We start from the raw sequence: 72,089 nt of genomic DNA, 5'->3' as shown, positions 1-72,089 counted from the left end.
GACATTGTGCTTGGTGCATTGCGAAAGATAGCACATAATCAACCTCCAAGAGTTAGGAAGGAGTTGGCAAGGGATGATGCCCATATCAGCTAGGAAAACAGGGATGAATGGGTGAAAGGGGAGTCTAATACTTGCCCTTAAAGTATCCCTGTAGACGCATATTGCGTCTTTCCTCCACTGACAAGCCCTGTCGGCCGGACTTACAAGAACTAGCTTGAAAGGATCCTTGATTTTGAAATAACCGCTCAACTTGTCCAGCTCCTTTGGATCCCGGAAGGCACTGAAATGGTCGTGCGCGTCTAGATGCGCATCTGACGGGTTCTCATCCCCTCGTGTGTTGATCATATATATCAATCAAGGAAGTGTACCTTGACCGATTGGGGAATTCATTGGACTTTTTGGCCACATTCATCTTGGTCAAACGGGTCATTTTCTTATCAGCCATCTGGAAAAAAAGGCACATATGGAGACAATTTTAAAACGCAAACTATGCAAAAACAAGCACAAGAAGTAAAGGGAGAAGTCTTACCTGAAGTAATGCTCCTAAAAAAGGCTTTGGGGATTAAGATACTCCGACCTACTGTTATTGATCTGAGATTCTTAACAAAAGAAGAAAGAAGGAGAATTTAGAAATGAGAAAGTGAGGAGCAGTAGACTCTACTCACTCCTTTATATAGGTGAAAAAGTGAAGTTGAAGGGACAAAAAGACCAGTAAGGATAAAGGCCCAAAGAAAAAAGCCCAGAAATGGAACATTCCAGAATATTCCAGGGAATTCCAAAGAAATTAAATAAAAATTCCTGAAAATTCTAGAGAATTATAAAGAAGGTGTTTTAATATATTAAGCCCAGATTAATAAGAGGCCCAATGGGAGGCCCAAATCCAATTAGGATTTGAAAAAATAAAAAGCCCAAATCCAATTAGGATTTGGAAAAATAAAAAGCCCAAATCCGATTAAGATTTGGAAAAATAAAAAGCCCAAATCTAATTAAGATTTGGAAAATAGAAGGCCCAAATCCAATTAGGATTTGGGAAAATAGAAGACCCAAATCAAAGCCCTAAAAAAGATAAGGCCCAATCCAAATTGGATAAGAAGGAAGGCCAATAAGACCAGGATTGAGGTCGAGTTCTAAGTCGTGAATTCTGCTCGAATTCTTTTAAACAGACACCCGGAAATTATGGGTATAATGGATCAGGATTGAGGTCGAATTTCAGCTCGTGAATTCTGTTCGAATTCTTTCGAACATACACCCAAAAATTACGGGTATAATAGAACTGGATTGAGGTCGAAAGACGAGCTAGGGTCGAGGTCGAATTCCTGAATCAAGCATAATATTTTTCAAGAATGGGGTCCAAAAACCAAGACTAAAATCCAGGTCGTGAATCCTAGTCGAAATCTAACGACCAGGAAGCAAATAAGCGCAGAAGTCTCGACTAAGATCTAGGTCGAAGGTTTGACTAGGATCCTGGTCGAAACCCAGGTCGTAAATCCTAGTCGAAACCAAATGACCGGGAAGCAAAGAAAGACACTAGTTTTCGACCAAAATCCAGGTCGAAGGTTCGACTACGATCCTGGCACTACAAGAAAAAAGTACATAGACATCGCTTTTTGGCCGATGTCTATGCTGTTTCCCAACCGATGTTGATGTCGGTGATGTCTATTCTAGACATCGGTGAATACCCGATGTCTATACTCGATTAGACATCGATTTTAGTTAAAAAACAGATGTCTATGTGTTGATTATTTACATAAAATGCTATAAGTAAATTATTTAATAACTAAATTACACCTAATTAAACATGTTAAACATATCATGAGCTATGTTTTTTGTCAGAAGAATATCGATTTTAGTGAAAAATACTGATGTCTATGTGATGATTTTTTACAAAAAATGCTATAAAAAAATTATTTAATAACTAAATTACACCTATTAAAACATATTAAACATATATTGAGATATGTTTTTTATCACAAAAACATCGATAATTTTGACAGAGGTGATGTAAAATGACATATTAAACATCTCTTTCTTTAATGAAAGGTGATGTCTAATTTAGCGTATAGACATCAGTGTTTTCTAGAATGAAGTGATCTCTATGTATCATTTAGACTTGAACATGTTAGTCTTTAACATCAGTTGTTTGTCTGAAACTGATGTACATTGTATTTTTTTGACATCAGTTTTGTTTGGTTAAAAGTGATGTTTATAAGGTTACTTGACATCAGTTTAATCTTAAACAAAGTGATTTCTATATTTCATTTAAACTTGAACTTGGATTTCTTTGACATCAGTTTTTTACCTTAAAGTGATGTACATTATCTTTTTTGACATCAGCTTTTCTTAATTGAAAGTGATGTGTAAGAAGTTTATAGACCAAATTGTGTAAAGTTTTACATCACTAATTGTATAATTGGTGTCTGAGAACGTCAACCAAAATAGTAAAATATATGATCTGAAATCTAAACTATTACATTCTCCAGAAACCAACTGAAGACATTCAGTCTAATGAAAATTGTAAGATAGTTTTTTCACTATCCCATTTTGAACACTCTTCAAAATCTGAGACATAAATCCTCTCTACACAAGACAGCAAGGGCCCATATAAATTCCCATTATTTAGATATCTCAACAACTGTAGAGGACAAGATGAGCAAGCCGCTTTATCCCAAGCAAGCAAATATGATCCTCCACTCACTGGATAGATGCAATGTGCACGATCAAATCAACCACATGGGTGCTGCATTAACCACCCAAAAAGACATATGTAAAAGAATTTAACAGTCAACTTAGACGTATTTCAAGTTGTGCATACTGGGTCTGCTTGTTTGTTACTAAGTGTTGATTACTTATGAGTTTCTATTTACTTGTGTCGGAGTGCATTTTCAGAAGCATTAGAGGAAGAAGTGAGAGAAATCATCAATAACATATCCTAAAACAACTCAAGAAACTTTGCTGCACTTCCAAACCAAGTCAAACAACAACATTCAGACATAAAAAATTAATATTATTCCAACGTTCAGACAATTATTTACCTAGGTAGCATGCGTTTCTTAGCAAGTGCAGGCTCTCATTATTGTTTTCATCAACAAGAATATCGTTTATACTATTTAAGTTTCAGGACCAGCAGGTGAACTACAAGGTCAAATATGATTATTAACTGCAGACTATGAATTCCTGGGTTGAAATAACACAGATTATTAAAAAGAGCACAACATAATCGCCTCTCAAGTTAAAAGGTGAGGTGGAACTTGTCATGAAAACATGAAATAGCCAGTAAACCAAAGCAAGAAGCGCAAAGCGGTCCCTTCACCTGAAATAGCCAGTAAACCCACAACAAGAAGAGCTTATTTCCATCCAAATTGATATTGCGCCAAGGTCCCTGCATTAGAAACAGTGCTAATAGGAGTATCTGCTGCGGGTTCCAAAGCTTGATCTTTTGCAAAATTGATGACTTCGGATTCCCGTCTACATTAATATACATAATGGCTAAAACTTAATTAACAAGACTATTACCCATCCCCTAAGAATTTTGCCAACATTACTAAAAAGGAAGCCTGGATTTGAATTAAATAAGTTACCTCCTGCTGGTTGACCAGTTGAAACTGGTGGGCTTTGATCCTGCCATCGAAAACAAGATGTTTTCATGATTAAGAATAGTAAAATTACTTATCTGAACACAGGCCTTCATCTATATCCTCCTTTGTAAGGCCCTTCTTCTCAGAGAGGAACGTCTGTACAGGACAGGAAATCCCTTAATTTTTAGATGTAAAAGAAATTTGACAGCATTCTCCAGTTGATCTTCCCGAATTGGTTCTGAGTTCACAAACACAGATAAAACCTTGGTATCTTGATGGACCTTGTAAACTCCAAGACTGTTATTAGCAGAGTAGCAATGCTTAACACAATTTAACACAACTTAAATTACAAAAACAATAGCAGTATATTACTCAAGTATTAATACATCATTTTCCCATATTCCCGTCAATCATAAGAGTTTTTAGAACCGTAAAAAGTTATTTCAATGAATGCATGAGTATTTGGTAGATCGTAATTAGTAATTAACACATAAAACTCATGAAAATGATAGCAGTATATTACTCAAGTATTAATACATCATTTTACCATATTCCCGTCAATCATAAGGGAACCGTAAAAAGTTATTTCAATGAATGCATGAGTATTTGGTAGATCGTAATTAGTAATTAGCACATAAAACTCACGTAATTAGTATTTTTCAAGAAACTCATGAAAACAATATTCTGAGTTTCTTTTTTATCGTCTTCAAACTGCTGTGCTACTGAAGCATTTCTCTTGAGACATTTAGTGGTAAGGTATCAGAATCAATAAGTCCCTAACTAGAAAGAATCATATCAGCAAATCAATCAGTGGTCACATATTTCATATTGTGACTCGAACAGGTTACACTATTTCATGTACTCGGTCTTTCTTTAACAAAAGAAAACATACCTAAAGAGAACCCATTCTTCGATGATTCTGTGAGTGCTGCGTCAACAATCTGTTTGAGACGTATCGGCTTAGACCCTCGCATGACAGCATTGCAAGTTATCAGTACCATTGGTTTACAATCACTTATTCTTTTGGGCAACAGATTCAGCAGAGAATCCAGCAAAAACAACCTGGAAAAAATCAAACTTGCAGTACTTCGATAAATGTTTGTTCAAAGGCATCACAGATTGTAAGCACCAAAAGTCTAGTAACAAAGGACAGGGGTCTTTTTATCATACCGAGTGGACTGCACCGATTCGAGATACTAAAATAGTTAAGATACTAAAATGCCAGAACTAAATGCATAACATAAAGATAAAAAGCTAAATTTTCATGAAAATAGAATCTTAGCTTACACAGGCAAAGAACATGCAAAGAGAAGACAAATGAAACAATCAGGAACTTACCAAATGCCTTCTATAACTTTACCGAAAAAAGTCATTGACAACTGCCTTGCCATTCCTTGACTCAAGTCATAGACGTTCAAGCATATCTTGTGACCTTCCTGAATCCAATAAGCAACTATAATTAAATGCTGAACATGTACAAATTAGTGACAACAATTTGTTAACAAAAACATATAGGGAAATTCATTCAACTAGATATCCAACACAGTTCCCCTTGACATAATTAGCTATATACCACTGATATAAAAAATACTAGTAAACTATTAGTTATTTTTTAAAAAAACGTATATACTGGAATTAGCTACCAACATGCTCATTATCACAAGAAAGAATTGAATACCATGTAATCAGTAGACATGAAAGGATCATTAACTTTACACAATTTACAAAAATTAAAAAAACAAACAAAAATACAAATGAACAACCAGAAACACCCAAATTACCTAAAGTTTTAAATCTTTTTCTCAGATTAGGTCCTGTATACAACGAGAAGAAAAGTATAAGCAACAAGTTTAGACACTAAATTAATAAAAAAAATAAGGGTTTCGAATTAGATAAAACCCCAATTTACAAAATTAGGGTTTTGAATTCAAAAATCCTCAACTTTTAAAACTAGTGTAATGCAGAGAAGACCAGTTCGATTCAAGTAGATACAACACTTACCGAAGTAGATAGGTTAATTGAAAGAGGCTTAATGGAGAGATTGAGAGCGGAGAGAGGTTCAGAGAGAGAGAGAGAGATTCCAGTTCGAGAGAGAGAGAGAGAGATAGAGAGAGAGAGAGAGAGAGAGATTGTGATGGTGAGATGATGGCCGGAGTTTAGAGAGATTGTGAGGGGAGAGAGGTTCGATCGAGAGAGAGAGAGAGAGAGAGAGAGAGAGAGAGAGAGAGAGAGAGAGAGAGAGAGAGAGAGAGAGAGAGAGTTTCGAGGGAGAGAGGTTTGATTTTGTTGTGTCTGAAGATTGATTTGGGGGGAACCAAAATTTGGTTAAGGGGGGAGAATTTTAGGATTGGGGGGAATGTAGAACTAAAAACTGAATGAAAATTTCACTAACGAGGGAAAGAAAAGGTGGGCGCGAATTTATTTTTTTTGGTGAATTTTAGACATCGGTTTAATTATAACCGATGTCTACAAAGAACAAAGACATCACAAAAACACGGGGTGATGTCAAAACTTTTTTAACATCAGTGGCAAAGTTAACCGATGTCTAATGTGTGATGTTTATTGACATTATTCTTGTAGTGTGGTCGAAAGCCAGGTCGTGGATCCTAGTCGAAGTCCTTCGACCAGGATTGAAAAGCTGGCCCAAAATTCGACTAGGATCCAGGTCAAAATTTCGACTAGGATCCTGGTCGAAAAAGGGCTGAAAATTTGAGAATATTTGTGAAAAATGCAGAAAATATGAAAAAATCTCGGAAGAAAGGGAAAATTCCTGAAAAATACCAGAAAATTCCTTAAAATAGGGAGAAGGTAAGAAAATAGAAGGGGAAGTTTTTAAACGACCCTGAAGCCACATACAAGGCAAATCGTTGTAAGCGTGTAGGTCGCTCCACACTTTACGCAAAATGATACCCTGAAAGGGAATGAACGAACTTAACTTTTGCGAAATCTTATACGGTTTCCCAAAAGTTGGGGGGGAAATGATAAGGATAAATAAATCCTGATTATGTAATTAAATATTACAGTAATTATACATGATTTGGGCTGCTAGGCCCAATAAGAAGATGTATGACATTCAGACAAAAAAGGTTAACACATTGATCGGGCCTGATGGAACAAAGAAGGCCAAAAAACCTTGAATATTAATTAATTTCATAATTAATTAATAAGGGAAAATCAGCTATTGAAAAGAGTCCCAATGAGGACATAAATCCTTGCAGATTAGCCTCTAAGGGACCTAGAAAGATAAGAAATCAGTTTCCTACTATTTAAGACCCCAAAGCCCATTCTAATTCAGAGACTTGATCACCAAGTCTCCTATACCAAGTCCAATTCAAGGACCACCAACATCTATATAAGGGGTCTCACCCCCACAAATCAGAACTATATTTTTTGGCTTGATTCTCTAATTCACTGAGATACGTAGGCATCTCATAAAGGCAGAGTTAAGCTACAAAACACGTTAAAGGCCTTGAGCTCCCGAACCTTAGCAATAAATATAACAAATAATAACCTTAGTTTTTATCCATAACATTATCCAACCATATTAATGTCAATATTTATTTGTTTGGGTGACATTTCAAGAATTTCAAAAAAAATTAAATATTTTGATAAAATAATTTAATATGAAACTTTAATTACATGACTAATATATATATATATATTGTTATCCGTACGGTTGGATCGATGAAAAATATTTTTAAAATAATCGAAACAGAAATTCAGAATTAAACACTAGTTAGTTGTACTAGTCAAACTGACGTTTGACTGTTAAAATGACAAACCAAATAAATTTATTATGATATGAAATTTTGGTTATATCACTAATATATATATATATATATATATATATATATATATATATATATTGACATCCATACGGTTGGACCGTTGGAAAATATTTTTAAAATAATCGAAACACCAATTCAAGATTCAACACTAGTTAGTTGTACTAGTCAAACCGATGTTTGACTGTTAAAATGTCAAACCAAATGAAATTATTTTGATATGAAATTTTGATTATATCACTAATATATATATCTATAAAATTATTTTGATATGAAATTTTGATATTTATGCAGCATATGCTCCTGGATGTTGCTTTGTTTTTGGATATGGCTTTGGTTCTCTCGAACTGGGATTTTATGGGTGGAGCTCCCGTCTTTTACTGATTTCCTTGGACATATTTCGAGGTCTTCTTTGCTTGACACTTTGAGTTCCAGGCATTTTTGGTTTGATTTTTTAGTTGGTTTTGGTTATGTTTTGGGGCCTCTCTTTTGGTTCTATTCTTGGTTGTATATCTATTTTCTTTTTGTGCTAGTTTTTTGTCTCTTAGAGGCTTGTTCTTGGAGATGAGAATTCTTACATTTCTCTTTGTATATTCTTTCTCTTATTATATTTTACGAGGCTAGACCTCATTTATCAAAAAAAATAATGTAAAATTCTAATTAATTTGTAATTACGGAAGAAAATTCATAGATGTTTCTAAATTTAGATTTATTCAATTATGTGGATGATTGCTTGTTATTTGATTTTGGTTTCGGATTAAGCTACGATTGTATATAGATCGGTATTTGTGATTGTACAGGTTTAGGATCCAATTTGAAATCTGAAAATGCTGAAAACTGGTAAATCAGTATTTGCTTATTCTGGAAAAGAAACTTACGACGGTTGTTCTTCATACATTCCGTCGTAATTATTCTAGTAAACTAAAGTTACGACGACTGTTCTTCGTATATTCCGTCGTAATGTAGCAATTTTTATATTAATTTTTTTTTAATTTTTATTTTACAAGATTGTAGGCCCCACCTTCTAAAATACGATATTTTTTCTGCCGGAAATTTCTAACTTACGACGCATTTTTACGTCGTAAACTTATGTTTTATCTTATTAAAAGTGGGTCCTGTAAAGTAATATCCGACATTTTTTTCGTCTTAAGTACAAAACTTACGACATTATTTTTCATCGTATTTTGGTATCTTACGATGATATATTCCATCGTAAGTAGATTTATTATTTTATTGAGTATGTGGGTCCCTACTTTCTAACTTACGACGAAAAAATGAACTTACTACTCGACCAAAAACGTCGATTTTTTTTCCGTCGTAAATGGATCAATTACGACGATTTCAGTTCAGAAAAAACCGTCATAAATGGCCAGATTTGTTGTAGTGATAGTCCATTAGCTGATTTCTAATCCAAAGCACTTGAGCACAACAACTTCCAGCAGCTATGTATTCAGCCTCAGCTGTGGAAGTTGATACAGATTGTTGTTTTTTACTATACCAAGATACAAGTCCTTGTCCAAGAAACTGACAGCTTCCACTAGTACTCTTGGTGTCAACCCTGCATCCAGCAAAATCTGCATCTGTGTATCCAACAGCTTCAAAACTAGTTCCGTTAGGATACCATAATCCCAAGTTTGGATTCCAATTCAATTATCTGAAAATCCTTTTCACAGCCATCAAATGTGATTCTTTTTGATTTTCTTGAAATCTTGCACACAAACATGTTGCAAACATGATGTCTGGTCTTGATCCAACTTTGTAGCTGCAGACATAGGAGTAGATGAAGGTGAACAATCAACCATACCAAATTTTTTTAACAAATCTTTGACATACTTAGTTTGGCTGATGAAGATTCGATCACTTCTTTGATTGAATTGAAGTCCAAGAAAGTAATTCAATTCCCCATCATACTCATTTCATATTCACTCCGCATAAGCTTAGAGAATCTTTAGAAAAGCTTTCCATTAGTAGAACCAAAGTTAATTGAAAGGTATATATCATAGCTCATTTGTTTATTCGAGGATTTAACTCAACTCAGATAAGGATGTAACAAGTAAATAGTGGTTCTATCGTCAAAGAGATCTCACTAAGTAACATATGTCAAAGGATTAAGTAACATTGTTCATCTACAGACTTGAGGACTTAATTCACTGGAAGAAGCTCAAGAAATTGATCAAGCCTCAGTGATATAAATCAAGATTGTGGATTTAATCAAGTGACAGAGATCTCGTTAGGGTATCAAATATTTACAGGGATTTAATTTGAAGAAAATCTAGTTATTAAAGTCAAGACATGAAGAAACGTCACAGAAGTTAGTCACTCAAGAACCAGACAGTACATCGAGTGTCAACATTGAAGTTAGTAACTTGTATACAAAATTTGGAAATTCTGAATCTTCAAAGACAGGTGGCTGTTGCACATAAACATCTTCTTCCAACTAACCATTAAGGAATGCACTCTTCACATCCATTTAATATAACTTAAAATTTGAATGTGCAGCAAATACAAGAAAGATCATTATTGCTTCAAGTCTTGCAACTGGAGCAAACGTTTCATCATAATCAATTCCTTCCTCCTATGAGTAGCCTTTTGCAACGAACTTTATTTTGTTTCTGGTGACAATTCCATTTTACCCATCTTGTTCATAAACACCCACTTTTTCCAATAATACTTCTATTCTTTGGTGCATGAACCAATTTCGAAATTTTGTTCCTTTCAAACTGATTTAGCTCTTCTTGTATTAGAGATATCCAATCAGGATCAAGAAGAGCTTCCTCAGTTTTCTTGGGCTCAACTTGAGACAGAAAACATGCATGAAGACATTCATTTACAGTTGCACTTCTAGTCCTCACTCCAGCATTGGGATCACCAATAATTGCATCTGCATTATAACTCCTATCCCATTTTCTTGTATGAGTTTGTTGACTTGTATTTTCTGCTTCTTTTATATCACTGGCATGACTTTCAGAATTATCTCCTCTTTCTCCCCATGAGTTTGTGCTATCAAATTCGGGTGTTTGAGATGAGCTTCCATTCTCATGAATCATTTATTCGGTAGACTCTTCATCAACTCTGTGATTTGTGTTGACTTCAGCTTCATCATCAGAATCACTATTAATGTTGAGATTTTTAAACTTTAGGGCTTCAACTTCATTTTCATCAAGGCATTCTAAGCCTGGGCACTTGTCATCATCATAAGTAACATCCGATCTTTCCATAACTTTCTTCTGTTCAATCACATAGGCTTTGTATGTAGTTCTCTCCAATGAATATTCCAGAAAAATTGCCTCAAAAACTTTAAAATCAAATTTTCCCACATATTCAGAGTTGTCCTTCAAAATATAGCACTTGCTTCCAAACACATGAAGATGCTTCACAGTAGGCTTTCTTTAAGACAAGATTGCTTATGGTGACTTTCCAAGATTTTTGTTTATGAGATATCTTTTTTGACTATAACATGCTGTGTTCACAACTTCTTCCCAAAAACTAGTTGGTAGTCTTGCATCTTGCAACATTGTTCTAGCAGCCTATACCAGTGTTATGTTTTTTCTCTCAACTATCCCATTTTGTTGAGGTGTTCTAGCAGCTGAGAACTCTTGAACAATGCCCTTGTCTTTGCAGAATTTAGTTAAGGTTCTATTCCTGAATTCTGTTCCATTATCACTCCTCAATCTTTTTACACAATTCTGATCTTTTGCCTGCTTCTCAATCTTCTTGATGTATTCAGCTTTGGAAGTTGGAGTTGTTTCTGCATTTTTCTTCTCATTGTCTTCATCAGCAATTTCTTGCTTTATGATCAACTCTTCTTCACTGAAATCTACTTCACATGCTTTGAACATAGGTGAAAAAACTTTTCTCAGCATAGCTGGGACATCTTCATTTTCTGTTGCTTTTCCTTTACCACCTACATCTTTCCTGTTACTATTCAATATATCATAATCAAGACCAATAACTATGTTAGCACATGGCTTGTTCTTCTAATGGTACAGACCAACCAACTCAGATGTATTCCTGAATGATTTTAGTTTCACCTCATTATTTTCAATCTTCTCTCTTAACATAGCTTCAATCTCATTGGCAAACTTCAGCTTGTTTTTCAAATATTCATTTTCTTCCGTGACTGACTCAAGCTCTGCAAGCAGTAGATCCATCTTTTGCTTCTTACTCTCAAGCTTCTCATTAGCTTTTGTTAGCCTACCAACTTCCTCAATAACTGCTACTAAGCTAGTGTGTATGTGGAACATCTCCGCACTCATCTTTTCCATATTCTCCTTATATTGACTATCATTTAAATCAATAATGGTTAGAGTTGGTACCTTTGATTTTGAAGTGGATGCTTCTCCATGCTCAAAATCCATAAGTGCATAGTTTCCAACCTCTTCATCCCCATCATGAACAGTATCATCCCAACTCTTTCCTTCTGCAATATAAGCTTTCCCAGACTGCTTCTTCAAGAGAGATCCATACTTTGCTTCTAGTTCCAAGTAAGCTTTATCCTTATTCATCTTTTTAGGATTTCTACATTCAGTAGCAAAGTGACCCAACTCATCACAGTTAAAGCACCTTATCTTTGATCTATCCACATATCCTGTTTTGGGGCCACATTTTCTAACTGAATTGTACTGAGCTTTTGGTTTCCAATTGTTGCTGTTGGAAGATTGTCCCTTGCTTTTGAACAATCTTGGCTTCTTGACTCTTATGTTAGAAAATTTCCTAGCCAAGTAAGCCATGGATTGATCCATTTCATCTAGCTCATGCAGGGTGTAGTATTCATCTTCCTCCAGCTCCAACACAACTTGCTTCTGAGGTCCTTTGTTCTTTTGTTCCATAGCTTGATAAACTGGAACTTGATCATCTTGCTCATCTTAACTTTCTTCTATGTCATTTACAATCAAAGCACTTGAACCATCAACAACATCACCATGGTATGCTTTTAATGAATTTCTTTGTATCATTTCAAGTTCATAAGTTTTCAAGATTCCATATAGAACTTCCAAAGTCATTCTTCTTAAATCTCTTCCTTCTCTAATGGCTGATATTTTCTGTTCAAGATGATCAGGAAGGGCTAGCAGAAAATTTAGGTTAACCTCCTCAGCTTTATAATATTTATCATGTAGCTACAAGTCATTTATCAATTTATTCAACCTTTCAAAAACTTCAGTAATTCCTTCTTTGGTTTAGCCATAAACCCCTCATACTGAGAAACCATAATCCTCTTTTGGTTTGACCTAACTTCCTCTGTTCCTTCACATAAGATCTCTATTTTCTCCCAGATCTGTTTGGCTGTGTCATAGTTGACAATGTTATTGTACATTACATTGTTAAGTGACTCTATCAAGATCAGCTGCAAGCCACTATCTAGAGATACTTTTTCTTTTTCAAGTTCAGTATATTCTAAAGGATCTTTAGGAACATAATGTGATGGAATGACCATGTCTCCATATGTAGATTCCTCAACTCTTACCATGGGGGTGAAAGAACCATTCTTGAGGATCTGAATGTATAATGGATTGGCCATGCTGATGAACAACATCATTTTCTTTCTCCATAGAGTGTAGTTAGATATGTGAAAGGTAGGAATTTTGATACTGCTAAACTTCTGTGTATTCATTCTTCCAAGATCTTTAATCTGTTTGCTTTCAGATTTTGCTTTGATACCACTTGTTAGGTAATGAATAAAACACAGCCGGGGGGGGGGCTGAATGTGTTTTGGATTATTTTTAAGCTTTTTGAACTATTATGGATGGTGAACAAAGTAATCTAACTATAGAGATAATATGTTGTAACATGAATAATGAAACATGCACATGAATACACTATCTTTTAAAACTCACTTAATTTTATATTAAAATCATATATATCTTGCTACAAATTTATGGGTTCTTAGTTGATAAATAACTTAGCTTCTCTCTTGAGAGTTACAAGATTTTCTAGATCTATTTTATTACTTCTAAAACAAAGCATCCAGTGTTTACTTTATAGAACAGTAAACACAGGTTTTACACAACATGCAATACCATGTACTAAACCCTACTTTAAGTTAACTAAAACTTCTACTTCTGGCTTAGTGTATCTTTGTAAATCGTGCATGTCTGTGAATTCTACATTGTCAGTTAATCTTGGCCTCTAATCTTGTACTCTTCAAGCTTCGTTTTGTAAACTTTTCAAATCAGTGACTGATAATCTTAGATATTCAACTGATTTGCATTCTGTACTTGAGTTTTACATCGAGATCTCCAGTTTGTTATATAGGAAACTCGACATATCGATAAGTATAATGGCTTATCGAGATCTGTTATTACTCTATAATTATTTTGACTTGTTGAAGTCTCTGAGTTCTCTATAAGAGAATTAGGCTTGTCGAGGTCTCCAATCTTAATGTCTTCATTTTGACTTATCGATATCTCTGAGTTCTCTAGTGAGGAAATGACTTTTCAATATCTCAGAGTTCTCTAGTGAAATTTTGACTTATCGATATCTCAGAGATGTCTCGTGATATTTTGACTTGCCAATATCCCAGAATTCTCTAGTGAAGAAATGACTTGTCGATATCTCCAATCTTCATGTCTTCAATTTGCCTTGTCGATATCTCTAAGAATCTCCATAAGCTTTTCTTGACTTCTCGATAAGTCTTTCTGGAGTACTCGAATGACTTCTCTATAAGACTTAATATGTGAATTGTAGATTTCTTAACTTAGAATGTTTTTCCCAAAAAGATTTATTCAACTACAAGCTTCTTCACATTGTCTCTGAGCCATGATCTTCATGATCTTCTTCTAGAGTTTATTCTTAGGTTTGAGACTATTTACAGAAAAATACTATAGTCTAATCTATTTACACTTTTACAGACTTAAGTGATACAATACAAAATACAAACTTAGATTACCATACAACTTACTTAGGGCTGTCAATTTGACATAGTCTTGTTAAAGTGCAGGCATGTCTTGCACAACAAAGTTTGTTATAACGAAAGCAAGAAAGATTATATTAAACGTAAAGAAAGAACATTAATAGGTAAAAGAGAAATTTTTTATTTAATCTTGAGGATACAGATTACATCATATGTTTAGGTTATGACAAATCTTAACCTAACAAATCTCTTAGGCGGTTAAAGAAAAATCCAAAAAATGGGCTTAAAACGCTGATTCAAGGCATATTCTAACAAATCTCCACCTTGACTTGAATTCTCTCACCAAATAGATGTTTCGGATGCACCATAATAACTCCAAATATACAAGAAAAAATTATTCTGCCTCATATTTTGCTTCAGGTCCCAGATTAACAACTTAGAACATTTAGCAAGTCAAAACAATTTTGGAACGTGCCACATGGAACCGACTTGGTGAACATATCAGCGAGACTATCAACAGTACCCGCTTTCTTCACCTTAATCCTCTTCCACATACCTAAGGAAATGATATCTCAAATTTATGAGCTTAGTCTGCTCATGATGGACTTGATCCTTGGCTAAGCATATTATAGTAAGACTATCACAATACACAACAACCTGATCATGATGCATACCAAGATCACTAACTAGTCCTTTCAACCGTATTCCCTCTTTAGCAGCTTCATTCAACGCCATGTACACTGCTTCAGTAGTAGATAAAATAACTGTAGGCTGCAGATTTCCCTTCCAACTAACAACTAAACCACTCAGAGTAAATTCATAACCAGTCGTAGACATCCTGATATCAACATCTCCAGCATTATCAGAATCAGAGTAACCAGTGACTAAATATTTTATATCATTCCCATAAATGAGACCAACATCAGATGTACCTTGATGATAACAAAAAATCTTCTTTACAACTTACCAATGTTCCTTTCCAGGTTTCCAATCTACTTGATGATTACAGTAATAGGATATGCAAAATCAGGTATAGTGTAGATCATAACATACATAGAGCTTCCTACTGAATTAGCATACGGGACTCGAGACATGTACTCCTTCTCAGATTCAGATTGAGGTGTAAAAGCAACAAACAGTTGAACATTTGATGTACTAGAAGTATCTATAGTCTTAGCCGATGACATGTCAATACTTGACACTATCTTCTGCATTTAACCCCTTTGTGACAAAATGGGCTTTATTGATCTATTTCCCTATAAATCCCCATACCCAACATTTTATGTACTTAAATCTTCTCCATTGAGGCACCTTTCTCATGTATGAAGGACAAATCTTACTTCTTCTAGAGACAAAATATCTTTCCCAACAATGAAATTCTCATACGACAATGGCAAAAACAATAAAAGAAATTGGTCAACATCCTCATCTTCTACTTTAACATCTATATTTCAAAAATCTAACAAAATAGTATTTAACCTATCAAGATCATCCCTAAGAAATATACATTCCTGCATAAGCAGGCTGAACAAACGTTGCTTGAGAAGCAATTAGTTGGTTATGGACTTTGTCATATATAAACTTTCAAGTTTCAACCACAGGCTGGCCGCAGTTTCTTTATCAGCTATCTTAGTGATGACGTCATCAGCCAAACATATCATGATTATCGAATGTGCCTTCTCCTCCAAACTATTCGATTCCCTGTTATTTGCACCCTGTTTAGATTTTTCCGAAAGTGGTGCCTATAGTCCTTGCTGCTTTAGCAAGGCTCACATCTTGATCTGTCATAGACTGAAACTATTTCTCCCAATGAATCTATCAATCTTCATGTTTAAAGAAGACACCTTTTTGTCAAACAGATTCATGAAACTTTAAAACCCAAAAGAACTAGCCTTAGCTCTAAGTACCGATTTGTTCTAACGGAAGAAAGAAAGATTATAATAAACTTAAAGAAATTTAATCTTAAGGATATAGATTACAACATAATTTTAGGTTATGACCTAGAGAGTTTATATAACACATTAGGTTGTTATGAAAAAAACCCAAAAAAGTCCAAAATGCTAACTCAGGGCATATCCAAACAAAGTTTTTTTAAATATATTCAAAGAGATTGTAGGAAATTCCTGGTAGGAATTTACGTGGGCGTCTAGTCTATTTCCTACCAAATATCCTCATTTCCTACCAAATTCATGTATATTATGAATATGCAATAAATATCTTATGCTTAAAAACTACTATTCGGTAGGGGTGCACGCGGGTCAAGTTAGGCGGATCACGAACAAAACTCTAACCCAATTCATTTAATTCAGTTATATATATTTAACCCCATTAAAGTAAGTTTAAATTTTTTCGAGTTGGGTCGACTAGATTTTTGGTCAGTTTGGTTCGGTTTAGGTTGGGTATTATAAGCTACTAGGCAAATTAATTTATTTTGTGTCATCCGTCAAGCAACAAATCAACTCTTCCCAAAACTTTCCTATAATAAAAAAATAATAAAATAAAAATATAAAAATTACTTGAATTGTATGTAACAAAGCATTCTTGTTACATGCATACGATCACATAGAATACTGACTTTTCGTTTATTAAATTAAGTCATATAAACTTATAAGAAAAAGACTAAATGAACTCAAAAGAAGTAGGTGTGCGGGTAAGTTGGAATGAGTAGGTTGCACACAAAACCCTAAACTAACCCATTTAATTCAATTTTAATAATATTTAACATGATTAAAGTTCGGTTTGAATTTTTTAGGTTGGTTTAAGGCGGGTTAGGTCTGGTAGGGTCGGTTAGGTCGGGTTTCGAAACCCATGGTCACCCATACTATCCGAAATTTGGTTTAATTTGATTGTTATTTGTGGTGATAATGTTGTATATGTTGTATATATTATATTTATACCTAATTTTAATTTTATTAAGATTTTTTCCTCTTATCATTCGACCCTTACTTACTTTTGATTAACTTTCTTATAAATAATCAAGATATTGTCAGAAATTCCCTTCTTATTTAACAAAATTCTATGTTAATAGATCGCTACACTTACTCGATAAAACAATTATTAGATCACTACCCTCTTTCAATAAAAAAATTTGAATGTTGCTACTAGGGTGTAAATTTGAAAATATGCGCTATGAACTACACTAAAAAGTTATGGAGAATAAATGATTATCTCATGAGAGATAGATTTTCTAGTACACTAAGACATATTTAATAGGTAGCCTTTTAGCCTATTTGAAGACATATTTTTCTTGAGTATTTTTCTCCACTTTGGATATATTTAATATGTTAGAATTTTTAGCCTATTTCAAAACATTTCAAATTTGCATATAATAATTGATGATTTTCATTTAAATGTTTGAATTCAATGATTTCTTAGGTGGTGGTATGATTTTTTGTAATTAAATATAAATTTACTGATAATTGAGAAAATTTGGTGTGATAATGAGAAAATTTGTTGATTTGGCTCAGTTAAGATTGCTAATTACAAAATTTGGATGCATTAAATCTCATTGTCAATATATAACGAGTAATACTAGATAATCCCAAACTTATACAAAAATAGTTACAAAGTAATGTGACATGACACATTTTAAAATTACATTCGTGTGCGATTATGAATGCACGTGGGGTCGCATATTATTCTAGGGAAAGTTACCATTTATAAGATATTAGTTGGTAAGCCATGCCAAGCACATACCCGAAATTAAAAATAACAGTATCACATTATTATTTACATAAAACTGAAACTCATAATTCGAGTAAAATACAGATCTAAATATAATTTATAAAATGATTTTAAAATATGTAGTTAAAAAAATTGAAGTTAAGTGTAACTCTAAAATTTCACCGTATAGTTCTAGTTATGCATGCGCCTAATTATTTACTTATATAAATCTGTCATGTTAACTTACTAATACGATTATTTGAAATTAAACCGACACTTGGATGTTCAGAAACAAATAAAAAATTAAGGAAAATAAAATTTAGAGAGAGTAAAACTTAATTTTTGTTAGTTGAGATGTTAAGATTTTATTATATAAAATTTCAAAAATAGTTGTATAATTTTCTAGTGAGTACCAAGATTTGGGAGCTAAACATGGTTTCGCTTATTAGTATACATAGTTGATAACCCGTGCGAAACATGAGACCAAGACTAAAAATATCGAATTAATATTTATAGAGAATTATTCATAATTGGTGTGAAACACGAATTAAAATTAATATATTAATATAAAATGTTAAATTAGTACTTGTAAAAAATAGTTATGTAGTTAAAAATAATTGAATCAGTAATGAAATTTTTCAATATAATTCTAGTTTTGCATTGTTTCACTTGATATAAAAAAATCTAACATATTAGTGTTATTTTTGTGAAACGAATTGTATCTCTATCTTATGAACCAAATTTCTGTTCTTTAGACAATTTAATATTAATTAATATAATTTGATAATTATCTTATAATTAGCCTTTTCAATATAGTTTATTTAATATTACTTAATTATCGATAAAAATTAATTTACAAATTAAAAGTAAATAGATGTTATTAAACTTAATTTAATATTACTAAATATAATCTAAATAGAGGCCATAAATTTGTTACTGTTAATTTTTTTTTAATTTAAAGTATATAAATGTTGTGATGGACACTAACAAATATGATCGATAAATTAATAATTATCAGTTTATAAGTTAATAAATATTACTAAAGTCATTTGCTATTACTTAATTATTTTTAAAATAATACAACAGAAAATAAAGTTTACAGAGAATAGAAGTCAATTCGTGTTAATAGTTTACTTGGTAGTTTGTAATTAGTAGTTTTTCAAAATAAAAGTAAATATATGTTATTTTACTTAATTTAATGAACTTAATAAATTCTTAATATAATTTATAAATAAATAAAGTTTACAGAAAATATAAGTCAATTATTGTTAGTAGTTTGTAGTTTTTATAAAATTAAACATAAATATAAGTTATTTTACTTTATTTAACGTAACTTAATAATATTTTAATATAATTTACAAATCGTTTAAAAAATATTTTTATTTTAAAAATGAAAAAGAAGATTGGATGAACACTAACTAAAAAGAAAATTAAATTTACAAACAATATAAGTCGAGTTGTGTTAAAAATAAAGTTAATAGAGAATGGAAGTCAACTTATGTCAAGTAAGTAGCAAAATTTGGTACTTTGGTACTTTTAGCACCAAATTATACATAGTTTCGCTTATTAATAAAGAGTATAGATTCGTTTTTCTATGATGTGCTCATATGCACAAAATAAACACAAACTTTTATAATTTTTGCTTATTTTGATCGCTGCATTAACAACAACTACATAAATAGGTTTTGATTAGCCCTATTTGCTATCGATTCATGTATTTATTTGTAGGTTTGGATTTGGAAATCGAATAATGTGGCAATTTGTTCTTGGATGCTAGAAATTTTTAATTTTTCCCCTGAAATAAAAGTTAAAGGTGCAACTTGCAAGGATACATAATATAGACCCGAATTGAAAAAATGCCCAAAGAAATGGGTTACAAAGTGCCAATTACTCTTTTTTTTCTGTTTGAATTAGTAATTTGCTGAAATGCCCTTACTTCGATTAAAATTAATGGTCATCTTGGATGGAAAGTGGTGAGTGGGGTACAAATAGAAGCGAAATTAATTTTATGGGGTGTATGTTGACACATAAAATAATGTAGACCCAAATTACAAAAATGAAAATAAAAGTGGCTCATAAACTACCAAATACTCTAAATTAAAATGCTTTAAATTTATAGTTTTTAGTATTTAACATGTGCCTATTGACACACACTAGACAAATTGAAAAGTATTTGGGAAAAATTTGTCACAATATATGGGGATCTAGTATTTTCCATATATTATATATTTGCAACTTAAACTGAATCTGGCAGCCAGGCCTCCCAATTAATACTAAATTTCTGCCAAATTAAAGAGCCATTAACATGTAGAGTCCCCCATAATTCAATTAACTTGTTGTTTTATTCTTCTTTACACCTCGTAATAACCCAATATTTATCGGGTCTTTCATTAACCAAGCCCGCGCCACTTCTCCATTCAATCATCCAACACTCCATTTTCATATTAGCCAACTTCCTCTTCCTCCATTCCCTCTCAATTCCCCCTCTCTCCATCTACCTCTCTCCTCATGTCTCTCCATTCCTTCATAATTTAATATTCCTTTCCCCGCCCCTCCCGCTCTCTCTTTTTATCTTCTATCACTGTCCCCTCCATCTTCGCCCTCCCATTTTCTCGTTCCCACTCTTTTCTCTCACCATCTTTGTTCCCACTCTTTTCTCTCACCATCTGTGTCTCTTTATTTCTCTCTAGATCGGGGCAGAGGATGACTTAGCACCATTCAATTACGTGAATCAGCCTTGCGAGCACACCCCATTTATTTAATATCTAACTATATTTTAAATAGTCTCAATTTTTGTAATTTTTCCATTAATTGTGTTAATAGGAAGAATATTTCTAATATTTAATTAAATTTTGCTAGTGAAATCCTATGATATGCCTTCCACAGATATGTTGATGAAAAGAGCCAAAAAATAGAGGGCTCATATTTATTATTTCGATTATAGAATTTATGTTCATAGAGTACTATAAATATACCAAAATAGTAAAAAACATTGGAAGTGGAAAAGGATAGAAAGTATTAATTTATGCATATATTAATAGTCGTAAAAATAATTATTTTCTTGTAAATAGAATTTTTTTTTCTTAATACTAATGTGAAAGATTTATTTACAAATGCAATGCATATAGTAAATTCAAATATTATAAAAGTTATACACAACTCATACCTGCGAGTCCCCCAGTTTTCTTTTAATTTTTCACGGGGTTTAGTCATTAAAAAAAATCAATTCAAACTTTACATGCTACTGCTTCAAGTATATGGCTTGAATTTAAAAATGACTAAAATGGCGACCACCTTTATGATGTTATTTTTAATAAATGTTATTTTCTATTGAAATTTTATATTGAAATTTTATATTGGACGAATAAAAGTTAGATCTACTTTTGTTTAACAACTTACATATTTTAACATGATAGTTTAAGTATAGTATGTACCAGGCATGTTGAGTACAAGTTTGAAATAACCGTGACACGAGTAATATAGTTAGTCATATTTAATAGTTTGTAAAAATTTGAAAATTCACCGGTTACGGTTTTTAAAATTTACCATCCCAAGTGATGTGACAACCAAAAAGCGAGTACACCATATGCATTTGACTCTATTAAATATAGATTTATATAAAAAAATGCATCAAATAAATATTACTTATCATTTTTTAATATAACATAAACATTGATTTGTGACACTTATATCCTAATGTAGGCTCTCGTCTATTCTAGATTCTTCGAAAGCCTCTCGTCTATTCTAGATTCTTCGAAAGACGTTATAAATAATTTTCATTTCCTACTGTATCTTTTCCATCACAACCGTCTTTTATTCTCGTCCACCCTCCATCGTCCGATATAGATCTAATTTTCTTTTCGCGTGCTCCACTCTCCGTCATCCGATATAAACCTGAATCTCTTTTCTTCTCCGCCAATTTCCATCATCCGATATACATCAAATATTTTTCTTCTTCCAGATTTCCATCATCCGATATAGATCTAAAATCTCTATTTTTCTCCCCCATTCTCCATTATTTGATATAGATTTAAATCAGTTTTTTTCTCCACTCTGCATCAAACCATATAGATCTAAATCTCCTTCATTTTTTGAGCCAATTAAGATCATTATCATTTAATCTAATAACAAAACTTAAAGTTTGTGCACCAATTAGAAAACTCATTTCATATGCACCCCTTACCACTTTCCTATTACTATTTGAATAACAGTTTCTATATCATCAATTGAGATTTAGGCCCAATAAATTAGCATTTTTTTAATATTTGCCGGATTCGCAAGAAGTCCTCGTCTTTGTAAAATGCTCATCATCCCGATATAAGTAAGATGTCTGAATTTATTTCGTTGCAAGCATACTATTAGATTTTTATCACCGTTAAATTCATCCGATTCCATATTTTCTAGATTTAATTTATTTTTCTAAATTCATTTTTTTGTTTGAATATGATGTAAATCAAATTTCTAAAACATAGCCGGAAAGCAATGAAGAAAATGCTCCATCAAAGTTAAAGTTTTACTTCCTCCTCCACGTTCACAGATATACGGGTAATATTATTTTATATTTAATCCAAGATTGCATATAATGTTATGATATTTGTTGTTGTTATTGTTTAACTCATTAATAACAGATTGACTTCAATTTATTTTAATTGTAATCAGCTTTGTATACACATTTCTTCTCAAATCTTTTCAAGTATTACAATTCAAACCGAACTAAAAAATTCATATGTAAGTACGACTTGCTATCATGCCTGAGGTTGTAATGTGTTAAATAATAGTATAAGATCCATATAAAGTCTTCGTATAACACCTTAATGGAGATAATTACTTAAGATAATGTTTGTTATATGACTCAGGTGTTTATAATCTTCAGAAGTAGATCTAGAATCCTCAAAGATAAAATACATATTGTCTTATGTGTTATTAACTATGAAGGGTGAGAGAAGCCTTCCATCTTCTTCTTTTTGCCAAGTGAAAAGCCTCTCTTTATTAATAACAAGGTCCTTAATTAATTAGCCGTAATGGACTTTTTGTGCATACCTTAGGAATAAGAATATGCAATGAGGTTCACACATATTTAGTGATCTCTTATATAAAATATACTCCCTCAGTCCCTTCCAATTGTTTACATTTCTGGGGAAGTGTCCGACACGCATTTTAAGGTGCATAAAAGGTATAGTTATGTAACTTATTTTTACAATTTTCTTTTTCTGAATAAAAGTTGAATGTTTTAATTTTTATTCAAAAAAACAAAATTCTAAAAAAAAATACAGAACTATTCTTTATATGCACCTTAAAATGCGTGTCAGACACTCTCTAAAAAATGTAAACAATTGAAAGGGACGGAAGGAGTATCTTAGATGTCGCATTATTTGATATATCGTCACACTTCATAATTTTTTAAAATTCTTGCTTTCCCATACTATTTCAAGCTAATTAGGGAGTTGATGTTTAATTAGCAGTTAAGGACAATTTTTTTTCTAGAATTGGTTTCATCGTACTTGAACGTTCTCATCTTAATATTGTCAATTTCAAATCTATCTTTAAATATTTTTAGGCTAGACTTTTTCCTTTCAGGAGTTCGTGCTTATTCTCAAGACTGAAAATATTTTGAATCACATTTGAAGTAATAATAATTAAACTTATTATTATTTCCTGCACAGATAGGTGTTCATAAGGCGGTGGATGCAAAGATAGGTGGAAGACATGGGGATATTCTACAAATAGAATGGATTTGTCCTGCAAAGGTATGAGTTGAAACATTGATATTACATACATTTTGATATCTTTTTAGTTAAAGATGCTATGCACTTTTCTATTATAAGTTCTGATGTTGAATATTACACACGGATTTCAATCACAGTTAACTTTGGATATTAACTGGGGTGTGGCTGCTGGGCAAGAGAGCATAGAGGCTACCCGGAGACGTACCAACTGATCCTAGGTAAAGTTTCTTGTTCTCGAGTCTACTTTTTAAGTTTATCCTAATTTAGCACCTCTGATTATTTTTTTTACTTTTTATTTTAATGTCAGATTTCAGGCGGAGCCCACTGACCATTCAGACAGCACAACCCTGATAATACCCATAGAGGAGAAAGGCAACCTGCTCAACAACAGTTCACCAATCCTGACTACTTCATCAGTGAATGATGAAATAATGTCCACGGCTATTGATGCCGTAAATGCTTTAAATGGCGTCGCATTGGGGCAAGGTGAACCTGTAGTTGATTTGGGCATGTTCATGCAATGGCTCGACACAGATACTGTTCGTAATTTTTCAGCGGGCAAAGTTTCACTGGAATCGAGCCAACAAAATCAGTTCCCAGAGAAAACCTTGATCAGTTTTACTGTGTCGGAGAAAATACTGGAGTAGTCATCCCCAAACCCATTGCTTGCACATCTTCGGTGCCTGCTCAGGATGTTCTTGACCTGGACTTGCTAGCGCGTCTCCTACAGAACCCAGGAGATGTGGAGAAACTGATAAAAATATATGATTCGACAGCTAAAGGAAAGTCATGTGCCAGTGACATCGCAACCATTCCTGAATCGTTACTTACCTTTCCAAGGGAAAATACAGCTCCTGGACACAATTCACATTGCATTACTGGTGAATCCTCTGCCCCTTCAATAACCGTTTCTTCAATGGTCACATCAAGCAGCAATAAGAGCCTAATTAACAATAACATACCATTACCAGAAGCAACAATGACCCCAATGTGACCTCTGTATTACTCACCAAGTACCAACTGGGAATCGGATATAGAGATTCAGGGTCGAATCAGTGAAAATGGAACGGTTGCTGGTATGAGAATGGAACCTCCAATATCACCAGTGGCTATATTTTCTTTGCCACAAACTGCCAGCCTACAGCCACCACAAATGGGCTGCCATCCCTTCTGCCTAGGAATCCACCTCTACTCCAGATGCACCCGTACCCTATCTCAGGACAAACTGCTCTGATACCTATGCTGGGGACACAACTCGTAACAGCAATGGGTCTGAATCCTTTAGTGAATGATTTGGTTACATTGCTAATGGTCAACCAGCAGGCTGCTGCTAATGTGATAGCCGCCTTTAGTCACTCAACCCGTCCCACGAACTGCTCTTCGTTGCATGCAAACACTTAAATAGTTGGGCAAGGACCATCTACGCTAAATCCGCATCAGGAGCCATGCACGTACTTAAACACTCCCAGGGGATGTCGAAATGACGCTAATTGCCGATATCTGCACAGCAAGTCCGATCATACATCAACGTCTTGAGTGGAGGCACTTTCCGATGCATAAAGAATGAAGCTACGCTGGGACAGTACTGGATCATTGTACAAAAGAAGGTGGGTGCAACAGAGAAGTCTCGAAGAAGTGTGATGTTGGCTTTACTTATTAGACTAGAGAACTGAAGATGCTTCTCTTTTTAATATCTACTAGCTTAAATGTTAATATTTAAATTTTTTATTTATCAGTTTAGTAGGACAATTTATTTATTTTTTAATAATTAAAATTAGGGGATAATCGTTGTACCAAATTATACCCCATATCTACACAATTATATTAAAAACTAAACAATGAAAGTTTGGTTGGTAAACAATAAAAGTTTGGTTGGTAGTAGGTTGCTCACAGTAATTATTGTAATATTTAAAACAAAACACTTTCATTAATAGATAAATATTCATGATATAATTATAATATGTCTAATGGTTTTCGTTAAAAAAAATAATATATAAAATTCACCCGGAGTGGCTGAACAAAATTATACTATTTATCCAATTTGAAATAAAATTTTTTAAAAACTACATATAATTAGTTGAATTTGAAAAATCAAGCTAAAATAAACTAATAAATATTATTGATCCGGGGTAAATAGGTAAAAATTATTTTCTCTTAGACCGAATGGATAATAAATTTAATTTTGTTTTAGTCTGATGACATTAAATGAGGTAAACGAGTTTTCTTTTATATATTTATTTTATTACGAATTTTCTTTCACATATTTATTTTAGTTTAAGCCTGTTTATTATTTTGTTTAGCTTGATGAAATTATATCGATCTAATAAATTTTTATTGGTCTAGTTTTATTTTTTTATTACAGATTGGATCAATTGTATAAATTTGTTTAGCGTGTTCCGGATGAATATTAGTTATTATTTTTTATTTTGTCCTATCTGTAACGCTCCCAAGTGCTGGAACTCGCAAGGGAAGGAGGACTGTTCCCGGATTTCTGGAAACTCGTCTTGAATGGCATCCACAGCGGCGTCCCAGCCTTCCTTATAACTGACTCGATGAAGGAAGGCATCATGCGCCACCATTAAATTCTTGAACTCCTGAGTGTCCATCCAGCCGTCAAAGGCTTTATCCTTTTGAGCGTTGAGGATAACATTTTCAGCCCGGGCCGTTTCCAAGTCAGAAGTAGATGAGGCAAGTCGGGCTTCAAGGGCCTCTATTCTTTGGTTGGCCTCCTCCAGCTTCTTGTTCGCATCCTCGAGGCCAACCTTCCAAGCCTTGGCTTGGTGAATCGCCCCTTGAAAATGGGCGTTCGCCTACAAGATACACAGCAAAGGTAAGAAATGGAAAAAATCAAAAAAAAAACTACGAATGGCAAAGGAAAAAGACGTACCGTCGCCAAAGCCTGAGCTCCGAAAAGCTCGTTAGCCTCCAAGTCCTGTTGAAGGACAAAGTCTTGATAGTCAACCGGGGAAATGGAATGCATAGACCATTCCTTGGCAAGCGCTGTGTTGCCAACAATCGAATCCTTGCCCTGGATTCCACAAGCAGGTTGGAAGTAAGACCCTGGTTTTTGCTTGGTACGTAAAACTTGGTCGGGGCCTTCTTCGCCTGGTTCCTTTACCTGGAGTAGGAACTCCGGGAAACGATCCCCAAGGCGCGGGTCTTTAAACACCTTTCCAGCATGACAAACATAAAATCTTTCTTCCACCCCAAGTTGTTGTCAGGGATGGACTTCACGTTCACTATGTGGGGAACGGTTGGGTGCTGGTTTAAAGAAACACACCCCGGATTCTTGTCAGGACTGTTCTTGAACTGGAAAATCTTTCTAAAAACAGCAACAGAGGTAGAGACATTGTGCTTGGTGCATTGCGAAAGATAGCACATAATCAACCTCCAAGAGTTAGGAGGGAGTTGGCAAGGGCTGATGCCCATATCAGCTAGCAAAACAGGGATGAATGGGTGAAAGGGGAGTCTAATACCTGCCCTTAAAGTATCCCTGTAGACGCATATTGCGTCTTTCCTCCACTGACAGGCCCTGTCGGCCGGACTTGCAAGAACTAGCTTGAAAGGATACTTGATTTTGAAATAACCGCTCAACTTGTCCAGCTCCTTTGGATCCCGCAAGGCACTGATATGGTCGTGTGCATCTAGATGCGCATCTGACGGGTTCTCGTCCCCTCGTGTGTTGATCATATATATCAATCAAGGAAGTGTACCTTGACCGAATGGGGAATTCATTGGACTTTCTGGCCACATTCATCTTGGCCAAACGGGTCATTTTCTTATCAGCCATCTGGAAAAAAAGGCACATAAGGAGACAATTCTAAAACGTAAACTATGCAAAAACAAGCACAAGAAGTAAAGGGAGAAGTCTTACCTGAAGTAATGCTCCTAAAAAGGCTTTGGGGATTAAGATACTCCGACCTACTGTTATTGCTCTGAGATTCTTAACAAAAGAAGAAAGAAGGAGAATTTAAAAATGAGAAAGTGAGGAGCAGTAGACTCTACTCACTCCTTTATATAGGTGAAAAACTGAAGTTGAAGGGACAAAAAGCCCAGTAAGGATAAAGGCCCAAAGAAAAAAGCCAATAAATGGAACATTCCAGAATATTCCAAGGAATTCCAAAGAAATTAAATAAAAATTCCCGAGAATTCTAGAGAATTCTAAAGAAGGTGTTTTAATATATTAAGCCCAGATTAATAAGAGGCCCAATGGGAGGCCCAAATCCAATTAGGATTTGGAAAAATAAAAAGCCCAAATCCAATTAGGATTTGGAAAAATAAAAAGCCCAAATCCAATTAAGATTTGGAAAATAGAAGGCCCAAATCCAATTAGGATTTGGGAAAATAGAAGACCCAAATCAAAGCCCTAAAAAAGATAAGGCCCAATCCAAATTGGATAAGAAGGAAGCCCAATAAGACCAGGATTGAGGTCGAGTTCTAAGTCATGAATTCTGCTCGAATTCTTTTAAACATACACCCAGAAATTATGGGTATAATGGATCAGGATTGAGGTCGAATTTCAGCTCATGAATTCTGTTCGAATTCTTTCGAATAGACACCCAAAAATTACGGGTATAATAGAACTGGATTGAGGTCGAAAGACGAGCTAGGATCGAGGTCGAATTCCTGAATCAAGCATAATATTTTTCAAGAATGGGGTCCAGAAACCTAGACTAAAATCCAGGTCGAAGAATCGACTAGGATCCTGGTCGAAACCCAGGTCGTGAATCCTAGCCGAAACCTAACGACCAGGAAGCAAATAAGCGCAGAAGTCTCGACTAAGAGCTAGGTCGAAGGTTTGACTAGGATCCTGGTCGAAACCCAGGTCATGGATCCTAGTCGAAACCAAACGACCAGGAAGCAAAGAAAGACACTAGTTTTCGACCAAAATCCAGGTCGAAGGTTCGACTAGGATCCGGGCACTATAAGAAAAAAGTCCATAGAGATCGCTTTTTGGCCGATGTCTATGCTGTTTCCCAACCGATGTTGATGTCGGTGATGTCTATTCTAGACATCGGTGAATACCCGATGTCTATACTCGATTAGACATCGATTTTAGTTAAAAAACAGATGTCTATGTGTTGATTATTTACATAAAATGCTATAAGTAAAATATTTAATAACTAAATTACACCTAATTAAACATGTTAAACATATCATGAGCTATGTTTTTTGTCAGAAAAATACCAATTTTAGTGAAACATACTGATGTCTATGTGATGATTTTTTACAAAAAATGCTATAACAAAATTATTTAATAACTAAATTACACCTATTAAAACATATTAAACATATATTGAGCTATGTTTTTTATCACAAAAACATCGATAATTTTGACAGAGGTGATGTAAAATGACATATTAAACATCTCTTTCTTTAATGAAAGGTGATGTCTAATTTAGCGTATAGACATCAGTGTTTTCTAGAATGAAGTGATCTCTATGTATCATTTAGACGTGAACATGTTAGTCTTTAACATCAGTTATTTATCTGAAACTGATGTACATTGTATTTTTTTGACATCAGTTTTGTTTGGTTAAGAGTGATGTTTATAATGTTACTTGACATCAGTTTAATCTTAAACAAAGTGATTTCTATATTTCATTTAAACTTGAACTTGGATTTCTTTGACATCAGTTTTTTACCTTAAAGTGATGTACATTATCTTTTTTGACATCAGCTTTTCTTAATTGAAAGTGATGTGTAAAAAGTTTATAGACCAAATTATGTAAAGTTTTACATCACTAATTGTATAATTGTTGTCTGAGAACGTCAACCAAAATAGTAAAACATATGATCTGAAATCTAAACTATTACATTCTCCAGAAACCAACTGAAGACATTCAGTCTAATGAAAATTGTAAGATAGTTTTTTCACTATCCCGTTTTGAACACTCTTCAAAATCTGAGACATAAATCCTCTCTACACAAGACAGCAAGGGTCCATATAAATTCCCATTATTTAGATATCTCAACAACTGCAGAGGACAAGATGAGCAAGCCGCTTTATCCCAAGCAAGCAAATACGATCCTCCACTTACTGGATAGATGCCATGTGCACGATCAAATCAACCACATGGGTGCTGCATTAACCACCCAAAAAGACATATGTAAAAGAATTTAACAGTCAACTTAGACATATTTCAAGTTGTGCATACTGGGTCTACTTGTTTGTTACTAAGTGTTGATTACTTATGAGTTTCTATTTACTTGTGTCGGAGTGCATTTTCAGAAGCATTAGAGGAAGAAGTGAGAGAAATCATCAATAACATATCCTAAAACAACTCAAGAAACTTTGCTGCACTTCCAAACCAAGTCAAACAACAACATTCAGACATAAAAAATTAATATTATTCCAACGTTCAGACAATTATTTACCTAGGTAGTATGCGTTTCTTAGCAAGTGCAGGCTCCCATTATTGTTTTCATCAACAAGAATATCTATTATACTATTTGAGTTTCAGGACCAGCAGGTGAACTACAAGGTCAAATATGATTACTAACTGCAGACTATGAATTCCTGGGTTGAAATAACATAGATTATTAAAAAGAGCACAACATAATCGCCTCTCAAGTTAAAAGGTGAGGTGGAACTTGTCATCAAAATTGATGACCTAGTCAACCACCTGTTTATAACTGGAGTAGATTTAGAACAATGATTTCTGGCATTCTAAAGACCAAAAGCTCCCTTGAAAATATATGGCAAGTACGAAAATGCAAACTTATATAAAACCAGTTTTAAATAAGGACGTTTGTGACAAGAAATGCACAGATGCACCCATGATATATTTGTTGAGTATGACAACACAACTGATACAAGCAACTATGTACAGCCAATTCCTTTTAGCAATAATAACTACTGTAAGCAGTTTAGAATAAGGAAATTTTGAATTACCCCTATGGAATCACTCATTGATTTCATTGAACATGCAGAAGCAGAACAGGGTCGCACTGCAACTTTTTCAAGGAGCAGAGGATCTAGGAGGTGGTTATGGGCTTTTGGATGATGAACGACATACATTGAGCTTGCCTAATGTTATCAAAAGCCAGGCACCGGATGTAAGCACTAGGATATGCCTTCTTGCATTCCGTGATTTCATGGAGGACTTGAGATGCGTCCGTGCAACCAAACATGGGAAGCTTCCACATTGTTCAGTACCTCCTATCGTAGTAGTTAGGAATTCTGCTGTTCTCGCGATAAATATACCCCAACTGTAGACAAAAATGTTCAGAACAAGAGATCAGTATTTCAACCCCTGCTTAACAAAAAACTTCAGACCACAGAGTATTGCTTCAAGCCATTGATTTATATAATGATTTTGTGCATGCAAGAGAGAAAAGAAACAGAAAGTTCATCTCCAGAGATGGCAATTTCAAGATTGAACAAAATTATTTATCAGTGCCACAATTTGGATTGCATTTATAGAAAATTTGATAACATCGGACACACAATGAATATTTTCTATATAAAAATATGCAGTTTCTAACATTGGAGTCAAGTTCTATCACTATCAACTATCAAGAAACAAGACACCTGCTAAACTGAAAGTTTACAACATAATTTAAATTATGATAAAGAGTGGATGCAAATAGCAAATTTTTTTAAGAATTAGTGGTTGTATTCCAGATGTTATCTTTGCCAAACAAAGGGAGCTCACAATACAATTCAATTACCAGAAGTCACACTTTCTGCAACAACTAGTTGTCATATCTCTTTAACACTTAAAATTGATGCAATTGTAGATAAAAGCAATTAAGAACTATCTCGCTGAACAAAAACTGTAGAACATTTCCAGTAGGATATGTATTAATCATACTAATAAAGAAATTATGAAGTATCTATTTTACTGCATCAAATTCAAGGCATGGAATCCATCCTTTTTTCATCATGTAATCAATTTCCCTAGCGATTGAATCATCGGTGAGAGGTGGAAGGTAGGAGAGAGTCTCAAACTTCTTGTTATCAATCGGATTCCAAGTCTGTTTACACACAAACGAGAGCTAACTATAAGCAGTACAAAAGGTGGTAATATAAACAGCTTAAAAAAAATTAAAAATAAAAATACAAGTTCCGATCAAAGTACCTTCATACAGTGAGTTTTAGATCCATTCGAAACAGTCTTCCTGTTCCACGCAACTGAATCCTTCATCTGAAACAGCTTTGGCGGGATAGGTTTCAAGCCAACATAGGTGGATCCAGCCACCAGAGCCGAAAAGCTTGCAGCAGACATAATTGATTTATTACCAAACTGATCTAGAGCACAACTGGAAACACAAAACTAGAGACTAGCACAAGAAGTGATTCTATTGATTTTATTTACGCGATATGTATTGTGCATTTTCACCCAAAATAACAGGATACTGCTCCAACCCAACTTGGGTTACCCAAGTACCATAAAAACCAAAGCGGTCCCACCACCTGAAATAGCCAGTAACCCCACAACAAGAAGAGCTTATTTCCATCCAAATTGATATTGCGCCAAGGTCCCTGCATTAGAAACAGTGCTAATAGGAGTATTTGCTGCGGGTTCCAAAGCCTGATCTTTTGCAAAATTGATGACTTCGGATTCCTGTCTACATTAATATACATAATGGCTAAAACTCAATTACCAAGACTATTACCCATCCCCTAAGAATTTTGCCAACATTACTAAAAAGGAAGCCTGGATTTGAATTAAATAAGTTACATCCTGCGGGTTGACCAGTTGAAACTGGTGGGGTTTGATCCTGCCATCAAAAAGAAGATGTTTTCATGATTAAGAATAATAAAATTACTTATCTGAACACAGGCCTTCATCTATATCCTCCTTTGTAAGGCCCTTCTTCTCAAAGAGGAACGTCTGTACAGGACAGGAAATCCCTTAATTTTTAGATGTAAAAGAAATTTGACAGCATTCTCCAGTTGATCTTCCCGAATTGGTTCTGAGTTCACAAACACAGATAAAACCTTGGTATCTTGATGGACCTTGTAAACTCCAAGACTATTATTAACAGAGTAGCAATGCTTAGCACAATTTAACACAACTTAAATTACAAAAACAATAGCAGTATAATGGACCATGGGGGTGAAAGGACCATTCTTGAGGATCTGAATGTATAATGGATTGGCAATGCTGATGAACAATATCATTTTCTTTTTCCATAGTGTGTAGTTAGATATGTGAAAGGTAGGAATTTTGATACTGCTAAACTTCTGTGTATTCATTCTTCCAAGTTCTTTAATCTGTTTGCTTTCAGATTTTGCTTTGATACCACTTGTTAGGTAATGAATAAAACACAGCCGGGGGGGGGGGGTGAATCTGTTTTGGATTATTTTTAAGCTTTTTGAACTATTATGGATGGTGAACAAAGTAATCTAACTGTAGAGATAATATGTTGTAACATGAATAATGAAACATGCACATGAATACACTATCTTTTAAAACTCACTTAATTTTATATTAAAATCATGTATGTCTTGCTACAAATTTATGGGTTCTTAGTTGATAAATAACTTAGCTTCTCCCTTGAGAGTTACAAGATTTTCTAGATCTATTTTATTACTTCTAAAACAAAGCATCTAGTGTTTACTTTATAGAACAGTAAACACAGGTTTTACACAACATGCAATATCATGTACTAAACCCTACTTTAAGTTAACTAAAACTTCTTCAAGCTTCGTTTTGTAAACGTTTCAAATCAGTGATTGATAATCTTAGATATTCAATTGATCTGCATTATGTACTTGAGTTTTACATCGAGATCTCCAGTTTGTTATATAGGAAACTCGACATATCGATAAGTATAATGGCTTATCGAGATCTCTTATTACTCTATAATTGTTTTGACTTGTTGAAGTCTCTGAGTTCTCTATAAGAGAATTAGGCTTGTCGAGGTCTCCAATCTTAATGTCTTCATTTTGACTTATCGATATGTCTGAGTTCTCTAGTGAGGAAATGACTTTTCGATATCTCAGAGTTCTCTAGTGAAATTTTGACTTATCGATATCTCAGAGATGTCTCGTGATATTTTGACTTGCCAATATCCCAGAATTCTCTAGTGAAGAAATGACTTGTCGATATCTCCAATCTTCATGTCTTCAATTTGCCTTGTCGATATCTCTAAGACTTCTCTATAAGCTTTTCTTGACTTCTCGATAAGTCATTCTGGAGTACTCGAACGACTTCTCTATAAGACTTAATATGTGACTTGTAGATTTCTTAACTTAGAATGTTTTTCCCAAAAAAGATTTATTCAACTACAAGCTTCTTCACATTGTCTCTGAGCCATGATCTTCATGATCTTCTTCTAGAGTTTATTCTTAGGTTTGAGACTATTTACAGAAAAATACTATAGTCTAATCTATTTACACTTTTACAGACTTAAGTGATACAATACAAAATGCAAACTTAGATTACCATACAACTTACTTAGGGCTGTCAATTTGACATAGTCTTGTTAAAGTGCTGGCATGTCTTGCACAACAAAGTTTGTTATAACGGAAGAAAGAAAGATTATATTGAACGTAAAGAAAGAACACAAATAGGTAAAAGAGAAATTTTTTATTTAATCTTGAGGATACAGATTACATCATATGTTTAGGTTATGACAAATCTTAACCTAACAAATCTCTTAGGCGGTTAAAGAAAAATTCAAAAAATGGGCTTAAAACGCTGATTCAAGGCATATTCTAACAAATCTCCACCTTGACTTGAATTCTCTCACCAAATAGATGTTTCAAATGCACCATAATAACTCCAAATATACAAGAAAAAATTATTCTGCCTCATATTTTACTTCAGGTCCCAGATTAACAACTTAGAACATTTAGCAAGTCAAAACAATTTTGGAACACGCCACATGGAACCGACTTGGTGAACATATCAGCGAGACTATCAACAGTACCCGCTTTCTTCACCTTAACCTTAATATCTCAAATTTATGTGCTTAGTCTGCTCATGATGGACTTGATCCTTGGCTAAGCATATTACAGTAAAACTATCACAATACACAATAGCCTGATCATGATGCATACCAAGATCACTAACTAGTCCTTTCAACCATATTCCCTCTTTAGCAGCTTCAGTCAATGCCATGTACACTGCTTCAGTAGTAGATAAAATAACTGTAGGCTGCAGAGTTCCCTTCGAACTAACAACTAAACCACTCAGAGTAAATACATAACCAGTCGTAGACATCCTGATATCAACATCTCCAGCATACCCAACATTTTATGTACTTAAATCTTCTCCATTGAGGCACCTTTCTCATGTATGAAGGGCAAATCTTACTTCTTCTAGTGATAAAATATCTTTCCCAACAATGAAATTCTCATACGACAATGGCAAAAACAATAAAAGAAATTGGTCAACATCCTCATCTTCTACTTTAACATCTATATTTCAAAAATCTAACAAAATAGTATTTAACCTATCAAGATCATCCCTAAGAAATATACATTCCTGCATAAGCAGGCTGAACAGACGTTGCTTGAGAAGCAATTAGTTGGTTATGGACTTTGTCATATATAACCTTTCAAGTTTCATTCACAGGCTGGCCACAGTTTCTTGATCAGCTATCTTAGTGATGACGTCATCAGCCAAATATATCATGATTATCGAATGTGCCTTCTCCTCCAAACTATTCGATTCCCTGTTATTTGCACCGTGTTTAGATTTTTCCGAAAGTGGTGCCTACAGTCCTTGCTGCTTTAGCAAGGCTCACATCTTGATCTGTCATAGACCGAAACTATTTCTCCCAATGAATCTATCAATCTTCATGTTTAAAGAAGACACCTTTTTGTCAAACAGATTCATGAAACTTTAAAACCCAAAAGAACTAGCCTTAGCTCTGAGTACCGATTTGTTCTAACGGAAGCAAGAAAGATTATAATAAACTTAAAGAAATTTAATCTTAAGGATACAGATTACAACATAAGTTTAGGTTATGACCTAGAGAGTTAATATAACACATTAGGTTGTTATGAAAAAACCCAAAAAAGTCCAAAACGCTAACTCAGGGCATATCCAAACAAAGTTTTTTTAAATATATTCAAAGAGATTGTAGGAAATTCCTGGTAGGAATTTACGTGGGCGTCTGGTCTATTTCCTACCAAATATCCTCATTTCCTACCAAATTCATGTATATTATGAATTTGCAATAAATATCTTATGCTTAAAAACTACTATTCGGTAGGGGTGCACGCGGGTCAAGTTAGGCGGATCACGGACAAAACTCTAACCCAATTCATTTAATTCAGTTATATATATTTAACCCCATTAAAGTAAGTTTAAATTTTATCGAGTTGGGTCGACTAGATTTTTGGTCAGTTTGGTTCGGTTTAGGTTGGGTAATATAAGCTACTAGGCAAATTAATTTATTTTGTGTCATCCATGTTGGATTTTTAACGCAGCGAGGGCATGGCAAAACACTTTTACACATACAAAATCCAAATAAAAGCATATAAATCGTGAATAAAAATTCGAGGGATCGAATCTAACCTTTTAAAATAATTCGGAGACAACGATCAGAGATCCTTAGCAGTTGCTCCTCAAGTGTGAAGCACTCCACCGGTATCCACCAAGAAAACGATGTTAAGGAGGAGGAAGAAGGTGGAGAGAATTGGGTTTTTCAAACTTTTTGGGTTTTCGGGTTAGCATGTGGGTAAGAATAAAATAGGGTCTATAATAGTTTATTTATAGGCAAAATTTTCAGCTGAAATTTTCCCATAAATAATATTATTATTATCCCATTTATTATTCTCATTAATAATTAAAACACCTTTTAATTATTAATCCTTTTTCTAAACACTTTAGAAATAATTCTCTCTCTTGATTTAATTTCCAAAAATTAAATCCTTAATTAATAATATTAAGAACTTTTCTTAATTAATTTATAATCAATTAAATCTCATTTAATCAATTATTAAATTTTCCAATTAATTATTTATTTCATAAATAAATAATTATTAGCCATTATTAATTAATTCCTCCACCATTAAATCATTCTCTTTTTATGGTGTGACCCTGTAGGTTCAATATTAAGCCGGTAGTAAAATAAATAATAATAAAACTATTTTATCATTAGTAATATAAATTCTCTAATTTATTAAATATGATTAATTAATTAATCACATTTATTCTACATCGTGAGGGATACTTCTCAGCATATCGTCACTATCCGGATAATATGAATTCACTGCTCAGAATACCAAGAACCTATTCAGTGAATAGTTACCGTACAATAAACTCCTTCTACCCTATAATGTCTCGATTAAATACAAGGCATGGATCTCGTGTCAAGCCTATCTAATTCAATCACTTTGCTTACCATTTACTATGCGTAGTTCTATGTAAATTAGAAACTCCTTTCTAATTTCATTTACTATGGCCAGAGATTCCTGAACTAGCATAAGTGGATCAGCGTTGAACATGCGCTTCCTTCACTAGAAGGGGTAGATCCTTTATTGATCATACACTATCTTCGTGTACAAATTCCTATACCCAGAAGAGCCCTAATAATTGTCCCTGGAGACTAAGAACTAAACCAAAGCATAGTTCAGTGTACACAAGATGACTATGATGACCTCAAGTCTAAGGATACTTGTACAACTATCACTATATGAACAACTGCTGACACGTGAGTGAACTCCATCAGTTGTTCAGCCGTGCGAGTCATGTTCAGTGAACTTATTCCATAATAAGCACCTACATACTAGCTATAGTGTCACCACACAAATGTCTATGAGAACAGACATCCTTCATAATGAAGCAAGCATAGTATGTACCGATCTCTGCGGATTATTAATTACCAGTTAGTAATCCTACGACCAGGAACTATTTAAGTTTAGAGTTATCATCTTTTTAGGTCTCACTATTATGATCTCATCATAATCCATAAAAAGCTTTACTCTAAACTATGGTATATCTTATTTAAACACTTAAATAGATAGAGCCCGTAATAAAAACAAAACAAGTCTTTTATTAATATCAATGAAATCAAAACAGATTACACAGGAAGTTATTCCTAAATCCTAATACATGATTGGACTTAGGACATATTCCTTTCAATCCGTCAAGCAACAAATCAACTCTTCCCCAAAACTTTCCTATAATAAAAAAATAATAAAATAAAAACGTAAAAATTACTTGAATTGTATGTAACAAAGCATTCTTGTTACATGCATACGATCACATGGAATACTGACTTTTCGTTTATTAAATTAAGTCATATAAACTTATAAGAAAAAGACTAAATGAACTCAAAAGAAGTAGGTGTGCGGGTCAAGTTGGAATCGGTAGGTTGCACGCAAAACCCTAAACTAACCCATTTAATTCAATTTTAATAATATTTAACACGATTCAATTTCGGTTTGAATTTTTTAGGTTGGTTTAAGGCGGGTTAGGTCCGGTAGGCTCGGTTAGGTCGGGTTTCGAAACTGATGGTCACCCATACTATCCGAAATTAGGTTTAATTTGATTGTTATTTGTGGTGATAATGTTGTATATACTATATTTATACCAAATTTTAATTTTATTAAGATTTTTTCACTACTAGAAAAAAGACCTTAGACATCGGTTAAAAACCGATGTCTATGTAAAAAATGTATGATGTCTTCACGACTGATGTTAAATATATTTTCTCATAGACATCGGTTAAAAACCGATTTCTATGTAATATTACACATCGTTTCTGGAAAATTTCTGATGTCTAATTCACATTGATGTTATATAATTGTGTAATGTCAAGTTCAGAAATGTAATATTATGATGATTAGACCTATTTAAAACTATAACACACAAGCAATATTTATAAAACAACATCGATTACAAATAAAAAACAGATATCTATAACCTATTAGACATCGGTTGTATTTAAAGAACCGATGTTAATTTGAACAATAGACATTGATTGTTTTCTAAATAACCGATGTCAATTTGAACAATAGACATCGTTTATTTTTTAAATAACTGATGTTAATATGATAAATAGACATCAGGTGTTTATTTTTGAATTGATGTTATTGCCTTGTTTATATGTGCTAATATCCCTTCATTAACATCGAATATTAGACAATGTATTAAAAAACTTAAATCTCAAAACTCAACCAATGCATATATATTATTACTCAATTGAATTCAAGATCAACAAATTCTCAATGTGTACAACTAATATCAAATATGTTCATCATTCTAAACAAAGTACAACTAATGTGTAAAATTAACCATATTTCTATTTCTAGTACTCAAGTCATCCCCTTTCATGCGGGCTCCAATTTTCTTTACCATGCTTCCAATCAATAAAAAGATATATGTCTCGCGTAAAAATTTTCCAATCCTTTAAAAGATATCTGATGCATAAACTGAAACAGTGATTAGGGAATCAATTAGTATGTATCAGTTAATAAGGTAGGTGACACTAAATAAATGGAGGACATGTGCTCACCCTTGACTCATCAAACTTGTACCAGGTGTTTGGAGCAGAACGAAGGAAAGAGTAGTAATGCCCTGAAGTAGCATATAGATCTCAAAACTACTATAAATATATAAATGGTGAGCAGATACTAAAGTTATAATTAAATGGTTATAGAACATGAAGCATTAAAAAATTTCCAATATTATGCATGATATCAAACTTGTGGTCAATGCGGGAGAACACCTCAGCCACACTGGTGGAGTTTGAAATCATGCAGACAGCCCTCTAAACCTTGGCAAGGTCTCCGCCAGGAACAACAGTAGGGGACTGATAGTCGATTCCATACTTGAATCCAGTTGGGCACCAGTCAACAAACTGAATTGTCCGCTAGGTCTTGATAGTTGCAACAACTGCATTGACATCCTTGGGGACAACATCACCACGATACATCAAATAGCAATCCATGTACTTCCCATGACGAGGATCACACTTGGCCATCATGGAGGATGGCTCAAACGCAGTGTTGGTTATATCAGCCACAGAGAGTTGCTCATGGTATGCCTTTTCAACTGATATGACAGGGGCATATGATGAAAGCATGAAATGGATCCGTGGATATGGGACCAAGTTGGTCTGGAACTCAGTCATATCCATATTATAGCACCATCAAATCGCAGAGATGTAGTCAAGGAGGAAATCATCTGAATTAAACATATACAGACCAAATGATTAGGAATACTAAAGAACTAGCATTAGAACAAATTCAGAAAATATAATTCCCCTATATCATCTTCCCCAAGAGAATGAGCAAAAATGTTTGGGTGTGTTTCAGTGAAGTTCAAAAACTGTACACAGGTCCAGATAAGAATGGAAAAAACAAAAAAATTTAGATAAAATCATGAAGAGTGATACCTGAGAAACAAGCCTGTTAAGGTTGGTGTAGGTGGGACGCTCAATGTCTAGCGAGCACCTACAAATGTCATAAATGGCCTAATTGTCCAGAAGAATAGAGATATCAGTGTGTTCCGGGAGTGAATGGGTTGAAAGGACATTGTTGTAGGGTTCAACGACAAAAGTTGAAACCTGTGGTGATGGGTAGACAGTAAACCCAAATTTGGACTTTTTCCCATAGTGAATCAACACTTCTTCCTTGCAGTTTTCACAAATGAACTTTGTATCTGGATCTTCTATCTTTTTAAGCTTTGTAAACGATTCAAGAGCATCCTGGAAGGTGGTTACATCTTTAATCTCCAGGCTCAAATCAATGGAGGGCTCATAAGTATCAGATAAGTGCTCGCAATTACAACATTTCAGCTGAAATTTTTTAACACATACAAAGAGTCATTTATATGTGAATGAGTAAAAGAGATTTATGTAAAAACTAAGCATTTAATTACAAGATTACCTTGCTTACTAGGCGACCACCAAAAACCTGTTTGACAAAGTTATCATTATTTACACACAAAGTTATCTCCTTTGACTTTGAATCACTACAACACCTCTGGAGTCTATCAAGAAAGCATTGCCACGTATGCAGCAGTTTCAGTATAGACCACAAACCCAAACAACATTTCGTTAACTTTAGAAATGAAAAAATCCAGGACAAGATACCCATTGATAATCATCACAAGGGAAACTTTAGAACATACCCTGTATTACCTGTAGAACATACCCTGTATCTAGCCTCACTTTGTATAAATTGATAGCTATTTACCAACTCTTATAATAGTCCATTTAACAAACTAATTCTAATTCGAAACCACAATTCGACAAAATCTTTTTATTAAAAAAACTGACACAATAACAGTTGGGTAATTTCACTCCACCATAAAATCATCAATTACTAATACACTATCAAACTTGATGCATTACACAAAATATACAACACAAAACATAAAATTAATTACGAACACGGAGATACACATAATAATCATACCTTGAAAGGCCAATTTTCGCGATAAAATTGACAAACGCTATCACTAGCTTTAACAACAGAAAAGAACTCCTTCTCGACATAAATCTCCAAGTACTCACCATAACCTAACACAACCCCTTGTCTCCTCTTCTCGGCCATTTTCTTCATCTGCTGTAACCTCTGCTCTCTCAAAACCTTGATATCCTCCAAATCGAGACGATCTAGAGCTGAGATCTCATTATCTATCTTATCTTCCACCGCTTTCAATACTGTTAACACTTGCTTATCCAAGATCTGTCAAATTCTCCAATTATTATAATCAGCAAAACACACACATAGACACTCTTTCTCTCTCTCTCTGACTCATCTATCTCTATCTCTCTCCTAGTTTAAGGTTAATGGAAAATTTAAGACTATGAAAGTGAATACAAACATGTGAAGCTCAACGAACCTCTGAACCTGTTGGAAAAAAGAGAGAAACAAAATTTAAAAAACAAAACCCAATAATAATTAAGAACTAAATCGAGATGAAGAATATCAGGATTAAATTTTTAAGCAATACATCAGAAACCCACACACCAAATTTGTCAACAAGGTATCAAAATTAAAACCCGTTACATACTTTAAGAACTAAAACAAAAAACATCCATTAATCACCAAAAAACACAGAAAATTAGAAAGTCAACATAGAGTTATCTTGGTATATATTAGCAAACCAGATCTGTCCATATCGAATGTTGACTAGTGCTCAACAAATGCCTATGCTACTGCATCTTCAATCGCCTGTTAACCCGAACATAATAGAATGAAATCATAAAAGCCAAAAATATCATAACATTTATGCATATATATAAATCGCGAAACCGCTCATTGGCCACTATTGAAGGATAAAAACAGATTTTCAATTCAATTATCTTAAACCTAATTGAACAAACAAACCTGTTCAGAAATTAGGGTTTCTCATAGATGGAGTTTGAGTAATTGAAGGTGTTCTTCAATTCGGGGTTTAATTGAAACCATATATACTTGCAATCAACTGACATGGTGTGTGTGTGACAGAGAACCAGAGAGATGGAAGAGATAGAGCACCAGAGAGATGGAAGAGAGAGAGACAAGAGTGAATTGAGAGAGAGAGGAAAATAATTTGGTAATGGGGAAACGGGTTTTTTTTGTTAAGGGGGAATATTTGTGGAATAAAGGGGGGAAAGTTTCCGCGTATTTTTTTTTAATTTTTTTAAGCTAATCATCGACAACGGTTGTAAAATACAACCGATGTCTATAAGACAAAGACATCGGTTATATAAAAAACTGATGTCTAACTAACGTTTCTCATTTTTGAAAAATAACTATAGACAACGGTTATTTTCTCGACCGATATCTAATATAAGCATTAACATCGGTTTTAAAATAACTGATGTCTAAAAGAACTTTAACATCGGTGGTCTGAGCAACCGATGTCTAAGGACCGATGTCTATTGACAGAATTCTAGTAGTGTTTCCTCTTATCATTTGACCCTTACTTACTTCTGATTAACTTTATTATAAATAATCAAGATATTGTCAGAAATTCCCTTCTTATTTAACAAAATTCTATGTTAATAGATCGCTACACTCACTCGATAAAACAATTATTAGATCACTACCCTCTTTCAATAAAAAAATTTGAATGTTGCTACGAGGGTGTAAATTTGAAAATATACGCTATGAACTACACTAAAAAGTTGTGGAGAATAAATGATTATCTCACGAGAGATAGATTTTCTAGTACACTAAGACATATTTAATAGGTAGCCTTTTAGCCTATTTGAAGACATATTTTTCTTGAGTATTTTTCTCCACTTTGGATATATTTAATATGTTAGAATTTTTAGCCTATTTCAAAACATTTCAAATTTGCATATAATAATTGATGATTTTCATTTAAATGTTTGAATTCAATGATTTCTTAGGTGGTGGTATGATTTTTAGTAATTATGATATAAATTTACTGATAATTGAGAAAATTTGGTGTGATAATGAGAAAATTTGGTGATTTGGCTCAGTTCAGATTGCTAATTACAAAATTTGGATGCATTAAATCTCATTGTCAATATATAACGAGTAATACTAGATAACCCCAAACTTATACAAAAATAGTTACAAAGTAACGTGACATGACACATTTTGAAATTACATTCGTGTGCGATTATGAATGCACGTGGGGTCTCAGAAAGTTACCATTTATAAGATATTAGTTGGTAAGCCATGCCAAGCACAGACCCGAAATTAAAAATAACAGTATCACAATATTATTTACATAAAACTGAAACTCATAATTCGAGTAAAATACAGATCTAAATATAATTTATAAAATGATTTTAAAATATGTAGTTAAAAAAATTGAAGTTAAGTGTAACTCTAAAATTTCACCGTATAGTTCTAGTTATGCATGCGCCTAATTATTTACTTATATAAATATGTCATGTTAACTTACTAATACGATTATTTGAAATTAAACCGACACTTGGATGTTCGGCAATAAATAAAAAATTAAGGAAAATAAAATTTAGAGAGAGTAAAAGTTAATTTTTGTTAGTTGAGATGTTGAGATTTTATTATATAAAATTTCAAAAATATTTGTATAATTTTCTAGTGAGTACCAAGATTTGGGAGCTAAACATGGTTTCGCTTATTAGTATACATAGTTGATAACCCGTGCGAAACATCAGACCGAGACTAAAAATATCGAATTAATATTTGTAGAGAATTATTCATAATTCGTGTGAAACACGAATTAAAATTAATATATTAATATAAAATGTTAAATTAGTACTTGTAAAAAATAGTTATGTAGTTAAAAATAATTGAATCAGTAATGAAATTTTTCAATATAATTCTAGTTTTGCATTGTTTCACTTGATATAAAAAATCTAACATATTAGTGTTATTTTTGGGAAACGAATTGTATCTCTATCTTATGAACCAAATTTCTGTTCTTTAGACAATTTAATATTAATTAATATAATTTGATAATTATCTTATAATTAGCCTTTTCAATATAGTTTATTTAATATTACTTAATTATCGATAAAATTAATTTACAAATTAAAAGTAAATAGATGTTATTAAACTTAATTTAATATTACTAAACGTAATCTAAATACAGGCCATAAATTTGTTACTGTTAATTTTATTTTAATTTAAAGTATATAAATGTTGTGATGGACAGTAACAAATACGATCGATAAATTAATAATTATCAGTTTATAAGTTAATAAATATTACTAAAGTCATTTGCTATTACTTAATTATTTTTAAAATAATACTACAGAAAATAAAGTTTACAGAGAATAGAAGTCAATCCGTGTTAATAGTTTACTTTGTAGTTTGTAATTAGTAGTTTTTCAAAATAAAAGTAAATATAAGTTATTTTACTTAATTTAATGAACTTAATAAATTCTTAATATAATTTATAAATAAATAAAGTTTACAGAAAATATAAGTCAATTATTGTTAGTAGTTTGTAGGTTTTATAAACTTAAACATAAATATAAGTTATTTTACTTTATTTAACGTAACTTAATAATTTTTTAATATAATATACAAATCGTTTAAAAAATATTTTTATTTTAAAAATGAAAAAGAAGATTGGATGAACACTAACTAAAAAGAAAATTAAATTTACAAACAATATAAGTCGAGTTGTGTTAAAAATAAAGTTAATAGAGAATGGAAGTCAACTTATGTCAAGTAAGTAGCAAAATTTGGTACTTTGGTACTTTTAGCACCAAATTATACATAGTTTCGCTTATTAATAAAGAGTATAGATTCGTTTTTCTATGATGTGCTCATATGCACAGAATAAACACAAACTTTTATAATTTTTGCTTATTTTGATCCGTGCATTAACAACAATTACATAAATAGGTTTTGATTAGCCCTATTTACAATCCATTCATGTATTTATTTGTAGGTTTGGATTGGGAAATCGAATGATGTGGCAATTTATTCTTGAATACTAGAAATTTTAAATTTTTCCCCTGATATAAAAGTTAAAGGTGCAACTTGCAAGGATACATAATATAGACCCGAATTGAAAAAATGCCCAAAGAAATGGGTTACAAAGTGTCAATTACTCTTATTTTTTTCTGTTTGAATTAGTAATTTGCTGAAATGCCCCTACTTCGATTAAAATTAATGGTCATCTTGGATGGAAAGTGGTGAGTGGGATACAAATAGAAGCGAAATTAATTTTATGGGGTGTATGTTGACACATAAAATAATGTAGACCCAAATTACAAAAATGAAAATAAAAGTGGATTATAAACTACCAAATACTCTAAATTAAAATGCTTTAAATTTATAGTTTTTAGTATTTAACATGTGCCTATTGACACACACTAGACAAATTGAAAAGTATTTGGGAAAAAAAAATTCACAATATATGGGGCTCTAGTATTTTCCATATATTATATATTTGCAACTTAAACTGAATCTGGCAGCCAGGCCTCCCAATTAATACTAAATTACTACCAAATTAAACAGCCATTAACATGTAGAGTCCCCCATAATTCAATTAACTTGTTGTTTTATTCTCCTTTCCACCTCGTAATAACCCAATATTTATCGGGTCTTTCACTAACCAAGCCCCCACCACTTCTCCATTCAATCATCCAACACTCCATTTTCATATTAGCCAACTTCCTCTTCCTCCATTCCCTCTCAATTCCCCCTCTCTCCATCTACCTCTCTCCTCATGTCTCTCCATTCCTTCAGAATTTAATATTCCTTTCCCCGCCCCTCCCCCTCTCTCTTTTTATCTTCTCTCACTGTCCCCTCCATCTTCGCCCTCCCATTTTCTCGTTCCCACTCTTTTCTCTCACCATATCTGTCTCTTTATTTCTCTCTAGATTCGGGCGGAGGATGACTTAGCACCATTCAATTACGTGAATCAGCCTTGCGAGCACACCCCATTTATTTAATATCTAACTATATTTTAAATAGTCTCAATTTTTTTAATTTTTCCATTAATTGTGTTAATAGGAAGAATATTTCTAATATTTAATTAAATTTTGCTAGTGAAATCCTATGATATGCCTTCCAGAGATATGTTGATGAAAAAAGCCAAAAATTACACGGCTCATATTTATTATTTCGATTATAGAATTTATGTTCATAGAGTACAATAAATATACCAAAATAGTAAAAAACATTGGAAGTGGAAAAGGATAGAAAGTATTAATTTATGCATATATTAATAGTCGTAAAAATAATTATTTTCTTGTAAATAGAATTTTTTTTTTCTTAATACTAATGCGAAAGATTTATTTACAAATACAATGCATATAGTAAATTCAAATATTATAAAAGTTATACACAACTCATACCTGCGAGTCCCCCAGTTTTCTTTTAATTTTTCACGGGGTTTAGTCATTAAAAAAATCAATTCAAACTTTACATGCTACTGCTTCAAGTATATGGCTTGAATTTAAAAATGACAAAATGGCGACCACCTTTATGATGTTATTTTTAATAAATGTTATTTTCTATTGAAATTTTATATTGAAATTTTATATTGGACGAATAAAAGTTAGATCTACTTTTGTTTAACAACTTACATATTTTCACATGATAGTTTAAGTATAGTATGTACCAGTTGAGTACAAGTTTGAAATAACCTTGACACGAGTAATATAGTTAGTCATATTTAATAGTTTGTAAAAATTTGAAAATTCACCGGTTACGGTTTTTAAAATTTACCATCCCAAGTGATGTGACAACCATAAAACGAGTACACCATATGCATTTGACTCTATTAAATATAGATTTATATAAAAAATGCATCAAATAAATATTACATATCATTTTTTAATATAACATAAACATTGATTTGTGACACTTATATCCTCATGTAGGCTCTCGTCTATTCTAGATTCTTCGAAAGCCTCTCGTCTATTCTAGATTCTTCGAAAGACGTTATAAATAATTTTCATTTCCTACTGTATCTTTTCCATCACAACCATCTTTTATTCTCGTCCACCCTGCATCGTCCGATATAGATCTAATTTTCTTTTCTCCTGCTCCACTCTCCGTCATCCGATATAAACCTGAATCTCTTTTCTTCTCCGCCAATTTCCATCATCCGATATACATCAAATATTTTTCTTCATCCAGATTTCCATCATCCGATATAGATCTAAAATCTCTATTTTTCTCCCCCATTCTCCATTATTCGATATACATTTAAATCAGTTTTTTTCTCCACTCTGCATCAAACCATATAGATCTAAATCTCCTTCATTTTTTGAGCCAATTAAGATCATTATCATTTAATCTAATAACAAAACTTAAAGTTTGTGTACCAATTAGAAAACTCATTTCACAGACACCCCTTACCACTTTCCTATTACTATTTGAATAACAGTTTCTATATCATCGATTGAGATTTAGGCCCAATAAATTAGCATTTTTTTAATATTTGCCGGATTCGCAAGAAGTCCTCGTCTTTGTAAAATGCTCATCATCCCGATATAAGTAAGTTGTCTGAATTTATTTCGTTGCGAGCATACTATTAGATTTTTATCACCGTTAAATTCATCTGATTACATATTTTCTAAATTTAATTTATTTTTCTAAATTCATTTTTTTGTTTGAATATGATGTAAATCAAATTTCTAAAACATAGCCGGAAAGCAATGAAGAAAATGCTCCATCAAACTTAAAGTTTTACTTCCTCCTCCACGTTCACAGATATACGGATAATATTATTTTATATTTAATCCAAGATTGCATATAATGTTATGATATTTGTTGTTGTTATTGTTTAACTCATTAATAACAGATTGACTTCAATTTATTTTAATTGTAATCAGCTTTGTATACACATTTCTTCTCAAATCTTTTTAAGTATTACAATTCAAACCGAACTAAAAAATTCATATGTAAGTACGACTTGCTATCATGCCTGAGGTTGTAATGTGTTAAATAATAGTATAAGATCCATATAAAGTCTTCCTATGACACCTTAATGGAGATAATTACTTAAGATAATGTTTGTTATATGACTCAGGTGTTTATAATCTTCAGAAGTAGATCTAGAATCCTCAAAGATAAAATACATATTGTCTTATGTGTTATTAACTATGAAGGGTGAGAGAAGCCTTCCATCTTCTTCTTTTTGCCAAGTGAAAAGCCTCCCTTTATTAATATCAAGGTCCTTAATTAATTAGCCGTAATGGACTTTTTGTGCGCACCTTAGGAATAAGAATATGCAATGAGGTGCACACGTATTTAGTGATCTCTTATATAAAATATACTCCCTCAGTCCCTTCCAATTGTTTACATTTCTGGGGAAGTGTCCGACACGCATTTTAAGGTGCATAAAAGGTATAGTTATGTAACTTATTTTTACAATTTTCTTTTTCTGAATAAAAGTTGAATGTTTTAATTTTTCTTCAAAAAAACAAAATTCTAAAAAAAAATACAGAACTATTCTTTATATGCACCTTAAAATGCGTGTCAGACACTCTCTAAAAAATGTAAACAATTGAAAGGGACGGAGGGAGTATCTTAGATGTCGCATTATTTGATATATCGTCACACTTCATAATTTTTTAAAATTCTTGCTTTCCCCATACTATTTCAAGCTAATTAGGGAGTTGATGTTTAATTAGCAGTTAAGGACAATTTTTTTTCTAGAATTCGTTTCATCGTACTTGAACGTTCTCATCTTAATATTGTCAATTTCAAATCTATCTTTAAATATTTTTAGGCTAGACTTTTTCCTTTCAGGAGTTCGTGCTTATTCTCAAGACTGAAAATATTTTGAATCACATTTGAAGTAATAATAATTAAACTTATTATTATTTCCGGCACAGATAGGTGCTCATAAGGCGGTGGATGCAAAGATAGGTGGAAGACATGGGGATATTCTACAAATAGAATGGATGTGTCCTGCAAAGGTATGAGTTGAAACATTGATATTACATACATTTTGATATCTTTTTAGTTAAAGATGCTATGCACTTTTTTATTATAAGTTCTGATGTTGAATATTACACAAGGATTTCAATCACAGTTAACTTTGAATATTAAATGGGGTGTGGCTGATCTTAAGTAAAGTTTCTTGTTCTCAAGTCTACTTTTTAACTTTACCCTAATTTAGCACCTCTGATTAATTGTTTTACTTTTTATTTTAATGTCAGATTTCAGGCGGAGCCCACTAACCATTCAGACAACACAACCCTGATAATACCCATAGAGGAGAAAGGCAACCTGCTCAACAACAGTTCACCATTCCTGACTACTTCATCAGTGAATGATGAAATAATGTCCATGGCTATTGATGCCGTAAATGCTTTAAATGGCGTCGCATTGGGGCAAGGTGAACCTGTAGTTGATTTGGGCATGTTCATGCAATGGCTCGACACAGATACTGTTCGTAAGTTTTTCAGCGGGCAAAGTTTCACTGGAATCGAGCCAACAAAATCAGTTCCCAGAGAAAACCCTGATCAGTTTTACTGTGTCCGAGAAAATACTGGAGTAGTCATCCCCAAACCCATTGTTTGGACATCTTTGGTGCCTGCTCAGGATGTTCTTGACCTGGACTTGCTAGCGCGTCTCCTACAGAACCCAGGAGATGTGGAGAAACTGATAAAAATATATGATTCGACAGCTAAAGGAAAGTCATGTGCCAGTGCCATCGCAACCATTCATGAATCGTGACTTACCTTTCCAAGGGAAAATACAGCTCCTGGACACAATTCACATTGCATTACTGGTGAATCCTCTGCCCCTTCAATAACTGTTTCTTCAATGGTCACATCAAGCAGCAATAAGAGCCTAATTAACAATGACATACCATTACCAGAAGCAACAATGACCCCAATGTCACCTCTGTATTACTCACCAAGTACCAACTAGGAATCGGATATAGAGATTGAGAGTCCAATCAGTGAAAATGGAACGTTTGCTGGTATGAGAATGGAACCTCCAATATCACCAGTGGCTATATTTTCTTTGCCACAAACCGCCAGCCTACAGCCACCACAAATGGGCTGCCATCCCTTCTGCCTAGGAATCCACCTCTACTCCAGATGCACCCGTACCCTATCTCAGGACAAACTGCTCTGATACCTATGCTGGGGACACAACTCGTAACAGCAATGGGTCTGAATCCTTTAGTGAATGATTTGGTTACATTGCTAATGGTCAACCAGCAGGCTGCTGCTAATATGATAGCCGCCTTTAGTCACTCAACCCGTCCCACGAACTGCTCTTCGTTGCATGCAAACACTCAAATAGTTGGGCAAGGACCATCTACGCTGAATCCGCATCAGGAGCCGAGCACGTACTTAAACACTCCCAGGGGATGTCGAAATGACGCTAATTGCCGATATCTGCACAGCAAGTCCGATCATACATCACCGTCTTGAGTGGAGGCACTTTCCGATGCAAAAAGAATGAAGCTACGCTGGGACAGTACTGGATCATTGTACAAAAGAAGGTGGCTGCAACAGAGAAGTCTGGAAGAAGTGTGATGTTGGCTTTACTTATTGGACTAGAGAACTGAAGATGCTTCTCTTTTTAATATCTACTAGCTTAAATGTTAATATTTAAATTTTTTATTTATTAGTTTAGTACGACAATTTATTTATTTTTTAATAATTAAAATTAGGGGATAATCGTTGTACCAAATTATACCGCATATCTATACAATTATATTAAAAACTAAACAATGAAAGTTTGGTTGGTAAACAATAAAAGTTTGGTTGGTAGTAGGTTCGCTCACAGTAATTATTGTAATATTTAAAACAAAACACTTTCATTAAAAGATAAATATTCATGATATAATTATAATATGTATAATGGTTTTCGTTAAAAAAAATAATATATAAAATTCACCGGGAGTGGCTAAACAAAATTATACTATTTATCCAATTTGAAATAAAAAATTTTAAAAACTGCATATAATTAGTTGAATTTGAAAAATCAAGCTAAAATAAAATAATAAATATTATTGATCCGGGGTAAATAGGTAAAAAATATTTTCTCTTAGACCGAATGGATAATAAATTTAATTTTGTTTTAGTCTGATGACATTAAATGAGGTAAACGAGTTTTCTTTTATATATTTATTTTATTACGAATTTTCTTTCACATATTTATTTTAGTTTAAGCCCGTTTATTATTTTGTTTAGCTTGATGAAATTATATCGATCTAATAAATTTTTATTGGTCTACTTTTATTTTTTTATTACAGATTGGATCAATTGTATAATTTTGTTTAGCGTGTTCCGGATGAATATTAGTTATTATTTTTTATTTTGTGTTATCTGTAACACCCCCAAGTGCTGGAACTCGGAAGGGAAGGAGGACTGTTCCCGGACTTCTGGAAACTCGTATTGAATGGCATCCACAGCGGCGTCCCAGCCTTCCTTATAGCTGACTTGATGAAGGAGGGCATCATGCGCCACCATTAAATCCTTGAACTCCTGAGTGTCCATCCAGCCGTCAAAGGCTTTATCATTTTGAGCCTTGAGGATAACATTGTCAGCCCGGGCCGTTTCCAAGTTAGAAGCAGATGAGGCAAGTCGGGCTTCAAGGGCCTCTATTCTTTGGTTGGCCTCCTCCAGCTTCTTGTTCGCATCCTCGAGGCCAACCTTCCAAGCCTTGGCTTGGTGAATCGCCCTTTGAAAATGGGCGTTCGCCTACAAGATACACAGCAAAGGTAAGAAATGGAAAAAATCAAAAAAAAACTACGAATGGCAAAGGAAAAAGACGTACCGTCGCCAAAGCCTGGGCTCCGAAAAGCTCGTTAGCCTCCAAGTCCTGTTGAAGGACAAAGTCTTGATAGTCAACTGGGGAAATGGAATGCATAGACCATTCCTTGGCAAGTGCTGTGTTGCCAACAATCGAATCCTTGCCCCGGATTCCACAAGCAGGTTGGAAGTAAGACCCTGGTTTTTGCTTGGTACGTAAAACTTGGTCGGGGCCTTCTTCGCCTGGTTTCTTTGCCTGGAGTAGGAACTCCGGGAAACGATCCCCAAGCCGCGGGTCTTTAAACACCATTCCAGCACGCTTCATCCTGGTCATTTCCAGGTCTTTAGGCTTTGTAGCCTCCTCAATTTTCTCAGCCACTGCAACAAATAAGATAAGTGAGTTGAGAAGTTAGCAAAGTAGAAGATAGAAGGAACGAAAATAACTAGATAAGGAAGGAAACATACTCTTCTTAGGGACAGGAGAAAGGCCGCGTTCTACAAGAACGGTCTCCCTGATAAGATCCCAAGAATGGGAAGTCCCATTATCCTGTGTAAGGAGGTTGAAAGCTCTGGTCTTCTCCTCAGACAAAATTATATCGTTTGGGCTCCCATCTACGGCTAGCTCAAAAGACGAGCGAAATAGGGTGCCCTAATCGCCACCCTCCCAAACGACGAACATAAAATCTTTCTTCCACCCCAAGTTGTTATCAGGGATGGACTTCACGTTCACTATGTGGGGAACGGTTGGGTGTTGATTTAAAGAAACCCACCCCGGATTCTTGTCAGGACTGTTCTTGAACTGGAAAATCTTTCTAAAAACAGCAACAGAGGTAGAGACATTGTGCTTGGTGCATTGCGAAAGATAGCACATAATCAACCTCCAAGAATTAGGAGGGAGTTGGCAAGGGCTGATGCCCATATCAGCTAGCAAAACAGGGATGAATGGGTGAAAGGGGAGTCTAATACCTGCCCTTAAAGTATCCCTGTAGACGCATATTGCGTCTTTCCTCCATTGACAGCCCCTGTCGGCCGGTCTTGCAAGAACTAGCTTGAAAGGATCCTTGATTTTGAAACAACCGCTCAACTTTTCCAGCTCCTTTGGATCCCGCAAGGTACTGATATGGTCGTGCGCGTCTAAATGCGCACTGATATGGAAGTGTACCTTGACCGAATGGGGAATTCATTGGACTTTCTAGCCACAATCATCTTGGCCAAATGGGTCATTTTCTTATCAGCCATCTGGAAAAAAGGCACATAAGGAGACAATTTTAAAACACAAACTATGTAAAAACAAGCACAAGAAGTAAAGGGAGAAGTCTTACCTGAAGTAATGCTCCTAAAAAAGGCTTTGGGGATTAAGATACTCCGACCTACTGTTATTGCTCTGAGATTCTTAACAAAAGAAGAAAGAAGGAGAATTTAGAAATGAGAAAGTGAGGAGCAGTAGACTCTACTCACTCCTTTATATAGGTGAAAAAGTGAAGTTGAAGGGACAAAAAGCCCAGTAAGGATAAAGGCCCAAAGAAAAAAGTCCAGAAATGGAACATTCCAGAATATTCCAAGGAATTCCAAAGAAATTAAATAAAAATTCCCGAGAATTCTAGAGAATTCTAAAGAAGGTGTTTTAATATATTAAGCCCAGATTAATAAGAGGCCCAATGGGAGGCCCAAATCCAATTAGGATTTGGAAAAATAAAAAGCCCAAATCCAATTAGGATTTGGAAAAATAAAAAGCCCAAATCCAATTAAGATTTGGAAAAATAAAAAGCCCAAATCGAATTATGATTTGGAAAATAGAAGGCCCAAATCCAATTAGGATTTGGGAAAATAGAAGACCCAAATCAAAGCCCTAAAAAAGATAAGGCCCAATCAAAATTGGATAAGAAGGAAGCCCAATAAGACCAGGATTGAGGTCGAGTTCTAAGTCGTGAATTCTGCTCGAATTCTTTTAAACAGACACCCGGAAATTATGGGTATAATGGATCAGGATTGAGGTCGAATTTCAGCTCGTGAATTCTGTTCGAATTCTTTCGAACAGAGACCCAAAAATTACGGGTATAATAGAACTGGATTGAGGTCGAAAGACGAGCTAGGATCGAGGTCGAATTCCTGAATCAAGCATAATATTTTTCAAGAATGGGGTCCAGGACTAAAATCTAGGTCGAAGAATCGACTAGGATCCTGGTCGAAACCCAGGTCGTGAATCCTAGTCAAAATCTAACGACCAGGAAGCAAATAAGCGTAGAAGTCTCGACTAAGATCTAGGTCGAAGGTTTGACTAGGATCCTGGTCGAAACCCAGGTCGTGGATCCTAGTCGAAACCAAACGACCAGGAAGCAAAGAAAGACACTAGTTTTCGACCAAAATCCAGGTCGAAGGTTCGACTAGGATCCAGGCACTATAAGAAAAGAGTCCATAGACATCGCTTTTTGGCCGATATCTATATTGTTTCCCAACTGATGTTGATGTCGGTGATGTCTATTCTAGACATCGGTGAATACCCGATGTCCATACTCGATTAGACATTGATTTTAGTTAAAAAAACAGATGTCTATGTGTTGATTATTTACATAAAATGCTATAAGTAAATTATTTAATAACTAAATTACACCTAATTAAACATGTTAAACATATCATGAGCTATGTTTTTTGTCAGAAAAATATCGATTTTAGTGAAAAATACTGAAGTCTATGTGATGATTTTTTACAAAAAATGCTATAACAAAATTATTTAATAACTAAATTACACCTATTAAAACATATTAAACATATATTGAGCTATATTTTTTATAACAAAAACATCGATAATTTTGACAGAGGTGATGTAAAATGACATATTAAACATCTCTTTCTTTAATGAAAGGTGATGTCTAATTTAGCGTATAGACATCAGTGTTTTCTAGAATGAAGTGATCTCTATGTATCATTTAGACTGAACATGTTAGTCTTTAACATCAGTTGTTTGTCTGAAACTGATGTACATTGTATTTTTTTGACATCAGTTTTGTTTGGTTAAAAGTGATGTTTATAATGTTACTTGACATCAGTTTAATCTTAAACAAAGTGATTTCTATATTTCATTTAAACTTGAACTTGGATTTCTTTGACATCAGTTTTTTACCTTAAAGTGATGTACATTATCTTTTTTGACATCAACTTTTCTTAATTGAAAGTGATGTGTAAAAAGTTTATAGACCAAATTGTGTAAAGTTTTACATCACTAATTGTATAATTGTTGTCTGAGAACGTCAACCAAAATAGTAAAACATATGATCTGAAATCTAAACTATTACATTCTCTAGAAACCAACTGAAGACATTCAGTCTAATGAAAATTGTAAGATAGTTTTTTCACTATCCCGTTTTGAACACTCTTCAAAATCTGAGACATAAATCCTCTCTACACAAGACAGCAAGGGCCCATATAAATTCCCATTATTTAGATATCTCAACAACTGCAGAGGACAAGATGAGCAAGCCGCTTTATCCCAAGCAAGCAAATATGATCCTCCACTTACTGGATAGATGCCATGTGCACGATCAAATCAACCACATGGGTGCTGCATTAACCACCCAAAAAGACATATGTAAAAGAATTTAACAGTCAACTTAGACGTATTTCAAGTTGTGCATACTGGGTCTACTTGTTTGTTACTAAGTGTTGATTACTTATGAGTTTCTATTTACTTGTGTCGGAGTGCATTTTCAGAAGCATTAGAGGAAGAAGTGAGAGAAATCATCAATAACATATCCTAAAACAACTCAAGAAACTTTGCTGCACTTCCAAACCAAGTCAAACAACAACATTCAGACATAAAAAATTAATATTATTCCAACATTCAGACAATTATTTACCTAGGTAGCATGCGTTTCTTAGCAAGTGCAGGCTCTCATTATTGTTTTCATCAATAAGAATATCGTTTATACTATTTGAGTTTCAGGACCAGCAGGTGAACAACAACGTCAAATATGATTATTAACTGCAGACTATGAATTCCTGGGTTGAAATAACACAGATTATTAAAAAGAACACAACATAATCACCTCTCAAGTTAAAAGGTGAGGTGAAACTTGTCATCAAAATTGATGACCTAGTCATCCACCTGTTTATAACTGGAGTAGATTTAGAACAATGATTTATGGCATTCTAAAGACCAAAAGCTCCCTTGAAAATATATGGCAAGTACGAAAATACAAACTTATATAAAACCAGTTTTAAATAAGGACGTTTGTGACAAGAAATGCACAGATGCACCCATGATATATTTGTTGAGTATGACAACACAATTGATACAAGCAACTATGTACAGCCAATTCCTTTTAGCAATAATAACTACTGTAAGTAGTTTAGAATAAGGAAATTTTGAATTACCCCTATGGAATCACTCATTGATTTCATTGAACATGCAGAAGCAGAACAGGGTCGCACTGTAACTTTTTCAAGGAGCAGAGGATCTAGGAGGTGGTTGTGGGCTTTTGGATGACGAACGACATACATTGAGCTTGCCTAATGTTATCAAAAGCCAGGCACCGTATGTAAGCACTAGGATATGCCTTCTTGCATTCCGTGATTTCATGGAGGACTTGAGATGCGTCCGTGCAACCAAACATGGGAAGCTTCCACATTGTCCAGTACCTCCCATCGTAGTAGTTAGGAATTATACTGTTCTCGCGATAAACATACCCCAGCTGTAGACAAAAATGTTCAGAACAAGAGATCAGTATTTCAACCCCTGCTTAACAAAAAACTTCAGACCACAGAGTATTGCTTCAAGCCATTGATTTATATAATGATTTTGTGCATGCAAGAGAGAAAAGAAACAGAAAGTTCATCTCCAGAGATGGCAATTTCAAGATTGAACAAAATTATTTATCAGTGCCACAATTTGGAATGCATTTATAGAAAATTTGATAACATCGGACACACAATGAATATTTTCTATATAAAAAATATGCAGTTTCTAACATTTGAGTCAAGTTCTATCACTATCAACTATCAAGAAACAAGACACCTGCTAAACTGAAAGTTTACAACATAATTTAAATTATGATAAAGAGTGGATGCAAATAGCAAATCTTTTTAAGAATTAGTGGTTGTATTCCAGATGTTATCTTTGCCAAACAAAGGGAGATCACAATACAATTCAATTACCAGAAGTCACACTTTCTGCAACAACTAATTGTCATATCTCTTTAACACTTAAAATTGATGCAATTGTAGATAAAAACAATTAAGAACTATCTAGCTGAACAAAAACTGTAGAACATTTCCAGTAGGATATGTATTAATCATACTAATAAAGAAATTATGAAGTATCTATCTTACTGCATCAAATTCAAGGCATGGAATCCATCCTTTTTTCATCATGTAATCAATTTCCCTAGCGATTGAATCATCGGTGAGAGGTGGAAGGTAGGAGAGAGTCTCAAACTTCTTGTTATCAATCGGATTCCAAGTCTGTTTACACACAAACCACTACACCATATAAGTCCTATCGCAACGCCCTCATTAAAGAATGTTACCTAACATGTTACCCTAGATATGGTACTCATGAGCTAATCTAACATTGTGGTTTTTATGTTACCTTAGCCAAAAACCTAATGTTGCATTAGGTAGAAAGTGTTGTAGCTTGAAACATTTTTGTCAAAGTGTCACCTTAGAGTATTAAAACATAATTATAATATTTTTAAGATTAAATATTAATTTTAACTCATTTTTCAAGATTCTAAGCCGATATACAAATACAAATTTAATATAAGAGATATATGATACACGATATTTTTATAACAAAACTAAAAAAATATAAAAATGTAATATACGAATTTATATAATATATTAAAATATATAAAAATTGTATAAATATTTAAATATTAATTATTACATAATTGTTGCAGTTTGGGCCTGAATATATATCCAAATTATGGGCCCAAGTAATTTGCAGAGAGAGGGAAATTTTGGGCAAAAAGTCGCCCAATTTTTTTTAGACAAATTGAAAAATTTGACATCTCCCTCGTTATACTTCTCTTTCAGTCCGCCTCTCATTCTCTCTCAACACACACTCTCTCGTTACCCATCTCTCTCGGCACTCTCTCTCTCTGTACTATGTCGCTACTCTCTCTACCACTCTCCCCCCTACCATTATCTTACCATAATCTATGACCCATCTCTGTCTCTGTCCAACCCCGTTGTCTCTCTCCCAACCCCGATTTCTCAGTCCCAATTCTCACTCTCTCGCTCTTTGTTATTCACACCGACTACATAATTAGATCAATGAGTCTACAAATTAATTGATTCAAAGCTACGGTCGTGCCTAATTTGAAAACTTCAAATTAGGGCTTCTTAGAAATGGGGTTTCAATTTTTTAGTTTAAATTAGGGCCTTCAACTAATTTCTATGTCTTTGACTTTGGGTCTTCTTTGGTAGAATTGGAGCTTTGGAGTTTTAATTTTAGGTATTTTGATTCTGATTTTTGGTATTTTTGGAGCTTTTGCGCCTTTTTTTGGTGATATCATGAGTGAATTTATTTCATAAACTAACTTCTTTTCTAGAAAGTTGATAAGAAAATATGCCCATTTCAAACACCCTTTAACTAATGGTTACCTTACTGTTTGTGCATTTACTTCTGCACCAAAAGGTTACAAGGTTTGTTAATCATAATTCATCAAGTTCAATTTCTTAATATCTACGGTATGACTTGTTCTCACTAGATATGTTTGAAAAATATGTATGCAGAAACTCGGGGAGATTAAAAACTATCTTTTGGTCTGAACTTCTGTAGTTTTATCTCTTTATTATTGCCATGGTGTATCTAAATTTGTTCCATAAGGTATACTCAGGCTCATACCAATTCTCCCTGTCATGTGCCTCTTAAGCTCCCCGCTAGAACAATTTAGGGATATACAATTTAGTCTAAATATCTTGCATGAAAAAGTAATGTCTTTTTTTAATCTTCACTCTTGTTTTCATGTCTTATGCTTCTACTGTACACATTATTATTAATGATAGTATTAGTATGCGCTCTTTGAATAATTGAATGTCTCGACATAGCAGTATGTTGAAGTGTGAAACAGTGTTGGACTAAGTGTTCTATTATGAACAATTTAAATGAAATATGATTTTTTAAGCTAATGTTCTAGTTCCTTTATCTGCATTATAGTTAACATGTCCTTATCTCTGAACTCAACAGAATGTGTTAGATTTTGATTAAATGTTATTTTTCGTGAACTGGGTTTATGTCTTGGAATGGTCATGCATTTTAACAGACCTATATTCAGAGAATACTATCTAATCTTTTATATTCGGTCAGTTTTGCTAGACATTGGACACTGACTCTTTAATTTCATTTTTCAAGTTTTGTAGTCTCAGAGTTTCTTTCAGAGTTCTCATGGATTATGCAATGTAGGTTGTTGAAGTTGCAATACTGACGTATTTCCAGTTTCCTTGTCTAGTGATATTAAAAACTATCTTTTGGTCTGGACTTCTTTATTATTGCCATGATGTATCTAAGGTTGTTCCGAAAGGTATACTCAGGCTCATACCAATGCTCCCTGTCATGTGCCTCTTAGGCTCCCTGCTAGAACAATTTAGTGATATACAAGTTACAATTCAAGGGAAGATATGGTTAGCCTGTAAGATATTGGCGTTGCAGCCAGAAAAGTAAAAGATATAATAAGTCTTAGATATATAAGATATTGGTGTTGCTTGATACATATTCTTCCTACCCTTCCTCTTCTGGACTGTTATATGGTCAAAGATGAAGGAACCATACCTGTCAGCATCTGAAAGGCCTAAATGAATTTACACATTACCTTGAAATTTCTTCTGAAATATCCATGCTTCAAAGTTCAAAGGCTTAGTAATATATTGGTTAATAAAGGCACGAAGACCTGGAATGACCTTCTCTGCCTATTTTAATGTATTAATTACATATTTACATCATTCCATAGGTGTAAACATTCTTGAGGTCATACTAAGGAATTAAGGAGGAATTTAATTTAGAAAAGTAGAGAGAAATTATGATTTATAAACCATGATCATTGTTTTTTATTCCACAAACTCTGCGTGTTAATTTTAGAAATGTGATTTCTTTCGCAGCTTCGAACTGTGGTACAACACGATACTAATTTTTTTGACAGGGAACATGAAGAATGTAGAGGTTGCCATTGATGCCCTTTCCATCTGGTATATATTTATACACAATTCCACTGTAATAATTTGGCATCATCATTTAATTTTAAGAAATAAATGTTTTCTCTTTTGGCAGCCTCAATATCAATGGTTGGGAAATGATGATAGCTCTTGGTTTTTTGGCTGCAGCAAGGTAGTAACAACTGTGTTTTGTTTTACGATTATCCTTCGTATCATTTTTATGATGATATATTGGGCCATAACTTATCAAAGGGAGAATCAGTTTTACTAAGACAAATGCATTTTCAGTCACTTACATTACATGTACTTGTTTTTGCATAAAACGTTTAGTGTGCGGGTCTTAAATGAGCTGGGCGAAGAGGAAGCTCCAAAGCTGCAAAGTTTGCCATCATGCAGATAGTGCCGGATTAGTTGAGTTAATTACGATTCTTGTAAATTAGACTTGTAATGTTTGTATTTCGTAGATTAAGAAGTTTGGGATGTATTAGATATAGTACATTTAATTGTACATCGGTTTTATGAAATGGTATTGTTGGATGGATCGTTGGGTTAATGAATTTGCTTTTGGGATTGCATAAATATCAACAACAAATTTTCATTTTTTTTATTAGAAAAGTGTTACATTAGCTTTATAAAATGTTACAATACAAAAAAATGGGACCCATATTCCACGTAATAACTGTCCTATATGTGGGTCCCACTTTTTTAAAAATATTTTGAAACTCTAAGGTAACATAAAAAATAAGTTACAACTGATCTCTCTTTCTGTTACATTAGCAAGCTAAGGCAACATATAAACAAGTTAAAACACGATGTTGCCTTAGGCACCAAAGATGTTACCTTGGACCCCTAAGGCAACATGGAAAAACCTATCTTTAAGAAAATGTTACCTTAGCTTAAAAATGGGGCAAGCGCAACATATTTACCCCCTAATACAACGTTTTTTTGGTGTTACAGTAGGCATTTTATGGTGTAGTGAACGAGAGCCAACTATAAGCAGTACAAAAGGTGGTAATATAAACAGCTTAAAAAAAATTAAAAACAAAAATACAAGTTCCGATCAAAGTACCTTCATAGAGTGAGTTTTAGATCCATTCAAAACAGTCTTCCTGTTTCACGCAACTGAATCCTTCATCTGAAACAGCTTTGGCGGGATAGGTTTTAAGCCAACATAGGTGGATCCAGCCACCGGAGCCGAAAAGCTTGCAGCAGACATAATTGATTTATTACCAAACTGATCTAGAGCACAATGGGAAACACAAAACTAGAGACTAGCACAAGAAGTGATTCTATTGATTTTATTTACGCGATATGTATTGTGCATTTTCACCCAAAAAACAGGATACTGCTCCAACCCAACTTGGGTTACCCAAGTACCATAAAAACCAAAGCGGTCTCAGCACCTGAAATAGCCAGTAAACCCACAGCAAGAAGAGCTTATTTCCATCCAAATCGATATTGCGCCAAGGTCCCTGCATTAGAAACAGTGCTAATAGGAGTATCTGCTGCGGGTTCCAAAGCTTGATCTTTTGCAAAATTGATGACTTCGGATTCCCGTCTATATTAATATACATAATGGCTAAAACTCAATTAACAAGACTATTACCCATCCCCTAAGAATTTTGCCAACATTACTAAAAAGGAAGCCTGGATTTGAATTAAATAAGTTACCTCCTGCTGGTTGACCAGTTGAAACTGGTGGGGTTTGATCCTGCCATCGAAAACAAGATGTTTTCATGATTAAGAATAGTAAAATTACTTATCTGAACACAGGCCTTCATCTATATCCTCCTTTGTAAGGCCCTTCTTCTCAGAGAGGAACGTTTGTACAGGACAAGAAATTTGACAGCATTCTCCAGTTGATCTTCCCGAATTGGTTCTGAGTTCACAAACACAGATAAAACCTTGGTATCTTGATGGACCTTGTAAAGTCCAAGACTGTTATTAACAGAGTAGCAATGCTTAGCACAATTTAACACAACTTAAATTACAAAAACAATAGCAGTATATTACTCAAGTATTAATACATCATTTTCCCATATTCCCGTCAATCATAAGAGTTTTTAGAACCGTAAAAAGTTATTTCAATGAATGCATGAGTATTTGGTAGATCGTAATTAGTAATTAACACATAAAACTCATGAAAACGATAGCAGTATATTACTCAAGTATTAATACATCATTTTCCCATATTCCTGTCAATCATAAGAGTTTTTAGAACCGTAAAAAGTTATTTCAATGAATGCATGAGTATTTGGTAGATCGTAATTAGTAATTAACACATAAAACTCATGAAAACGATAGCAGTATATTACTCAAATATTAATACATCATTTTCCCATATTCCCGTCAATCATAAGAGTTTTTAGAACCGTAAAAAGTTATTTCAATGAATGCATTAGTATTTGGTAGATCGTAATTAGTAATTAACACATAAAACTCATGAAAACGATAACAGTATATTACTCAAGTATTAATACATCATTTTCCCATATTCACGTCAATCATAAGAGTTTTTAGAACCGTAAAAAGTTATTTCAATGAATGCATGAGTGTTTGGTATATCATAATTAGTAATTAGCACATAAAACTCACGTAATTAGTATTTTTCAAGAAACTCATGAAAACAATATTCTGAGTTTCTTTTTTATCGTCTTCAAACTGCTATGCTACTGAAGCATTTCTCTTGAGACATTTAGTGGTAAGGTATCAGAATTAACAAGTCCTTAACTAGAAAGAATCATATCAGCAAATCAATCAGTGGTCACATATTTCATATTGTGACTCGAACAGGTTACACTATTTCATGTACTCGGTCTTTCTTTAACAAAAGAAAACATACCTAAAGAGAACCCATTCTTCGATGATTCTGTGAGTGTTGCATCAACAATCTGTTTGAGACGTATCAGCTTAGACCCTCGCATGACAGCATTGCAAGTTATCAGTACCATTGGTTTACAATCACTTATTCTTTTGGGCAACGGATTCAGTAGAGAATCCAGCAAAAACAACCTGGAAAAAATCAAACTTGCAGTACTTCGATAAATGTTTGTTCAAAGGCATCACAGATTGTAAGCACCAAAAGTCTAGTAACAAAGGACAGGGGTCTTTTTATCATACCGAGTGGACTGCACCGATTCGAGATACTAAAATAGTTAAGATACTAAAATGCCAGAACTAAATGCATAACATAAAGATAAAAAGCTAAATTTTCATCAAAATAGAATCTTAGCTTACACAGGCAAAGAACATGCAAAGAGAAGACACATGAAACAATCAGGAACTTACCAAATGCCTTCTATAAATTTAACGAAAAAAGTCATTGACAACTGCCTTGTCATTCCTTGACTCAAGTCATAGACGTTCAAGCATACCTTGTGACCTTCCTGAATCCAATAAGCAACTATAATTAAATGCTGAACATGTACAAATTAGTGACAATAATTTGTTAACAAAAACATACAGGGAAATTCATTCAACTAGATATCCAACACAGTTCCCCTTGACATAATTAGCTATATACCACTGATATAAAAAAAATACTAGTAAACTATTAGTTATTTTAAAAAAAAAATGTATATACTGGAATTAGCTACCAACATGCTCATTATCACAAGAAAGAATTGAATACCATGTAATCAGTAGACATGAAAGGATCGTTAACTTTACACAATTTACAAAAATTAAAAAAACAAACAAAAATACAAATGAACAACCAAAAACATCCAAATTACCTAAATTTTTAAATCTTTTTCTCAGATTAGGTCCTGTATACAACAAGAAGAAAAGTATAAGCAACAAGTTTAGACACAAAAATTAATAAAAAAAATAAGGGTTTCGAATTAGATAAAACCCTAATTTACAAAATTAGGGTTTTGAATTCAAAAATCCCCAACTTTTAAAACTGGTGTTCATGCAGAGAAGACCAGTTCGATTCAAGTAGATACAACACTTACCGAAGTAGATAGGTTATTTGAAAGAGGCTTAATTGAGAGATTGAGAGCGGAGAGAGGTTCAGAGAGAGAGAGAGAGAGAGAGATATTGTGATGGTGAGATGATGGTCGGAGTTCAGAGAGATTGTGAGGGGAGAGTGGTTCGATCGATCGAGAGAGAGAGAGAGAGAGAGAGAGAGAGAGAGAGAGAGAGAGGTTTGATTTTGTTGTGTCTGAAGGCAAATCGTTGTAAGCGTGTAGGTCGCTCCACACTTTACGCAAAATGATAACCTGAAAGGGAATGAACGAACTTAACTTTTGCGAAATCTTATACGGTTTCCCAAAAGTTGGGGGGAAAATGATAAGGATAAATAAATCCTGATTATGTAATTAAATATTACAGTAATTATACATGATTTGGGCTGCTAGGCCCAATAAGAAGATGTATGATATTCAGACAAAAAAGGTTAACACATTGATCGGGCCTGATGGAACAAAGAAGGCCAAAAAATCATGAATATTAATTAATTTCGTAATTAATTAATAAGGGGAAAATCAGCTATTGAAAAGAGTCCCAATGAGGACATAAATCCTTGCAGATTAGCCTCTAAGGGACCTAGAAAGATAAGAAATCAGTTTCCTACTATTTAAGACCCCAAAGCCCATTCTAATTCAGAGACTTGATCACCAAGTCTCCTATACCAAGTCCAATTCAAGGACCACCAACATCTATATAAGGGGTCTCACCCCCACAAATCAGAACTACATTTTTTGGCTTGATTCTCTAATTCACTGAGATACGTAGGCATCTCATAAAGGTAGAGTTAAGCTACGAAACACGTTAAAGGCCTTGAGCTCCCGAACCTTAGCAATAAATACAACAAATAATAACCTTAGTTTTTATCCATAACATTATCCAACCATATTAATGTCAATATTTATTTGTTTGGTGACATTTCAAGAATTTCAGAAAAAATTAAATATTTTGATAAAATAATTTAATATGAAACTTTGATTATATCACTAATATATATATATATATATATATATATATATATATATATATATATTGTTATCCATACGGTTGGATCGATGAAAAATATTTTTAAAATAATCGAAACAGAAATTCAGAATTAAACATTAGTTAGTTGTACTAGTCAAACTGACGTTTGACTGTTAAAATGACAAACATATGAAATTTTGGTTATATCACTAATATATATATATATATATTGACATCCATACGGTTGGACCGTTGGAAAATATTTTTAAAATAATCGAAACACCAATTCAAGATTCAACACTAGTTAGTTGTACTAGTCAAACCGATGTTTGACTGTTAAAATGTCAAACCAAATAAAATTATTTTGATATGAAATTTTGATTATATCACTAATATATATATCTATAAAATTATTTTGATATGAAATTTTGATATTTATGCAGCATATGCTCCTGGATGTTGCTTTGTTTTTGGATATGGCTTTGGTTCTCTCGAACTGGCATTTTATGGGTGGAGCTCCCGTCTTTTACTGATTTCCTTGGACTTATTTCGAGGTCTTCTTTGCTTGACACTTTGAGTTCCAGGCATTTTTGGTTTGATTTTTTAGTTGGTTTTGGTTATGTTTTGGGGCCTCTCTTTTAGTTCTATTCTTGGTTGTATATCTATTTTCTTTTTGTGCTAGTTTTTTGTCTCTTAGAGGCTTGTTCTTAGAGATGAGAATTCTTACATTTCTCTTTGTATATTCTTTCTCTTATTATATTTTATGAGGCTAGACCTCATTTATCAAAAAAAAATAATGTAAAATTCTAATTAATTTGTGATTACGGAAGAAAATTCATAGATGTTTCTAAATTTAGATTTATTCAATTGCGTGGATGATTGCTTGTTATTTGATTTTGGTTTCGGATTAAGCTATGATTGTATGTAGATCGGTATTTGTGATTGTACAGGTTTAGGATCCAATTTGAAATCCGAAAATGCTGAAAACTGGTAAATCAGTATTTGCTTATTCTGGAAAAGAAATTTACGACGGTTGTTCTTCATACATTCCGTCGTAATTATTCTAGTAAACTAAACTTACGACGGCTGTTCTTCGTATATTCCGTCGTATTGTAGCCATTTTTATATTAATTTTTTTTTAATTTTTATTTTACAAGATTGTAGGCCCCACCTTCTAAAATACGACGTTTTTTCTGCCGGAAATTTCTAACTTACGATGCATTTTTATGTCGTAAAATTATGTTTTATCTTATTAAAAGTGGGTCATGTAAAGTAATATCCGACATTTTTTTCGTCGTAAGTACAAAACTTACGACATTATTTTTCATCGTATTTTGGTATCTTACGATGATATATTCCGTCGTAAGTAGATTTATTATTTTATTGAGTATGTGGGTCCCTACTTTCTAACTTACGACGAAAAAATGAACTTACTACTCGACCAAAAATGTCGATTTTTTTCCGTTGTAAATGGATCAATTACGACGATTTCAGTTCAGAAAAACCGTCATAAATGGCCAGATTTGTTGTAGTGATAGTCCATTAGCTGATTTCTAATCCAAAGCACTTGAGCACAACAACTTCCAGCAGCTATGTATTCAGCCTCAGCTGTGGAAGTTGACACATATTGTTATTTTTTACTATACCAAGATACAAGTGTTTGTCCAAGAAACTGACAGCTTCCACTAGTACTCTTGCTGTCAACCCTGCATCCAGCAAAATATGCATCTGTGTATCCAACAGCATCAAAACTAGTTCCGTTAGGATACCACAATCCCAAGTTTCGATTCCAATTCAATTATCTGAAAATCCTTTTCACAGCCATCAAATATGATTCTTTTTGATTTTCTTGAAATCTTGCACACAAACATGTTGCAAACATGATGTCTGGTCTTGATCCAACTTTGTAGCTGCAGACATAGGTGTAGATGAAGATGAACAATCAACCATACCAAAATTTGTTAACAAATCTTTGAAATACTTAGTTTGGATGATGAAGATTCCATCACTTCTTTGACTGAATTGAGGTCCAAGAAAGTAACTCAATTCCCCCATCATACTCATTTCATATTCACTCCGCATAAGCTTAGAGAATCTTTAGAAAAGCTTTCAATTAGTAGAACCAAAGATAATTGAAAGGCATATGTCATAGCCTATTTGTTTATTCGAGGATTTAACTCAACTCAGATAAGGATGTAACAAGTAAATAGTGGTTTTATCGTTAAAGAGATCTCACTAAGTAACATATGTCAAAGGATTAAGTAACATTGTTCATCTACAGACTTGAGGACTTAATTCACTGAAAGAAGCTCAAGAAATTGATCAAGCCTCAGTGATATAAATCAAGATTGTGGATTTAATCAAGTGACATAGATCTCGTTAGGGTATCAAATATTTACAGGGATTTAATCTGAAGAAAATCAAGTTATTAAAGTCAAGACATGAAGAAACGTCACAGAAGTTAGTCACTCAAGAACCAGACAGTACATCGAGTGTCAACATTGAAGTTAGTAACTTGTATACAAAATTTGGAAATTCTGAATCTTCAAAGACAGGTGGCTGTTGCACATAAACATCTTCTTCCAACTAACCATTAAGGAATGCACTCTTCACATCCATTTAATATAACTTAAAATTTGAATGTGCAGCAAATGCAAGAAAGATCCTTATTGCTTCAAGTCTTGCAACTGGAGCAAAAGTTTCATCATAATCAATTCCTTCCTCCTGTGAGTAGCCTTTTGCAACGAACCTTATTTTGTTTCTGGCGACAATTCCATTTTTACCCATCTTGTTCATAAACAACCACTTTTTTCCAATAATACTTCTATTCTTTGGTGCATGAACCAATTTCCAAATTTTGTTCCTTTCAAACTAATTTAGCTCTTCTTGTATTAGAGATATCCAATCAGGATCAAGAAGAGCTTCCTCAGTTTTCTTGGGCTCAACTTGAGACACAAAACATGCATGAAGACATTCATTTATAGTTGCACTTCTAGTCCTCACTCCAGCATTGGGATCACCAATAATTGCATCTGCATTATAACTCCTATCCAATTTTCTTGTGTGAGTTTGTTGACTTGTATTTTCTGCTTCTTTTATATCACTGACATGACTTTCGGAATTATCTCCTCTTTCTCCCCATGAGTTTGTGCTATCAAATTCGGGTGTTTGAGATGAGCTTCCATTCTCATGAATCATTTATTCGGTAGACTCTTCATCAACTCTGTGATTTGTGTTGACTTCAGCTTCATCATCAGAATCACTATTAATGTTGAGATTTTTAAACTTTAGGGCTTCAACTTCATTTTCATCAAGGCATTCTAAGCCTGGGCACTTGTCATCATCATAAGTAACATCCGTTCTTTCCATAATTTTCTTCTGTTCAATCACATAGGCTTTGTATGTAGTTCTCTCCAATGAATATCCCAGAAAAATTGCCTCAAAAACTTTAGAATCAAATTTTCCCACATATTCAGAGTTGTCCTTCAAAATATAGCACTTGCTTCCAAACAAATGAAGATGCTTCATAGTAGGATTTCTTTAAGACAAGATTGATTAGGGTGACTTTCCAAGATTCTTGTTTATGAGATATCTGTTTTGACTATAGCATGCTGTGTTCACAACTTCTTCCCAAAAACTAGTTGGCAGTCTTGCATCTTGCAGCATTGTTCTAGCAGTCTCTACCAGTGTTATGTTCTTTCTCTCAACTATCCCATTTTGTTGAGGTGTTCTAGTAGCTGAGAACTCTTGAACAATGACCCTGTCTTTGCAGAATTGAGTTAAGGTTCTATTCCTGAATTCTGTTTCATTGTCACTCCTCAATCTTTTTACACAATTATGATCTTTAGCCTGCTTCTCAATCTTCTTGATGTATTCAGCTTTGGAAGTTAGAGTTGTTTCTGCATTTTTCTTCTCATTGCCTTAATCAGCAATTTCTTGCTTTATGATCAACTCTTCTTCACTGAAATCTACTTCACATGCTTTGAACATAGGTGAAACAACCTTTCTCAGCATAGCTGGGACATCTTCATTTTCTGTTGCTTTTCCTTTAACTATGTTAGCACATGGCTTGTTCTTTCCTGTTACTATTCAATATATCATAATCAAGACCATTAACTATGTTAGCACATGGCTTGTTCTTCTCATGGTACAGACCAACCAACTCAGATGCATTCCTGAATGATTTTAGTTTCACCTCATTATTTTCAATCTTCTCTCTTAACATAGCTTCAATCTCATTGGGAAACTTCAGCTTGCTTTTCAAATATTCATTTTCTTCCTTGACTGACTCAAGCTCCGCAAGCAGTAGATCCATCTTTTGCTTCTTCCTCTCAAGCTTCTCATTAGCTTTTGTTAGCCTACCAACTTCCTCAATAACTGCTACTAAGCTAGTGTGTATGTGGAACATCTCCGCACTCATCTTTTCCATAGTCTCCTTATATTGACTAGCATTTAAATCAATAATGGTTAGAGTTGGTACCTTTGATTTTGAAGTGGATGCTTCTCCAACATCAAAATCCATAAGTGCATAGTTTCCAACCTCTTCATCCCCATCATCAACAGTATCATCCCAACTCTTTCCTTCTGCAATATAAGCTTTCCCAGACTGCTTCTTCAAGAGAGATCCATACTTTGCTTCTAGTTCCAAGTAAGATTTATCCTTCTTCACCTTTTTAGGCTTTCTACATTCAGTAGCAAAGTGACCCAACTCATCATAGTTAAAGCACCTTATCTTTGATCTATCCACAGATCCTGTTTTGGAGCCACATTTTCTAACTGAATTGTACTGAGCTTTTGGTTTCCAATTGTTGCTATTGGAAGATTGTCCCTTGCTTTTGAATAATCTTGGCTTCTTGACTCTTATGTTGGAAAATTTCCTAGCCAAGTAAGCCATGGATTGATCCATTTCATCTAGCTCATGCAGGGTGTAGTATTCATCTTCCTTCAGCTCCAACACAACTGGCTTCTGAGGTCCTTTGTTCTTTTGTTCAATAGCTTGAAAAACTGGAACTTGATCATCTTGCTCATCTTAACTTTCTTCTATGTCATTTACAATCAAAGCACTTGAACCATCAACAACATGACCATGGTATGCTTTTAATGAATTTCTTTGTATCATTTCAAGTTCATAAGTTTTCAAGATTCCATATAAAACTTCCAAAGTCATTCTTCTTAAATCTCTTCCTTCTCTAATGGCTGATATTTTCTGGTCAAGATGATCAGGAATGGCTAGCAGAAAATTTAGGTTAACCTCCTCAGCTTTATAATATTTATCATGTAGCTACAAGTCATTTATCAATTTATTCAACCTTTCAAAAACTTCAGTAATTCCTTCTTTTCGTTTAGCCATAAACCCCTCATACTGAGAAACAATAATCCTCTTTTGGTTTGACCTAACTTCCTCTGTTCCTCTGTTATTGTACATTACATTGTTAAGTGACTCTATCAAGATCAACTGCAAGCCACTATCTAGAGACACTTTTTCTTTTTCAGGTTCAGTATATCATGAAGGATCTTTAGGAGCATAATGTGATGAAATGACCTTGTCTCCATATGTAGATTCCTCAACTCTTACCATGGGGTGAAAGGACCATTCTTGAGGATCTGAATGTATAATGGATTGGCCATCCTGATGAACAACATCATTTTCTTTTTCCATAGTGTGTAGTTAGATATGTGAAAGGTAGGAATTTTGATACTGCTAAACTTCTGTATATTCATTCTTCCTAGATCTTTAATTTGTTTGCTTTCAGATTTTGCTTTGATACCACTTGTTAGGTATTGAATACAAGACAGCGGGGGGGTGAATGTGTTTTGGATTATTTTTAAGCTTTTTGAACTATTATGGATGGTGAACAAAGTAATCTAACTATAGAGATAATATGTTGTAACATGAATAATGAAACATGCACATGAACACACTATCTTTTAAAACTCACTTAATTTTATATTAAAATCATGTATGTCTTGCTATAAATTTATGGGTTCTTCGTTGATAAAGAACTTAGCTTCTCTCTTGAGAGTTACAAGATTTTCTAGATCTATTTTATTACTTCTAAAACAAAGCATCCAGTATTTACTTTATAGACAGTAAATACAGGTTTTACACAACATGTAATAGCATGTACTAAACCCTACTTTAAGTTAACTAAAAATTTCTACTTCTGGCTTAGTGTATCTTTACAAATCGTGCATGTCTGTGAATTCTACATTGTGAGTTAATCTTGGCCTCTAATCTTGTACTCTTCAAGCTACGTTTTTTAAACTTTTCAAATCAGTGATTGATTTGTTTGTTGATTGATAATCTTAGATATTCAACTGATCTGCATTCTGTACTTGGGTTTTACATCGAGATCTCCAGTTTGTTATATAGGAAACTCAACATATCGATAAGTATAATGGCTTATCAAGATCTCTTATTACTCTATAATTGTTTTGACTTGTTGAAGTCTCTGAGTTCTCTATAAGAGAATTAGGCTTGTCGAGGTCTCCAATCTTAATGTCTTCATTTTGACTTATCGATATGTCTGAGTTCTCTAGTGAGGAAATGACTTTTCGATATCTCAGAGTTCTCTAGTGAAATTTTGACTTATCGATATCTCAGAGATGTCTCGTGATATTTTGACTTGCCGATATCCCAGAATTCTCTAGTGAAGAAATGACTTATCGATATCTCCAATCTTCATGTCTTCAATTTGCCTTGTCGATATCTCTAAGACTTCTCTATAAGCTTTTCTTGACTTCTCGATAAGTCATTCTGGAGTACTCGAATGACTTCTCTATAAGACTTAATCAGTGACTTGTAGATTTCTTGACTTAGAATGTTTTTCCCAAAAAAGATTTTATTCAACTACAAGCTTCTTCACTTTGTCTCTGAGCCATGATCTTCATGATCTTCTTTTAGAGTTTATTCTCAGGTTTGAGACTATTTACAGGAAAATACTATAGTCTAATCTATTTACACTTTTACAGAATTAAGTGATACAATACAAAATGCAAACTTAGATTACCATACAACTTACTTAGGGCTGTCAATTTGACATAGTCTTGTTAAAGTGCAGGCATATCTTGCACAATAAAGTTTGTTATAACAGAAGCAAGAAAGATTATATTAAACGTAAAGAAATAACACAAATAGGTAGAAGAGAAATTTTTTATTTAATCTTGAGGATACGGATTACATCACACGTTTAGGTTATGACAAATCTTAACCTAACAAATTTCTTAGGCGGTTAAAGAAAAATCCAAAAAATGGGCTTAAAACGCTGATTCAAGGTATATTCTAACAAATCTCCATCTTGACTTGAATTCTCTCACCAAATAGATGTTTCAGATGCACTATAACAACTCCAAATATACA

The 72,089-nt window shown here is 33.7% G+C and overlaps 3 pseudogenes; all 3 read right to left on the bottom strand.

Annotated features, from left to right (window-relative positions):
• Positions 1–30,577: 30,577 nt before the first annotated feature.
• Positions 30,578–31,830, bottom strand: LOC141699779 (ribulose bisphosphate carboxylase small subunit, chloroplastic-like; annotated as a pseudogene).
• A 7,330-nt stretch (positions 31,831–39,160) lies between these two features.
• Positions 39,161–49,222, bottom strand: LOC141699777 (tubulin alpha-4 chain-like; annotated as a pseudogene).
• Positions 49,223–56,100: 6,878 nt separating this feature from the next.
• LOC141699780 (ribulose bisphosphate carboxylase small subunit, chloroplastic-like) lies at positions 56,101–61,010 on the bottom strand (annotated as a pseudogene).
• Between the last annotated feature and the right edge of the window lie 11,079 nt (positions 61,011–72,089).

Source organism: Apium graveolens, unplaced genomic scaffold, assembly GCF_009905375.1.
Source record: "Apium graveolens cultivar Ventura unplaced genomic scaffold, ASM990537v1 ctg1298, whole genome shotgun sequence".
NCBI classification, from domain to species: domain Eukaryota; kingdom Viridiplantae; phylum Streptophyta; class Magnoliopsida; order Apiales; family Apiaceae; genus Apium; species Apium graveolens.
This window is presented reverse-complemented; position numbering and strand designations above follow the sequence as displayed.